The sequence below is a fragment of the Helianthus annuus genome, chromosome 12 (genome assembly GCF_002127325.2).
Source record: "Helianthus annuus cultivar XRQ/B chromosome 12, HanXRQr2.0-SUNRISE, whole genome shotgun sequence".
In the NCBI taxonomy this organism is placed as follows: Eukaryota; Viridiplantae; Streptophyta; class Magnoliopsida; order Asterales; family Asteraceae; genus Helianthus; species Helianthus annuus.
In genome coordinates, this window is record NC_035444.2 from 16524107 (window position 1) to 16596195 (window position 72089).

The following is a 72089-nucleotide window of genomic DNA, read 5'->3' on the forward strand; positions in this document are numbered from 1 at the left end:
AACCTGTGTAATAACCGGGGTTATAATCTATATCTATACTATATAATAAAAGAAACATATTTTGGGACACTTGTCATTCTCTCATTTAATTGATTAAAATTAATAATAATAATAATATTTAATCAATTAAATTATTCAAGATTTTGAATTGTAGAGATGTGAGAACAGTTTAAAATGATTATATTGATCAGATTGATCGTTTATTTCAAAGTCGATTCAATCAATTAAATTATTTTTATTAATTAGTCATAAAAAATTAGTCATGATTAAATTAATATATGATAACAGTTTAAAAATGATTATATTGAACATGAAAAATCATTTGAAAGTGGTAACATTTAGATATTGCCAGTGGTTATCTAACTTTTTTTCCTATAAACATCCCAAATTAAAACTTTACACACTCAGTGTTGAAATATATTAAATATAATTTGGTTCAGTTTTTTTTTAATATAAAGTTTAATAAAACAAATTAAAGTCTTATTAAGATGTGATTTTGTTTATTTAAATTTTAACATGTAAATAGTTGGTGGTAATCATATAGAATTTACCAATCAATGAAACGCATATTATAAATTAACCAAATAACAAATATCATACAAAATTGAATTAATCTATATCTATATCTATATCTATACTATATAATAAAAGAAACCAATGAAAAAACACATATCATTCATTGAAGCTATCTGTTTTTATGGATAATTAATATCAATTAAAAGATAATTATACAATTAAATTTAATATAAATTTAAACAATTCATATACGAGATTAATATAATATTTTAAAATATTTATCAGATTTCAAAATTATTTATCTTGAAATTAATGTAAATGATTTATTTATTTTATTAAATTAAAGTAGTTAAGGGTAGAACCTATTTTAAAAATGTTTAAAAGGGGTTTATTGGTTCTATATTTTGATTTTCGTGTTCAATTCTCAACTCAAATACGGTAATCACTATGTTTACGTGACATTTATAAGAACCATCACCGCAATCACCCCATCAATCGTATATCGAGTATGTCCGTTAGTTTTTTTAAAGATATAAATTTTTTATTAGAATCATTCAATCCGTGTAATAAATGAGATTTTTTAAAGATACATCATTTTTATTTTTTTAGAGTAAATTGTCATTTTAGTCCCTGAATTTTTGTCCAAGTAGTCATTTTAGTCCAAATAGTTTTTTTCTTATCTAGGTCTCTGACTTTTCCTTTTTCTTGCCATTTTGATCACATTGCCTAACTTAGTCTAAAAACCAGGTTATAATCAAGGGTATTTTTGGCATTAAATTATTATGAGGTTTATAAATTATGTTGTAAACTACCCCTGGTTATCACTACGCAACAGTTATGCCAAAAATGGTTATAGCCAGATTTTTTAGACTGAGTTATACAATGTGATCAAAATTGCAAGAAAATAGAAAAGTCAGGAACCTAGAGGAGAAAAAAAACTATTTGAACTAAAATGACAATTTGGACCAAACCTCAGGAACTAAAATGACAATTTACTCTATTTTTTACTATACAAAATTACATTTATGCAACTCGTGTAATACAAGGGGTTTTAAAAATATAACTTTTTTTTATTATGTAATATATAAAATTAGATTTAGTCAATCCATATAATACATAGGGTTTATAAAGATATAACTTTTTATTGTTTGTTATATAAAATTACATGTGCTCAACCTGTATAACACATAAGGTTCTTAAAAATGTAAGTTTTTTCATCATTTAATATTTAAAATTAAATTTATTCAACCCATACAATACACAGGATTCTTAAACATATAACTTTTTTTATTATTTAATATATAAATAAATTTATTCAAAAAATGTAATAAACCAGATTTTTGAATATATATTGTTTTATTATTTGATATATAAAACTGCATTTATTCAACCCGTGAAATAAAAGAGATTCTTAAAGATATATTTTTTTATTATTTGCTATATAAAATTACATTTATTCAACCCGGGTAATACACGGGTTTCTAACCTAGTCTAGTTATATAATAATAGGTTTATGAAACTCCACGTGGACATCTCGAGTCCCACTACACATATATTAATTTCTTTTCTTTAAATAAATAAACAACTAGGTTATAACCCGTGAATACTCACGGGTTGTTAATCTATCTTTCTAAACAAAAACATATATACAAATATATATATATATATATATATATACGAAAAATGGTTTGATGAATAAGGTGTATAAATAAATGACACGTGTATACTTCTGATATAACTGATTTATATTAGTTATGAAAAACGGATTGTAGGGATAAAATTATAATGGCACTCTGAATTTAAAATACTAAAAAAACAAAAGCATTGTACCACAAACGTAAATCAAGGGGGATAGAAAAGTAAATTTAAGATATATGTTTTTCTGGGTTTTAAATAAAAACTGAAAGTCTATTACTGTAGCACTCATGCTTGCTGGAGTTTCGTAACCAATAACTTGGAATTCGTTTTAGACCAGTTGAAAAAACAATCGTCTCCTAATGAAATATGTTCAGCTTCAAGTATATCATGCCATCCAACAACACCGTACCTATGGTTGATAAAATATGAAAAATTTTGTTAGCAATACATATAGAAATAGGGTAAAAGATACATAATAAATAAGATAATAAATTGATTGACAAACCTTCTTTGACCATCAATATTGTGTGTACGAAGATTCTTAACCTAAGTATTTCCTTTAATAACTTTGATATTTACTTCAGAAAACTCATTTAAACCACTTAAATCAGTAATCAATTTGGGAAGAATCAACATTTTGTAAGAACATTAAGAATATGTAAATGTTATTAAATGAAAAATAGTAACATTTAACAAAAAATAAATATAAAACAGCATAGTATAATACCAATTCATTAGTTACTATCATCGCAAAAAAAGGATAGTTAGGATCGTCACTAACTTGTCGATAACCTTCCACATTGCTAATATGTTCATATTCTTGCTCAATCAAAGGAGTGTTGTTTAACAAAATTTGACGACCGTGTTTATTGAATATGGTAATATTAAAATGTTTCACATCGTTAATTTTAAAACACAATATATCCCCAGGATTTAACCTTAGATCTTCAATAAATTTAAACCAACCATCAGCAAAACAGTAATTTCGACCAATCTTTCTGATACGGACTTCCCATTTATGATTCTCGGATACGTTAAGTATAACCTTATTATCCGGTAAAGGATAATCATAATGTTTAGAAAGAAAAGTATCTGGTAGAACCTGTAAAAAAATCAATTATTACAAATTGATGAGTATTATGTTATTAATAAATGGATATAAAAAAACAAAAATCTATAATAAAATTTTATACCATTGGACTTTGTAAAGGATTTTGAATAATTTTACAAAACGGTTTCCCCCACTCTTGATTTGGATCATGACAGAAGAGCTTGAACTTGAAAGTACGATCACCAAGATAGTTGAAAATAATAAAGAAATATCCATGTCCAAAGTAGTTTAAAACCTCAGACCATCCATCCGTAAAGCAGAAAACATCTTCTATTAATTTAATAACAAAACACCATGAATGCGTTTCATCAAATTTAAGAGTAACAGTTGAGGATTCTAACTTATTCATCCATATAAATCTACTCATACACATAGGTATTGCCTGAAAACCAAACAAAGAAACGGAAAATTTATTTCGAACAAAAGATAAAACAATACGAATGATTAGTTTAAAAAAATAATCAAAGTTATGTACCTGTTGAATGGATAGTGGATCAAGTATAGTTATGATAAAATACGGACCATGACGATACATGTTAACCCAAACAGGAAAATTCAGAAAGAAGACTAACAATCAAATAGCAATGCAGCACATAGAATGAAAGAAAAAATTATGAGTATGTATTTATAGGCGAAAATTGAAAAATTAAAATTAAAAATACAATAGAATCAAAACTGATTTTAACTATTTATTTATGTAAAATATAATATATACCAATAACAAATTGTAATAATTTCATTAAAGTACATTTTTTTTCGTTAGTTACTATAGTTGTATATTTATTGGGAAATATTACATTTAAATTAAACATCGAACAAAAAGGTTAACAAAATAACATATATCTATTTATGTAAAATATTGACATAAATCATTGAAAAATAAATAAAGATACAATTATAATAAACATTGTACCGACTTAACTTAAATATTATATTTAAATTTAATACAAAAAGGATATATCATATACAATATTATAATAATTCTAATAATTTTAATAATTATAAATTATTAAATCTAATATACAATGATAACATATCAACTCAACTTCAATCAACCCTATCAACCTCACTCACAAGGATCAAGATACCATAACCGACGGTTGAAGAAATTGGTAAAGTTACTTTACCGACTTGAATTCCGATCAGTTGAACGGCATTCTAAGGTTTGATTTACACATTTATTATCCGATCACTTGAAGCGCAATTTCTGTTTTAGTTAATATACATACTTGTATCCGGCGATGATTAACAAATTAGACGTGAAATAGGGTTTTCGAATTTCATGAAACTGAATGTTGTTTATGTTAGGTAAAAATTATAGCAATCCGGTTAATAAAGTTTCCGGCGACTTGTATGTAATAGGGATTAGATTCTATTGCATGTGTTTTAAAGTTTAAAATTCTGATTAATAAGGTGTTTTGGTTGATATATTTTGTTGATCTTCTTCTGAAAAATATAATTTCTGCTTTAAGATTGTTATTTGATTGATTGAATATCTTATAAGTATACAATAAGACTTAAGATTGACGATTGTTTTTGTTGACTGTAAGGTGTTTATTTCCGGCTATTATTGAAAATTTAGACGTCAATGCTGTGTATGTTATGTGTATCTAAGAGGGATTAGATTGTATTGCATGTGTTTCAAAGTATATAATTTTGAATAATAATGTTATTTGTTTGATATATTTTGTGGATGTTCTTGTGATCAAATAGAATTTAATTGGTTAATATTGTTATTTGGATGATTGAATAGGTTTTTAGTATGACATAAATTTTAAGATTGAGAATATTTGTAGTTGACTTATATTGAAGTAGGATTATTATTGGTATAAATAAATATTTATAAAATAATGTGTATCCAGTATACCTTAAGACGTATATGTATGCATTCAATTTGAATACTAAATGTTTATAACAGTATATGATATGTTACAGGTATATAAAAATGAGTTCGTCATGCTTAACTGTGTTAGATGAAGATTTCTCGTTCAAACTGGTATGCTACAAATTGTACCAAAAAAGTATATATTATTTGTGTTACATAATATCTAAAACATAAATTTAACAACAGGTGCTGCCAATTGACTTTGTTAAGAGTGTGTATGGTGATTATTGGCAAAGAACTAAAGTTATGATAATTCATGAAAGTCAAAGAACTTGGACAGTTTATTTGAGAAGTATAAGCGGGGAATCTGTTATGAGTGATAGATGGAGTAATGTTGTAAGGGATCTTAATTTGACAAAGCAGACGTTCTTGTGCTTAAGGATAATGGAAGATAAAAATATTGAAATGGATTGTTTCATCGAGAACATATGTGGTGAATCTTTCTTAACAGTAAACCGTTATGGCGTTTTAAAGATAATAGTAAGTATAGTAATATATATGAATGTATTTCTTTATTATAGTTGTAAAATAAATGCTTTACATATATACTTGAGAATAAAATGCTACATAATATTTCAGGTTATTCCAGAAGCTTATGTGACAAAATATTACTCTTACATGCCAGTCAACGATTATTATAACATATGTGCAGCAGGTCAGATTTGGAAAGTTGAGACGGACAAAATAAATGATAATTATGTGTTTACAAAAGGTTGTCCGAAGTTATTTCTTGATCTTGGGATAGAAGATGATGATATATTGTTGTTGATGAAGACGGACAACAAAACATTTGACTTAAAAATTTATCGTCGAGGAGTTGAGGTTGTTTTGACCAACAAAGAAGAAAGTGAAGATGAGTCTCTACTTGAAATACCTAAAGACACATACTACAAAAACGTTCAGTTTGTAAGTATTTTCAACTTAAATACAATGGTTTACTAATATATACGACTTATTTACGTATGTTATTATATAACAGACATTCTATGATGATGATGACTCGATAGATCAGTTGATTTGTGAGGTACTAACTTCACATTTATGTAGAATAAAATACATTACAATCAGATTTTGTAATACTATTAACTATCATACATAGATTCATGAAGGTACTAACAAAGAGGAGGTCAATAAAAACATTACTGAAAAAGAAAAGTCGAAAGAAGAAACAAAGATTTGGATGAGAGAAGCGAAAAAGCAAACAACAAAAGATGATGTAATTATTTGAAACATAATAATACATGTTCAGTTTTAATTAATATATGTATACATATTTAGTTAATAATCGTTATCTATTTTTATCTAAAGTTAGTGTTTCTCTTAACAACTAAAGAAGAAAGGAAAACAGGTTGAGGCATATTGTCATGCGGAGGACAGTAAGGAACTGATATGCGAAACAGAAGTTGAAATGCCAAACGTGAAAACAGTTGGAGAAAACTCGAAATCGGATGGTAAGTATATGATAAGATAACAACATTGGTTGGTCAATATTTTTTATAAATTAAGATATTAGTCTAAATATAATGTATGTCTTATAAATTAAGGTAAACGAAAAAAGAAAGAGAAATGATAATGCTTTGATGATAGTGGAAATGCGAATGAATCACAAAAAAAATTTGTGCGCCAACCTAAACCTTTATTATTGCTACACGAGCTTTTTTCTATCTTTTTGGTGTAATGAAATGATATTCATATTCCATACCATAAATCCTACAATAAGTTAATTTGATGCTTAGATTCTTTACATTTTAACCGAACCATGCAAAAGGTCATAGAAATCCAGCGTAAGAAAACAAAGAAAATGTTCTCTAATCTTGGATATGATCGGCAGGCATATGTATGTGGATGACGGACTTTATAGGAAATCGTTTGCCTACCTTTAGTTACTTATCCAAACACTTAACGTAAATCATATGATATTATTTGTTTATAAAACTATGTACAAGTGGGTTACGATTATAGGACACCACGAAGTTAAAAAGATAATTAGCAACACATGCACTTGTCGTGATCTTGTGGATATCCATGTGAAGAGGACTACTATAAATTTGATTTTTTTTTCAAGATGTTGAAAAATTGAATCAAACTGTGAAAATTTCGGCCTTCAATATAGGTAGTTGTGTTCAAGATCGGATAATCCGGTTTTCGGATAGTGAAATATTAACATCCGAACCCGAATCCGAAATTTCGGATATCCGATTTTCGGATATACGAAATTTCGGATTCGGGTTCGGATATCTAATCGGATATCCGAATATCCAATTTTATATTTAATTTTTATTTTTTATTATTTTTTAATATTTAGAACCAGATTTTTCGGATAGTTTCGAATATCCGAATATAAATTTCGGATATTTTTCAGATATTTCGGATATTTTTTTTCGGATACTTCGGATATTTTTCGGATATTTCGGATATTTTTTCGGATACTTCGGATATTTTTCGGATACTTCGGATATTCGGATATCCGAAAAAAACAAAAATTAAATTTTCAGATATTTTCGGATAATCCGATTATCCGAAAATTCTCAAAATCACTATCCGAATCCGAATCCGAATTTTCGGATTATCCGATTTTCAGATATCCGAAAATTCGGATATCCGAAAATTCGGATGTTTCGGATACGGGTTTTCGGATATTTCGGATTCGGATTTTTTTGAACACCCCTAAATATAGGACGGTTATGAGTTTAATGGAAAGGGTAGGGCCATGAAAGGATAGGAAAGTACAAGAAAGTTTTTTGGATTTTATCTTTTGTTTTACTTTTTTGTTTTTGGTGTTTTGAGTTAATAGAAATACGTAAAATAGTTATATATATTTTTTTTGTTTATAACATTCATATGTAAAATATGTAAATCTATATTTAACGTGTGCAATTATATCATTCATATCTATATCTATATATATTAATAAATGAGATGATTTGGGCTATGTGGCCTTGAATGGTGGAGCCATTTTGCTGATGTGACATCCATTGGTTTAGTGAACCTTGATTTTGGGAGGGAATTCATGTAATTCTCTATAAACAAACCAACTTTCACAAAACACAAATATAAAACCAAAGAAATACGCGGGATCCGAAAAAGTTTGGGCCGGGTTTCGGGTTTTCCAGATTACCCATTTTGAATATTTGAATATGGGTCCTTTAAATTGTTTTTACACAATTATTGTGCATACCAATTCTTAATCGGTGATCTTCATTCTCTCTGTTCTCTCTCTTCTACCTACCTTCTCCGATCACAAGCTTAAATCAAGAAATCCTTCACAATCAAAGCTAAACTACATGATCCAAGCGAAATAGTCTTTTTTTATGTTCTCCGATCACAATCTTCAACCAAGAATCCGGTTCAAATCAAAGGTAAATAGACCAAATCGAACCACGATCTGCGTTATTTATGTTATTCGACTTTATTCAAAGTTGATTTTATAAAGATTGTTTCGATTGCTAAAAAACATTTTTTTTTCTGATTTCTGTAGATCCGATCAAAAAAATTAAAGGCGTGTTGTTATTTATTTTATTCGATTGTATACAAAGTTGATTTTATAAAAATTGTTTCGATTGCTAATAACGTTTTCTTTGTTCTTATTTATGTAGATTCGATCAAAAATTAAAGTTGATTTTATAAAAATTAAAGGTATGTTGTTATTTCTGTAATTTTTTTGTTGTTGATGATGATTTTAATTCTCCGATTTTAATCTTATGAATGGATCTATTCTTGATGTCTTCAAAGAGTGATGTTGTTAGTGATTTTATTATTTTGGTTTTTTGTTTTTCTTGAGAAACCCAAAATTTTATGCAACTGCTGGACTCTAAATCTTCGTCGAACTGAAGAGGTAAGTTTAATTTTATGGTTGTTTTGGTGTTTTTTGATCCGATAATTGTTATAGGTTAAATCATTTATGTTAATCTGTATAATTTTTTTAGTTATTTTTTATTTTTGAAAATCTAACTAAGATATTTTTTAAAATTTGAATGTCTTTGTTTTCTTAGTAACAAATTTTGTATTGTATCAACTATCAATCCATTAAAGATTTCGTTATTTCCTTTTTTTAGTATGATAATTTTCTAGAATTAAGGTTTCTGTTTCTATAAATAAATGGTGATTTATTTTTAGTATGATAATTTTTAGTATGATAATTTACGGGATTGGATGATAGTTATTTAATTTTCAGAATTCAAATTTTAAATTTTAAAATTTGAGGTTTCTATTTTAAATTTTAAATTTTGAGCAATTTTAAATTTCATTAGTGATTTATTTTTAGTATGATAATTTCTGGAATAAAGGTTTCTATTTCTATAAATAAATAGTGTTACGTTTTTTGAAACTTCAAATTTAAAATTTTAAGGTTTCTATTTCTATTTCCGAAATTCAAATTTTAAATTTAAAATTTTGAGCAATTTTAAATTTCGTTAGTGATTTATTTTTAGTATGATAATTTCCGGAATTAAGGTTTCTATTTCTATTTCCGGAATTCAAATTTTTAATTTAAAATTTTGAGCAATTTTAAATTTCGTTAGTTATTTATTTTTGAAATCTCAAATTTAAATTTTAGTGATTTATTTTTAGTATGATAATTTTCCGAAATTAAGGTTTCTATTTCTATAAATAAATGGTGATTTATATTTAGTATGATAACTTTTAGTATGATAATTTACGGCATTGGATGTTAATGATTTAATTTTCAGAATTCAAATTTTAAATTTTAAATTTTGAGGTTTCTATTCTAAATTTTAAATTTAAAATTTTTAAGCAATTTTAAATTTTGTTAGTAACTTATTTTAAGTATGATAATTTTCTGTAACACCCCGAAAATATAAATTCTTATATTATAAAATTCAAAGAGTTAATAAACAAGAATTTACAAACTAGGAACTTAACCTAGTTAAATTCAAGTCTTGAAATAATTCACAATAGGATTAAAACACATAAATTTAAGAATAAAACAAAGTTGGGGGACTAAACTTGCCAAAGAATGAAAGTTAAATACTGAATTGTGACAAAACTCACCAAACACACCATTTTTGGTGTGTCTGGTCGATCAGGAACAAGAAAGGGGCGACCCCCATCCTCCAAACCCTAAAATCCACAAATCCATTAAATTGGAGGTGCAAATCCTATCCAAAACGAAATCCGAGCTTAGAATTGTGATCCTCATCGCAAGAGGATTAAGAGGTATGTAAAATTTGATGAGAATTCTCTACTTGAAATCCTCATGAATTTAAGCAATCTGAAATTTGTTGATGCATGATAGTAATTTAGTTAGATTAATGATGATATAGTGTCTAGGAGTAAAACCTAGACAACTACATGTGAATTTATGCCCAAATTCAGGAAATTCCATGAATCCATGGAAGCTAGGTTATGGGTTTTATAAGATGATGATGAACACTAGGATTTTGAATGATAATTCTAGTATAAATTTCATTATAGGAGGTAATTCCTGTGATATTGATACTAAGATGTGTGCAAGGTTTACTAATTAAAGTGAAATTTGAGGTTTAATTGCAAGTCATGAACTTGGAGATGATGGTAGGAAAATCTGACCCGTTAGGTGTTTGTTGAAATGCCTAAGTGAGGTTTTTTATGCTAAATTTGATGAAAACGCAGATTTTGACCATGTCTCATAAATGATGTGATTATGGTCATGAAAAGAATTCTAAACAAGTTAAAAACTGAATTTACTAGGCAAAGAGTCCGGATCATCAAGCGGACAAGCCGGAGGGAATTCACGGGGAAAAGGCGCGCTTTAAAGGTATGAAATTTATCGTTTCATTACATTATACTTATTGTTAAGTTTTATCTCATTATTCAAACACGATGATCGAGAGTTACCTTTATGTTATGAACTCGACTAAAGTCTTAAACAAGTAATAAACATGGAAATTGGATGTCCGTAAGGTGCCTTATTTAGTACCCAAACGGGTCAAAACAAGTTTTGTATATAACATGAAGTTAGATATCATTACATAAAGCATGGTTATAATTATTGTGTAAGTTGTAAGTTGGACGCGCTAAACTTGTTGCGAAGTTAAATTCTTCATACAGGAGTTAAGGATCCGAATTTGGTAAACATGTCTAAGTTGTATAGCTGATAAACATGAAACTTGAACTGGCAACTGATGCACGACCATGCACCCAACTGCACGACCGTGCAGTCCCTACGACGTTGGGGGCACTGGCAGTGCACAAGCCAGTGCACTGGTTTACTCGGAAACGCACGGCCGTGCGGATAGGTGCACGACCGTGCGCCACCTTGCGTCGGACAGCTTCGCGTAGACAGCAACATAAGGCGTCGGGTAAAATTGGAAAATGCATGGGGCATCGGCGACGGCCCCTAGATTTGTCATTTTGCTGCAGAATCGAATTCGTCGTCCGAAAACGCTAAAACTTGCGTAACTTTTAAACCGTTTACCCGTTTAACCTCCCGTTTCTTCCTACTTGCTTGTAAATTCAAAATCCTCGATTTCTCTAAGTGGTTTTAACGCACCTTTTTATTTATATTATTGGTCAAGGACCATAATGCTAACATTGGGTTAAAATGCTCAGTTTTTCAGGTTTTCTAGCAGAAGGGTGATGATCAAGTATATGCATCCGAACCGAACACTCTAACAAACGCTTCCGCACACGATCTTTAGTCTAAAAGACTGTGTAAACAATTGTAGTTATCGTTTTGATTATGGTTTCGTACAAACAATACATGTATGTTGTGTCTAGTTATGGTTTAAAATATTAAAAGTTTATGTAAACTCTAAATTTTTGGCATCAAATGTAAGGTTCTATGTTATTAAATCTAGTACTTTAAACTGGGTGTTACATTTTCCGGAATTAAGGTTTCTGTATCTATAAATAAATGGTGTTACGTTTTTTAAAACCTCAAATTTAAAATTTTAAGGTTTCTATTTCCATTTCCGGAATTCAAATTTTAAATTCAAAATTTCGAGAAATTTTAAATTTCGTTAGTGATTTATTTTTAGTATGATAATTTTCCGGAATTAAGGTTTCTATTTCTATTTGAGGAATTCAAATTTTAAATTTAAAATTTTGAGCAATTTTAAATTTCGTTAGTGATTTATTTTTGAAACCTCAAATTTAAATTTTTGTGATTTATTTTTAGTATGATAATTTTCCAGAATTAAGGTTTCTATTTCTACAAATAAATGGTGATTTATTTTTAGTATGATAATTTTTAGTATGATAATTTACGGGATTGAATGTTAGTGATTTAATCTTCCGAATTCAAATTTTAAATTTTAAAATTTGAGGTTTCTATTTTAATTTTAAAATTTTGAACAATTTTAAATTTCGTTAGTGATTTATTTTTAGTATGATAATTTTCCAGAATTAAAGTTCCTATTTCTATAAATAAATGGTGTTACGTTTTTTGAAACCTCAAATTTAAAAGTTTAAGGTTTCTATTTGTATTTCCAGAATTCAAATTTGAAATTTAAAATTTTGAGCAATTTTAAATTTCGTTAGTGATTTATTTTTGAAACCTCAAATTTAAATTTTAGTGACTTATTTTTAGTATGATAATTTTCCGGAATTAAGGTTTCTATTTCTATAAATAAATAATGATTTACTTTTAGTATGATAATTTACGGGATTGGATGTTAGTGATTTAATTTTCAGAATTACAATTTTAAATTTTAAATTTTGAGGTTTCTATTTTAAATTTTAAATTTAAAATTTTGAGCAATTTTAAATTTAAAATTTTGAGCAATTTTAAATTTCGTTAGTGATTTATTTTTAGTATGATAATTTTTCCGGAATTAATGTTTCTATTTCTATAAATAAATGGTGTTACGTTTTCTGAAACCTCAAATTTAAAATTTTAAGGTTTCTATTTCTATTTCCGGAATTCAAATTTTAAATTTAAAATTTTGAGCAATTTTAAATTTGGTTAGTGATTTATTTTTAGTATAATAATTTTCCGGAATTAAGGTTTCTATTTCGATTTCCGGTATTCAAATTCTAAATTTAAAATTTTGAGCAATTTTAAATTTCGTTAGTGATTTATTTTTTAAACCTCAAATGTAAATTTTAGTGATTTATTTTTAGTATGTTAATTTTTTGGGATTAAGGTTTCTATTTCTATTTCCGGAATCAAATTTTAAATTTAAAATTTTGAGCAATTTTAAATTTCGTTCGTGATTTATTTTTAGTATGATAATTTTCCGGAATTAAGGTTTCTATTTCTATAAATAAATGGTGTTACGTTTTTTGAAACCTTTTTTTGTTTGTTTCGGTTTTATATGTTTTCTCGCTATTATGAGTTTATTTCTATAAATAATTTATCGTTTTTACGTGTTTAAAACCGTTCACATTTAATTTGCAGGTATGGATTTGAGTAACAACAGTCCTTCATTCTTAAAGTTGATTGAGGACGGTGATCCTATTTTTTTGGTATGTTTATTGGTTTCATGATTACTAAACATATCGTATTTAGACTTATGTATTTAATTTTTTATTTATTTTTTTTTGTTTTCACTGATAGGAAATACCTAATGAATTTGCTTCATTAATGTGGGGAGAACAACCACCTTACAAGGAATCTAACTATGATTCATTGTTTACAAGGAATTTGCTTTATTTAATTTTTTATTTATTTTTTTTTGGTATAATTTTTCGGTATAATAAAGGTTTAGGTTGGCGCACAAATTTTTTTTTTTGTGATTCATTCGCATTTCGTCTGCGATATAAAACTGCATTTATTCAACCCGTGAAATAAAAGAGATTCTTAAGATATAATTTTTTATTATTTGCTATATAAAATTACATTTATTCAACCCGGGTAATACACGGGTTTCTAACCTATATCTTCCTATTATAATAAATCAAAGCCTAAAAATCCTATGTGTCACTCCCACAGCCATCCTCCATTACCTCTATCCTACTTGTCACTCCCTCCTTCATTTGGTCTACGTGTCTTCTTCTCCTTCTTCCGTTCATTTCTTCCTTTTATAATAAAAGATTTTTAATAAGTTGCTAAAGTTGCTAAATGTCAAAGCCCATTAATATGACAGAGAAATCGTTCTCTCTCTTCTGCAACTCAAAGCAACCCTCCAAATTCCTAATCCCTAATTCTTTCCCTTTCCTCGACGTCTTCTTCTTCTCTCCTCCTTTCCTTCTCTGCATCATACTGATGAATACCCTTTCGAGTTTGGATTCAAAACTTGACAATCGAACCTACTGTCTACCTGTTGTTCAACGAATACAGTTTTTTCAGTCCCATCTTCGCATAAAAGTCCAAGTTTATTGAAGAAACACAGATCCTACGGCTGTGTTTGAATTTGTAAGTTATTCGGACGGTGTAGATCATCATTCACACGGATTGAGGTTTGAAATTGTGTTTCTCTTCTTTGCCCTCATCCTCCGATGAAGTCTTTAAAGCCAAACCATTTCTCCTTCCCTCTCCGTTGTGCATCTGCGTTGTTCTTCCGGTATTCTTTCATCTTTTGTTAAATCTTTTCTTAAATTTTGTTTACTTTTTTTTTTTTTTTTTTGTGTGTTTTCTGAACTAAATTTTTGTACAGGGTATTAGTTATTAAAGAAACGTTTGCTGTTGTTTCAAGAGATCCGGTATGTCAAATTCCCCTTTGAAGTTAAGTTCCTTTTTATGTTAATGTTTAGTGAACCGATTTTTGCTATTCACGTTGTTACTAATTCATGTTGTTACTGCTAAAAAGTGTTTTAGGGCATGTTTTAGGCACTGTTTTAGAGAATTTTGTGATTTAGGTCATGTTTTATGATTTTGCTATTCATGTTGTTAATAATTCATGTTGTCACTGCTAAAAAGTGTTGTTACTACTATGTTAATATTTAAAGAATAAAGATGTCTAAGTTGTAATATTTAGTAAATTATATACTACTTCTTGCTGTTGTAGGGAAACATTTTATGGTGTTTTATGGACTGTTTTAGATATAAATGTGTTTTAGGGACTGGTTTAAGTTTTTGAACAGATTTTGTGTGAAGTATACAATACCTCTTAGGGTCGGTGTTATTGATTTCTGATGTTTTAGGGACAGATTTAGATATCAATTTGTTTTAGGTACTGTTTTAGTGTATGATTTAGATTTTCCAATATATACATGTTATTTTGTTACAGTTTTTCAAATTTATTATAGTTTTATAATGTTTTAGATACAGATTTTGATAGTTTCCCATTTTGTGACTGCTAAAATTGTGTTTTAGGGCCTGATTTAGATATCAATGTGTTTTAGCTACTGATATACATGTTATTTAGGGAAGGACTGTTTTACAAATTTTATAACATTTTTGTTAATTATGTTCTTAATTTGGTGTTTAAAGAGATTTATGATGTCTTATGGGACAGATTTAGATAGTTTTCCCCTTTTTGACTGCTAAAATATGTTTTAGGGCATGTTTTAAGGACTGTTTTATAATTCCTTATGATTTATTCGTGAATTATAGACGACTTATTGCTGTTTTATGGTGTTTTATGGACTGTTTTAGATATAAATGTGTTATTAGGGACTGTTTTAAGTTTTTGAATAGATTTTGTGTGAATTATACAACACCTCTTAGGGTCTGTGTTAGGGACAGATTTAGATAGTTTTCCCCTTTTTGACTGCTAAAATGTGGTTTAGGGCATGTTTTAAGGACTGTTTTATAATTCCTTATGATTTATTCGTGAATTATAGACGACTTATTGCTGTTTTATGGTGTTTTATGGACTGTTTTAGATATAAATGTGTTATTAGGGACTGTTTTAAGTTTTTGAATAGATTTTGTGTGAATTATACAACACCTCTTAGGGTCTGTGTTAGGGACAGATTTAGATAGTTTTCCCCTTTTTGACTGCTAAAATGTGGTTTAGGGCATGTTTTAAGGACTGTGTTTTATGGACAGTTTTAAGTTTACTTAATTTAAGATTTTTAATTGTAATTTGTTGTCAATTATACACTACTTTATGATTTGAAGAGGACCAAAGCTGGCATAAATTATTAAGTTCTTCTGTTTAAAGATGTTTTAAGTTTTTATTTTTTGTGAATTATGTTCTGAATCTGATGATTAAATAAATTTTATGATGTTTTTGTGACTCCTAAAATGTGTTTTAGGGACTGTTTTATGGACTGGCATAAAGATGTTTATGTTTTTGTGTGAAATTTAGCTTTTAACTTAATTTTTCTTGATATACATGTTTTTTTAACTTTATTGGACCTGATATACATGTTTTTTAATATTGTAAATTCTTATTATTTTATTATTTTTATCAGTAATAATAATCAATACCCCATTTTTGTATTTCAAAGGATGATGTCTAACTAACATGATCTATGCATCCGTAAATATTTCCCCTCACATAATTGATACAGTTTTTATAATAGAGAGATATGTCCAATATTCCAAAAACTCCTTGAATGTTTCATAACAATTGTTCATTTAAAGACCCTTAGACAATTGATATAGTCTTTTTAAAACTAAAGTTTGTTTATGAATAAGAGATTTTGTTTTCTAAAATTAATTTTTAACTATAAAGGTCAATGGAGAACCCTCCCATCACTTCTCTTAATGAATTGGATGTAACCAAGACATACGTGACTATTAAAGTTCGCATACTTAAGCTTTGGAAGCTACTATCATTTAAAGTCAAGAATGCTATTCATGCGGTCGAACTGATCCTAATGGATGAGGAGGTAGTTTATCAGTTTATAAATTTTTTTTATATCCTATGTTTCATCTTAAAAGGTTATATTTGTTTGATAGGGTACCAAAATTCAAGCAAGTGTTGGTGGTAATTATCTTGTAAAGTATGGAAGATTGCTGGTAGAAAAGAGTTGTGTCATGGTTACTAAGTTTGATGTTGGTGACAACGTATCTCCGTACCGCCCAACCAACCACAAACATAAACTGTTTTTCAATTTCTCTACCGACGTCAGAAGCATTGATGACTTTGGTGGTTCAATTGATGGATTCTCTTTTACATCATTCGATGTTCTTCGTAATCGTCGTATTCCGCAAGACTCTCCTGTTGGTAAGTCCATTGTATTTTAAAATTTGTTATTTTGATCTTTATTTACTTATATTACGCCATTGTTATTGTTCTAATTTAATCTTTTGTTTGTTTATAGATATCATTGGTTATGTTGATGGTTGGTTTCCTATGGTTGATCATACCAGCAGTAATGGGAGAGTGAACAAAAAAATGAGCTTACAACTTCGTGACTTAGAGTTAGAATTTATTTATTTCTTTGATCTCCTTTATATATTTATCAATTACTTCATGTTTTATTAAATTTTTATTCATAGGTTCCTTAATGTTTATTTGACTTTGTGGGGAGAATATGCGGTCCAAATGTCGAAGTTTTTGGAACAGAAACCGGGTGATGTGTTTGTGATATTGCAGTTTGGAAGATATAGCTTTCATGAAGGTTTTATACTTATTTAATTACTTTAATCTTTGTCATTAAAATTCTATATATTTTTTACATTCTATTGTTGTACTTATTAATGCTCAACTTTTTTTAATAGAATTTTTTGTCTAATATGTAGGTAAGGCATACGTGTCCAGTTCTTTTCAGAACAACAATTTGTATCTGAATGAAGGTATTGATGAGCTAATTGATTTCCAAAAGAGGTAAGAAGTACATATTTTTCAAATTAACTGTTTTATTATTTTATAAATGTGTTTTAGGGACTGGTTAAAGTTTTTGAACAGATTTTGTGTGAAGTATACAATACCTCTTAGGGTCGGTGTTATTGATTTCTGATGTTTTAGGGACAGATTTAGATATCAATTTGTTTTAGGGACTGTTTTAGTGTATGATTTAGATTTTTCCATGATATACATGTTATTTTGTTACAGTTTTTCAAATTTTATCATAGTTTTATGATGTTTTAGATACAGATTTTGATAGTTTTCCATTTTGTGACTGCTAAAATTGTGTTTTAGGGCCTGTTTTATGCAATGTTTTAGTGATTTATGATGTTTTAGGGACAGATTTAGATATCAATGTGTTTTATTATTTTTCAAATTAACTGTTTTATTATTTTATGTCATAATGTTCAAATGTTTTATAATTTATAGACTAATAGACTTATTATATTTATAATAATTTGAAGGTTACTTGAAAGAAGACCGGATGTTGGTTCTTTTAGCCGTCCTTTTGGTTCATCTCAAACTGGCAGAACTGTTCATGAAGATTTTTTGGTTGGAACTGCTTTCAAGACGATAGACGAGCTTAATAAAATTCAGGAGACAATGAATGTGATTGTGCTTGGTACAGTGATAAGCTTCCCTCCTGGTGTTGAGTGGTATTACAATTCTTGTAAGGATTGTATGAAGAAGGTTAGTGTGCTGTATTTTGTAAATGATGGAGAGGATGGATTAGATTTAAGTGATGAGAAGCAGACAGTTCGATGCATAAATGATGTTTGCAATGAAAAAGGTGTTTCTGTGGTTCCCCGGTAAAGTTCTAACTTTATGATAACTTGAAATTTAAAATTTTATATTTCAATAGTATACTAATATCAATTTTATTATTCTTTGACAGGTTGAAACTTCAACTTAAGTTACAAGATTCTACTGGTATTGCATCTTTAACTTGCTTAGATCATGTTGCTCGAAAATTACTTGGAAAGACTGCTCAAGAGTTGGTTGATAAGTTTCTTGATGTATCTCTTTTGCCTTTATTATTTTCCCAGTTTATATAATTTATACATTCTCATATTGTACCACTGTTTTAACATCATAAATTATTATGTAGGGTGAAACGGATAAATTGCTACCGGATGAAATTAGTAATTTGGTTGGAAAAAAGATGGCGTTTAAGGTTGAGATTTCTCACTTTAATGTGAACAATCACTACAAGTCATTCACTGTCAAAAGATTTTCTGGTGATCCTGAAATCATTTCTCAGCTTGAATCAAAGATAGGGATTGACCATGTAAGTATCTTATTATATTCATCTTAATTTATTTCAGTTATAATATATTTTACGTACATTCTTTATTCAAGAATTTAACATAGCCTTCTTTGTTTTTTATGTAGGTTGCTCTTTCAAACTCTATGAATCTCTCATCTGGTGATTTTGCAAGTGTTGATACTGTTGATTTGAAGGTATTTTATTTAAACCAAGTATATGACAAAATCTGTCCATTCATTTATTCTTATTCATCACTATTATTGTTTATAATAATATATTATTTTCATTTCAATTCATTTCCATATTAAGGATGATTCTCCGATGTCAATGATTGGTTCAAGTGCTGGATCAATATCTTTGGTTACCAAAAATGCTGAGAAGATAAGTGAACATTCCGAGTTGAAGCGTAATCTTGGGGAGTCTTATGATCATGAGGAGTCAGCAACCAAAGTGGCTTTAGGTTGCAATGAAGGTCCCCATTTTATTTCTATTTGTTTTTTCAATCTTTTGGATTTTGTAATTCTATATTTCTAATCCATAATTTTTATTTAAATTAGAATTGAACACTTATAGCAAAGACAAGCGCAAGACCAGAAAATATAGTGCTAACCAGAAGGTACTATCTATTTTTTTTTTAAAACACATTCCTATTTCTAAATACAAACCTTTTTGTATTTTAACAAATCTATTTACTTGAATTTGAAGGATTCTATACCATTCAACAATGCTTTTGAGACTCCGGTTTCGTTGATTGATTCAAGTGCTGGTGGTATGGCTTTACGTAACAAGAGGCCAGGAAAGATGAAGGCACAATTTGAGCTGAAGCGTGTTCTTGCTGAAGATTTTGATCGTGACGAATCTGGAAGTAAAGATCCTTTATCTTTGAATGAAGGCTCTAAGTCACTTTTGATTCCCAAGAAGGAAAAATGATCACATCTATTCATTGTTAAGACAATTATTATTCCATGTTTAGGATATCTATTATTTGTTTTTGAAAACTTATGTTGATTAAGTAACTTGATGTAGGTATGATGGTTGTGCCTTTTGGATTTGGTTATTTAAATTTATCCTTGGTTTTAAATTTCTAAATTTGAGTTTTAGCAGTGTTATTTTTACTTTTATTAAATCTGTTTTAAAATTAGTTTTATTATTAACATGTAATTATTATTTTCAATTTCAATTGTGTTTTAAATTAACATTTTGTATTTATTTTTCTGTTACCTTTTTGACGTTTTAAAACCAAATGAATTGAAACAAGTTTGTAATATTAAAAAGATTATGATTTAACTTTAATTATTAGTATAATTTCTTTTCCTCCAAGGTAGGATATAATTTTTGACTTTATTTTTATTATTATCTAAGAAATTATGTCAACATAATTAAAACACCATTGTCGAATGTTTCACGAATATTTTTTATATATTATTTATTATCTGAGAATTTTTTTTTGTTTAATTATTTAATAATTTTTTTTCAAAGAATTTCCTACATCTTAATTTTTTTTACAGTTTCAAACACAAACTCTACCGATATTGAGAGTCATCAGAGGAGAAAGTTACGAAAGCTGTATTTGGATACAAGAAAGCTTAACAACCGTGTTAAAGAGAATGTTTTTAATAACGAAGAGAATGTCATCAAAGACAATCTTCTATGTAATTCAATATCTTTTACTAATTCTCCCAATAGAAGTATTAGAAGCCCTTTGTCTGACATTACAACAGGTACTGTATTAAAAATCTTTTATTATAAAAAATCTACAATTATACCGCTTACGATTTTCATTTTCATTATCATATATACTTTTTGTTAATATATTTATTTATTTTTTTAATCATGATTTGTTTCTATATAATTTTATTACAGGTATAAATAATTGCACAAATACAACACCAGTTTCAAATTTTACACCAATATCTATTAACCCTCCCAGTAAGTATTTTGTTTAATGTTTTATTTATTTTTTCTAATAAATTTCCGTATCTTAAATATTATATTTTTGTACAGTTTTAAACACAAACTCTACCAATATTGAGAGTCATCATAGGAGAAAGTTACGAAAATTATATTTGGATACAAGAAAGGCTAAGAAGAAAGATAATGTCATCAAAGAGAATCGTTTATGTAATTCACTATCTTTTACCAATTGTACCAATGGAAATACTAGAAGTCCTGTCTCTGTCTCTGACATCACAGCAGAATACTTAAATGGTAACACCATAATATTTTTTATTTTTTTATATTTTATTTTGCATCATTAATTTTTAAAATTTTTTTTGTTACAGGTTTAAATAATTCCATGGACAATTTTAACAGTCAACAAAGGCGAAATTTAAGAAAGACTATTTTGGATAAAAGACGATTGAATGAAAGTGATACTAAAAAAGACGAATTTGTGGGCATCTCAAAAGGTACATTTTACATAAATATACAATATACAAAAAATTTATTTTAATTGAAATTCCTTCCAATTTTAGAATTGCTTATTACAATATTACAAATTTACAAATATTATTTAAATATTTTTCAACAGATTACGTTGATCACTTAGATCAAAATGTCACTTGCCAAATATGTCAAGCAAAATTATGGGATGTTGAAGCTCGTAGAGGGAGTACAAAAATTCAATTTACTTCAAGTTATTCAATTTGTTGTGCATATGGTAAAGTTCAACTTCCTAATATGAAGGAAGCACCACCAAGTTATCAGTCTCTTTTTAATGGATTGGACTCAAAAAGCAAGTCATTCATCAAGAACATCCGTCGATACAATTCCATGTTCTCATTTACTTCCATTGGTGGAAAAGTTGATAAATCCATTAACAAAGGCAATGCTCCTTATATATTCCGATTGGGTGGTCAGAATTACCATAGAATGGGAAGTCTTCTTCCAGAGGACGGATCTAAACCGAAATTCTCCCAGCTTTATATATATGATACTGACAATGAACTTTCAAATAGACAATCTGCTTTTGGGTACGTATTCATTGTAACTATTTTATTTTTAAGAATATTTTTTAATTTAAGAATATTTTTTAATTTTAAATTAATATTATATGTTTTGATTTTCTTTAGTGAATCTAATAGAGCTTCTTCAACAAAGTCTTTGGATCTTGATCTTCAAGTTATACAACATATACAGAATATGTTAGACTCTGAGAATGTTTTGGTTAAAACATATCGCATGGTAAGAGATTTTTTTAAAGATAACTGTAATGCTGAGCTAAAGTTGCGGCTAATTGGAAGAAGGCAACAAGATGGAAGAACATACAACTTACCAACTGCTTCTGAAGTGGCAGCTTTAATTGTTGGTGACATTGGCGATTCCTTAGAAAACAGAGATATTATTGTAGAAACGAAATCTGGTGGTCTACAACGTATTAGTGAGTTACATCCATCTTATCTTGCTCTCCAGTATCCACTTTTGTTTCCTTATGGTGATGATTGCTACAGAATTGATATTCCTCATAGAGGTGTTACTCCTTCTACATCAACCAAACGAACATATGTCACTATGAGAGAATTCTTTGCATACAGGATACAAGATAGGCATGGTGTTTTTTCATTAATTCTAAATTCACGTCGCCTATTTCAACAATTCTTAGTTGATGCGTATACCATGATTGAGACTGAGCGACTAAATTACATACGTTTTCAACAGAAGGTTCTAAGATGTGATACTTTTGAGAACCTCTCGAATTTACGTAACCATGGTAATATAAATGTATCCAACACTGGAAAGCGTGTCATATTGCCTTCGTCATTCACTGGAGGTGCTCGCTATATGATGCAGAACTATTTGGATGCAATGTCTCTGTGTAAGTGGTATGGATATCCAGATGTTTTTATTACCGTGACATGCAATCCTAAATGGCCGGAAATTAAAAGATTCCTTAATAACACCAATTTAAGTCCTGAAGACAGGCCTGATATCCTCTCTAGATTGTTTAAAATCAAGCTCAATGCTTTGATTAAAGACTTGAAGGATAACTCAATATTTGGCAAAGTTTCAGCAGGTATTTTTTACAAATTTACTATTAAGCTTCATTTGTTCTTAATATTTAAAAATTGAATACAAACATTTAATATTTTATTTTCTTTACTTTTTGTAGTTGTTTATACGGTGGAGTTTCAGAAGCGTGGGTTGCCGCATGCGCATATATGTTTATTTATGCATCCCGATCACAAGTTTCCAACTGTTGAACACATTGATCCCCTCATTTCTGCTGAAATTCCTGACCGAAACGATGATCCAGAGTTGTATACTCTTGTCAGTGATTTCATGATTCATGGTCCTTGTGGTCCTCACAACGTCAACTGCCCATGCATGGTAGATAATAAGTGTTCTAAGGGCTTTCCAAAGAGATTCCGTGATCATACGTCTGTCGACATTGATGGTTTTCCTCTCTATAGAAGAAGAGATTCAGGAATGTTTGTTGAAAAATCTGGAGTTATGCTAGATAACAGATTTGTTGTTCCCTACAACAAAACACTGTTGAAGAGATATCAGTCCCACATCAATGTTGAATGGTGCAATCAAGCTGGATCTATAAAGTATTTGTTTAAGTATATCAACAAAGGGCCTGATCGTGTTACTGTTTCTATTGTTGAAAGTAACACATCAAACGAACCTGACCCGCCGGTTGATGAGATTAAAAAATACTATGATTGTCGTTATTTGTCTGCATGTGAGGCATCATGGCGTATATTCGCATTTGATGTTCACTATAGGCACCCAGCTGTTATTCGTCTCCCGTTTCATCTTCCGAACCAACAAAATGTTGTATACGGTGAAGACGATGATATTGACTTAGTCCTCAATCGGCCGTCAATGAATTGTTCAATGTTTTCAGCTTGGATGGATTGTAACCAAAGAGATGAAGTTGCCCGAGAGCTTACTTATGTTGAATTCCCTACTAAGTTTGTGTTTAAAAAGGATGAACGTTGTTGGAAACGTCAGAAACCGGGTGGTTTTACAATTGGAAGAATTCATGTTGTTTCTCCTACTCTTGGTGAGGCATATTTTTTGAGGATTCTTTTAAACAAACTTAAAGGTCCTCGATCCTTTGATGATATCCTCACTGTAAATGGTCGTAAATTTAATACCTTTAGAGAAGCATGTTATGCTCACGGTCTACTAGATGATGACATGGAATATATAGAAGCTATCCAAGAAGCAAGTCATTCAGGATCCGGTTATTATCTTCGCACACTCTTTGCTACGATGTTGACGTGCCAGACTCTGTCTTTGCCGGAACGTGTATGGCAAAAAACATGGGAATTATTATCAGATGGCATCCTCTATAAACAACGACAAATTTTAAAGTCTCCAGGTAGAACTACTTTATGACAATTACTCATTTTTATGTAATTCACATTCACATATATTTTATATATATAATCATGGTAAAATGTTTTATTCGTGAACAATTATTCCTTTTAGATTTTAACAAATATTTGGTTCTTATAGATTGGATTATATTAATCTAATAAATATATCTTTAATGTGTTTTTTTTCAGATTTATGCCTCACTGATGATGAAGTTAAAAATCTCACTTTGTACGAGATTGAGAAGATTTTAATTCGTAATAATTCCAGCTTACGAAATTTTAATACAATGCCTTATCCTGATCATGAGTTGATTTCTACTTCAAATAATCGTTTGATTACTGAAGAGTTGGATTATGATAGAATTGATCTTCAAGAGCAGTTTGAGAACCTTTTAGTTTCATTAACCGATGAACAAAGATTTATTTATGATGATATCATGAAAGCGGTTGAAGACAATAAAGGTGGTGTTTTTTTTGTTTATGGTTATGGAGGTACCGGTAAAACATTTCTTTGGAAAACGTTATCTGCATCTCTAAGATCAAAAGGGGAAATTGTTTTAAATGTTGCCTCAAGTGGGATTGCATCTTTGCTTCTTACAGGAGGTAGGACAGCTCACTCTCGATTTCTCATTCCGATTAATCTGAACGAAGACTCAATGTGTACTATAATCCCTAATAGTGATGTTGCAAATCTATTAAAGAAAACATCATTGATTATATGGGACGAAGCGCCCATGGTACACCGACATGGTTTTGAAGCTTTGGATAGAACTCTAAAAGACATATTGAAATGTGATGGTTCTCATAATTCCCAAAGTCCATTTGGAGGTAAAACAATCGTATTTGGTGGAGATTTCCGACAAACTCTTCCTGTCATTCAAGGTGGTACTAGACAAGACATTGTTAATGCTTCGTTGACTTCTTCGTACATATGGGACCACTGCAAAGTACTCACTTTAACTAAGAACATGAGGTTGACTGCAGGAAGTGGAATGCATGATGTTGAGCAAATACGAATGTTTGGTCAGTGGTTGTTGGATTTGGGTGAAGGAAACTAGGCGGATCTAATGATGGTGATGCGATTATAGATATACCCGATGATCTTTTAATCATGGATTCTGTTGATCCTATTTCAAGTCTTATAGAGTTTGTTTATCCTTCTCTTATTGAAAATTACCAAAGTTCTGGCTTTTATCAAGAAAGAGCGATTCTTGCACCGACGAATGAAGTTGTTGATGAAATTAATTCTCAGTTGTTGATGATGTTCCCAGGCGATTCCAAGGAATACCTAAGTTCCGATAGTATTTGTGAGACAGAAAATCTACATGATGGTTTTGATCAAAGTTTATATTCTCCCGACGTACTAAATGGTCTTAAAATCTCCGGTGTTCCAAATCACAAATTAGTACTAAAGGTTGGTGTTCCCATCATGCTCCTCAGAAATATTGATCAAAAAAATGGTCTGTGCAACGGAACTCGCTTAAAGGTAATATCACTTGGAAGTCACGTTATTGAAGCAGAAGTGATATCTGGAAGCAACATTGGTGCTCGAATTTTTCTTCCTAGAATTGGTATAATACCGTCGGATAAGAAGGTTCCTTTTAGATTTCAAAGAAGACAGTTTCCTGTTGCTTTATGTTTCGCTATGACAATTAATAAAAGTCAAGGCCAGTCATTATCCAGAGTTGGTTTGTATTTGAAAAATCCAGTATTTTCTCATGGTCAACTTTATGTTGCTTTGTCTAGAGTCAAGAGCAGAGATGGACTCAAATTATCAATTCTTGATAATGATGGTAACCTTACTAATAGGACATCTAATGTTGTATACAAAGAAGTTTTTAGTTACTTGTAATTTGTATTTTGTATATGTAATTTGTTTTGTAATCAAACATTTAGTTTTTATATATTATTGTTTCATAGCATAACACATGTTACTATAGTTGATTAGTGTTTCATAGTATAACACATAAATGTTTACAAACATATCTATAATAATTATCAATCGTCTATTACCATTAAGCATAACACATAATATCCAAATTAGTCAAGCTATTATACCGAAAAAGAACAACCAACCATGCAATTACCTGTTAACGTTGATTTACATAAAGCCCAACCCAAAATAATCAAAACGTTTCTAATTTAGGCACAATTTTTTCTACACCAACTAGGACTCTAAAGCCCAACAAAAGAAACTACCATATACTGTTTATAAAAACTACCACAACCACAAGCACACTTCCCAGTCATGCACGCAATTTCTTCTTTTTAACACAATGCTTCTCCACAACCTTTGTCAATCTCAATAGCTTACTTGAGTTGTTGAACTTAAAAAACAGTTCCGCTCCAATTTTGATCTTCCAAGTTTTCAAGCAAGTCGACCATCCAACAAATCCATACCGGAACCCTTTGCCATGTTTTTCTGATCTGGTCATGATGTTCTTGACTTCACGTTTCAGGTTTTGAACTCTGACTTCTTTGAGATGATCAGGAGATAGGTCCAACATAGATGACATTTTTGCTGGTATTCGCTGAAAAGCACAACATATTCCAGTCATTAGTAAATATAGGCTTTGGATAAAAAGTTGAACAAGGAAACAATAAAAAATCTATAAAGTCTTACAATTCTGGTTTCCGCAAATCTTGTGAAGTTCAAAACCGGTGATTGTGGGTTAACTTTTTGAACTGTCTTCCTGCGCTTCGTCTGAACATAATTGAATTAATTAGAACATATTATCACAAAAGGAACATGAGACTATATTATCACTAAAAACAATATTATCACAAAAGGAACATGAGACTATATTATCATGCAAAACAATATTATCACCTATATTATTACGAAACAAATAACTCCTAAGTTATCATCAAACCCAATGAGCAAATGACTATTTTATCATGAAGCGAATAACACCTATATTATCATGAAACCAAATGAATAAATGTTAAAAAAAACTTACAATTTGGTTTTGTACCAGATCTGTGGATTTCAAGACCGGAGAACCAGTGATTGGCGCTGCATCAACCAATTTAAACCTGCTTCGAAGATTTCGTTGCGACTGTACCAAAATTAACAGAAATAATTAATAAGTTTTATAAAATCTGTTTCTATGAAATATAAACTGTAAATGTCCAAAAAATTTACAATTTGGTTTTCTACCAGATCTGTGGATTTCAAGACCGGAGAACCAGTGATTGGCGCTGCATCAACCATTTTAAACCTGCTTCGAAGATTTCGTTGCGACTGTACCAAAATTAACACAAATAATTAATAAGTTTTATAAAATCTGTTTCTATGAAATATAAACTGTAAATGTCCAAAAAATTTACAATTTGGTTTTCTACCAGATCTGTGGTTTTCAAGACCGGAGAACCAGTGCTTGCCGCTGCATCAACCCTTTTAACTCTCCTTCGAAGATTTCGTTGTGTCTGTACCAAATGTAACACAAATAAGTAATAACTTTTAAATAAAACTTTTACTCTAAATATAAAACGGTAAATGACTTGAGCGATATTCATTTTTTGTTTTAAATACCTGAGCTTCATATACCTTGGACTTGCCTTTAACCTTCACAAAAAAAAAAAAAAAACAATAAGTATGAATATGTAAAAGTTCATTAATAATTATAATAAATAAATGATCTACCGGATTTGTAGTAGTTTATTACCAAAACATGAATACGTAAAAGTTAAATAATAATTCAAATTAAAAAATTCATAAATGTTAAACATATAAAACACTTTTGGAGGTATCTTCGTCTAATAAAGCATGAATACGTAAACGTTAAATAATAATTCAAATTAATAAATTCATAAATGTTAAACATATAAAACACTTTCAGAATGAACAATTTCAATACTTACATCTTTTTTATTTCCTTCTCGATCATCTTGACACACCTCATCCGGCAAGTTTGATTCAACTATCATATCATCATCCGTAGTAGACTAGAAATTTTAAAGAGAAAAAATTAGTATAATTATAAACAGTTTTAATTACTGTGTTTCGATATATACTTTTAAAAGAACCCCTCAACCTTTATTATAAAAACTTCTGTTCCGGTGTCAGGATCGAATACCGAAACATCAAAGGTCATTGAATCCAGTCTGGTAAAAACTAAGAAATACTCAGTGTCTAGAGGGACCTCTTCCACCACCTTACTCCATCCAGCCTTGAAATAACCACCCTCCGAGCTTCTTTCAAGTCTTACATTCCAAAATCTTTGTCCAAAATATACCTTGGTCATTCCACCTTTGAAATTTTGGCCGTAAAACTCATTAAAAAATTTATCTGCCATTAACTATAAAAGAAATTCAACAAATTATTACTATAGAATTTCAATCAATTAAAGATTTGTTTAAAATTAGTACTGAACTAATATAAATTCACTTACACACATTCCAAGTTCTGATTCAAAAGCCGCTGTAATATACGAGTTCTGACATACCAAATCTTTAAAACACAATACTTCAAATTTCAACTGCCCAACTGCCTTGATCAATATCCCATCTTTGTATTTCAATTGATTATGTCTAACTAACATTATCCATCCATCTGTAAATACTGGCCGATCATTTTTTTTTCGTAATACGCACCTTTCTCAAATTTTCACCGTCCCGTATGTCAACTGTTTTATAATATGGGATGTTATCGCCCCACAGATTATAAGCAAAATCATTTGGTATCTCCTAATAAAGCAATATCAAACATGTCAAATGATAACCTCAAATATTCATATAACAGTCCAACGAAATAAAAAAAATTACCATTAAAAAAGGCTCTTCTTTACCAAGAAACGCTATGAATGAAAGAGCGTTTTTTCTTGAATCCATATCTGGACAGAATGAAATAGATACTTACAATTAGGAAGGTAAATACACTAGCATATGCATAACTTGAATATAAGGATTTTTTACAAGGATTTTCATAGTATTCATATAAAAACCATATGAAATCCTGTGGGTATCTAATGAATGCAATAACAGTTAAAGTAAATGAGTACCTTGAACTATGAACATCAAAACAACATGAAAACAACTTTAAGAATAGCCTCTTACATTAGCAAACTTTCACCAGCACCATTTTAATCCAAAAAAGTCCATCATTTTAACTCAAATACATCATCTATGCAATGTGTTTAAGTACAAACAGTGTAGATTTTTTACCGAAAACAGTGTAAAAACAATCATATACAGTTTGTGCAATCTAATTCACAATGATCACTCGTAAGAATTTCCAATTACCACACTAAAACAGTACTTAAAGAGTTGAAAGAACGTATATCAAAATTTCCGTTTTAGGGTTTGAAGTAAAGAAAATCAACAACCACCAACAAGATATTTACTATTATATTATGTAATCTGAAGATAAGTGTTTGATCATTATCACGGATTTAGGGTTTCATGAAAAAATGAAACATACAGTAAACATTATTCAGATCGGCAAACAAGTCAAGAAATCAAACTAAAACACAAACGATTGAAGTTCCGTTCATCATGATTTTGTTTTCAGAAACTTAGATTCTGATTATTTAACTTATAAACTAGAAAATTTTAAAAAAATCAAGAAATGAGATCAAAAAACATATACCGGATGTTGAACTTGATGTTGAACTTGGATGTAGAACGCCGGAGTGATCGGATCGTCAGGCGAAACCACCGCGTTTTTTGGAAGAAGTCTGCTTTAGGGTTTGTTAGGTAGAGAGCGAATGTGTAAAGAAGATAATGAAAGATTTGGTGTGTTGTCTAATTTTTAATCTTTTTGCCCAAAAATTAATCCTTTATATTGTTTTTCTAAAAAATCTTCTATTGTTAATTTTTAATTTAAGATAAATGAATTAGATTTTCTTTTTTCTTTTTTCGCAAAGTTTTTTTTTTGCAAATATAAAAAAATTATATTTTTTTTACTTTTACTTTTCAAATCATATGGCTAGAGTTTCACTCAACCCTACATTGGAAACTTGCAATCTCATTTCCCAAGATAGGGTTGAGTGAAGCTCTAGCCATATGATTTGAAAAGTAAAGGTAAAAAATTTTATGTGTCATGAGTCTGTGCGATTAAAGAGAGGAAAAATACAATAAACATATTCGAATCCTAGCTATGAACCGTCTTTTATAAATATTGATTTTTTTAACACAACCCATAACCTGTTAAAGTCACGGGTATAAAACATTAAGTGTGGGAGGGTATAAATAGAAGACATTAAGAGTGACGTAGCAGTCACGTTAGCAAGACGGCATGTTAAGAAAAACTCATGTTAGAAAGGACGTTAAAGTGGTGTTAGTATGAATAAGTTATCCAATTATAAGAAATCAAATATATAAAATTATTATGTAAATATAAATTTTTATAAAACAACCCATAACCCGTGAAATAACAGGTATATAACCTAGTAGTTATATAATAATAGGTTTATGAAACTCCACGTGGACATCTCGAGTCCCACTACACATATATTAATTTCTTTTCTTTAAATAAATAAATAATATTCATGAAACCTGAAGAGGCGACATGGCGCTCATTCCCGTTGTTGCTGCTACCACCGCACGTCTTACGGTGTTGCCACCGATAGTACCGTTTAGATGCACCAGTCGCCGTCGATCTTCGGTTCTGGCCAGTCTATCTTCTCCGCCAGAAGTGGTGGATTGGGTGGAGGCGACATCAAGCTTCTTCGAACAGGATACAAGGCCTATCATGCTATTTGACGGTAAAATTATACTGAAACCCTATTTCGATACTGTATCGATGCTTTGATTGCGATTTATGTGTATCTTTTCCATCGATTTATAGGTTTATTTTCACTCATCAGTATTCGATATAGAGAACTAGTTTTTTTTTTTTTTTTTTTTTGTATGCCAAGACCTAGATAATAGGGTTGAGCAACATAACGGCCATAACCGATAACTGACATAACCCAACCGCTATTAAATGATAACCGACATACCCAATGGTTATGAAACTTCATATAACCGACTGACCGGCTATGGTTATGGTTATGTAACTTTGGTTAACCGAAACCAAACTGAACATGTAATTATAATTCTATACAATGGATTTATGTTTTACGTTAACCATTAGTAACAAAGTGATCTTGATGTAGATGCCATTTGTTTTAATGAAGAACCGAGGTGTTATAATCGTAATTATTCCGAATCCCACATCCGTAGTTTAACCAAAAAGTGGAGTCTTGATTATTTTATAAAAATGATCCAAGATAAGTCTAAACCGTGCACGCCTCTAATAACACACAACACCCCTGTTTATTTCAAACTTTTCTTGGTTAATTAACCGAAAATAACTGAAACCGAATCATAACCAACTTCATAATTGATTAACCGTAACCGATGATTGGTTATGGTTATGGTTAATGATAAAAACCGAACCAAACTGACCCATACACACCCCTGCTAGATAATTAATCATAGAGAAAGTGAAAATTTTCCGAACGGACCCTTGTTCATGTTTGTTTGTTTAGCATTGAATTGTGCACGGGCACATATCTAACGAAAGTTCTTGTTCGTGTTCGTTCATTGGAATTGAACTTGTTCACGAACGCAGAACACGTATCGACCGGAAGTTCTTGTTTGTGTTCGTTCATTAAGGAATTGTACTTGTTCACGAACATAAATGAAAATATACCATATAAAAATTAATAAACAACATTCTTAATCCTGAACATCAGACATAATCACCTTGTTAAGCACTTGATATAATAATCATAAACATTATTATCACAAAAAAGGCACAAGTTACATGATAAGAATAAACATAATTATCCCATAATAATGTTTCAAAGATATGCGTTTCTGATGACTAGAACATGTCCTAAACAAAACAAACGGCCATGAATGAATGTAAACGAATATATTAACAAACATTCACGAATGCAATTGAAGGAACGCGACCTTTGTTCGTGCTCGTTCATTTAATTAATTAAATGAAATTCCTTGTTCATGTTCATTCATGTAGTAAACGAACTTCCTGCCGAAACGGTTCACCGAACGTTCGGTTCGGTTATAGACGAATTGTATATGTGAATGACTAACAGCAGTGGCGGAGCCTGAACTTTTTAGCAAGGGGGCTGAAAGTTTTAAAGAAAAAAGGGGGGGGGGCTCAATACATATAAAATTTTCAGGAATTTTCAGTAAATATTACAATTCGAACCGAATTCTGTTAGTTGAAACTTATGACTATTTTTACAAGATTGGTCCCCTGTACTAATGAACAATGACAATTAGAGCTATTCTTTATGTAATTCTAACATTCAGCTTTTCAGGAGATGAATGTGATTTGAGTATCATATTATCTTTTGAGTCTGGAATGTTCAGAAAGCATAGGGCTGCCTCTTTATATACCAACTGTAATATGGAAGGCTGGAAGCTAAAACCTAGGTTTATGGTAGTATATTATATAGCCGTAATGACAGTGGCGATTGCTCATAAGCAAGATTCCATGGACAATGATATCAATTATCATGCTGTGTTTTTTGCTCGATATAAAAGATGCAATCACCTATAAGCATGGTTGCAAAAGTCGCTAGGCTTTCCCTAGTTGGTCGACCGGGGAGTTGAGAGTACTCGGCCTAGGCAGAGAGTACTCGGGGAGTACTCGGACATGTTAAATTATAAAGAAATTAGTTTTTGGAAATTAAACATATGTCAAATAACATAAATTTACTATCTATAACAAAATACGTGAAAATGATATTCATTCTTTAATATAATAGGCATGAAAATTATGTTTTATTATTTTTTAAGTCAAACTCGGCCCAAGTTGACCTACTAGATACGATTTTGGCCGAGGTTAACCGCGTTTGACCGATTCCGAGTAATTAGGTTGAGTCAAAGAAAGTCGCCTCGGCAGCCTACCTTATAGCGACTACTCGGGGAGTACTCGGCCTTGGAAACCTTGTTTTACAACCATGCCTATAAGTAGTGTGTGTGAAGGGTTATAAGGATATGACTAAGCAAAACAAATTGTTCTATTTTGATAGGTGTGTGCAACTTATGTAATGGAGGTGTGAAGTTTGTACGCGATAATGATCGGCAAAGGTTTCTCTTTACTTTCATTTGATTTCACTGCTTTGTGCTACATTGGATGGTCTCTTTATACTTTTTTTTTAATCTATTTTATTTAATATTTATGTCTGAGTTGGAATGACTGGACACTGGTAATCCTTTATGATGAGATGGTCATGGGTACCAATAATGGAAGCATTTAGTAACTTATAAAAAAGATCAACACGAGTTTTGAGACTGGTTCTAGTGGTCCAAAATGAGCATTTCTAAGTTTTAAGATAGATTTTTTATTGTGTCTGAAGATGTTCATGGAAACTATCAGTGCAATGCTGGATAATTTAAGGTTTCATGCATGTTAATGTACAAGATATGTTATCGAGTCAAAACATATTTTGCAACATAGATGTAAGTATTGGAAGTAGGGCTGCAAACGAACCAAACGTTCGGCGAACAGTTCATGCACCGTTCGGCGGGAAGTTCGTTTGTGTTCGTTCGTTTAATAAACAAACGAACAAGAACAAGAAATTTCGTTTGTTTAGTTAAATGAACAAACATGAACAAAGGTCGTGTTCGTTCGTTTATGTTCGTGAACGTTCGGTAACGTCTCTGTTTGTGTTTGATAGTTCATTAGTGTTTTCAATTTTTATATCTATTTAAATACTTCAAAATTCTGACAAATTAAATATCTAATAAGTGTCAGTGTATTATATATTTTGTTCATGAAACGAATGTTTGTGTTCGTTTGTTTCCATTTGTGTTCATGAACATTAGTTTGTGCTCATTTGTGTTCGTCAACGTTCATTTTTGTTCGTTGCCTAAACTGAACAAACAAATACAAACGAACACGAACAAGTTCATTTCCTTAACAAACGAACACGAACATAAATTCTCGTTCGATAAGTGTTCGTGAACGATTCACGAACATGAATATTTCTTAACAAACCAACACGAACAAGGTCGTTCGGTTCGTTTGCAGCCCTAATTGGAAGCATACATACATGCATACTTCACTCTGATCTTGCAGATAAACTTCTGTTTCGCAGAAAGAGTGGTAGCATCATAAATTATTGTGTGAATATTTGAGTGAAGATCCTGAAATAGATTAGTGTGCTTTATGACTGGATTCATAAATATCTGGTCATCTGATATTTGGTAATTTTAGTTATGGGGTCAACAGTTAAGCCTCGTTTAGTAGAAAGAACTTGAATTGTTTTTTTACCATGTTTCGCAAACTATAATTAATAAAGCAATTCCGATGCAATGGTGTGCTTTCAATTTCAGGAGAATAAGGTTTGAAGCCCTACAAAGCGAAGCTGGCAAGAATCTATTAAGAAGGTCTGGAAGAGCTCCTGATGATATTTCAAGTGTCGTGCTCGTAGAGCAGAATAGGTAAAGTTAAACATCAATGGAAAGATGGGCGGGCCGTTCAGGTTAAGTAACATGTCGAAATGGATCAGTTTTCTGTACGGGTCAAAAGGGCAGGCGGGGTTGGGTTGACGTGTAAACAACTTTTGTCCATTTTCACTATTATGTATATATATATTTAATGCGTTAATCGTGATACAATATCAATCCGTACAATAATAAACTAACTAGACTTTAGGCAACTTTCAGCCTGTTTGACCTGTTTTCCTTTTAGCTATGTTTGTTATTTGACCCATTTGAGATGATACACAAATCCAGTCAACCCATTAAAAAAACCGGTTCATTTCAGATCATATATTAAGTCAGAAGCTGTGTTGAAGATCATGGAGTACATAGACTTGCCTTTTCCCCAACTAGCCTTCTTTCTTCATTTTGTACCTTTGTGAGGCCTTATCCTTACTAATATCCTATGGCTTCCTTCTACTATGAAAACAATTAACGAACCATTTACCTTTTTCTTTCTGCAGATTCATAAGGGATTTTGTGTACGAAAACGTTGCGGACAACCGTTATGCTGTGTTTGGACGTTCAGAGTCGTGTGAAATTTAGGGTACCGATTATAAGGTAACCTAATATTTTATGTTTATGCCCCCAATACCATAGTTTTCTCTCATACATCCCCTACTATAATCTTGTATAAAGTTGATGTCTAGAGTTGTATATTTAGGAAGTTCATAGAAAAGAAATCGAATAAAATATCGATGAATGGAACTATGGAAGTTCATATCTTATACGGTTTAAAGTTTTATAGTTTTATTTTATTTGAAATTGTCGTTCAACCACTCACTGGCTGGCTCTGTAGGGAGTAATGAAAATACGACTATAGTAAGAGTCGGTTTGATGATCTGAAACGAGTATTATAAGCTCAACCTCTTTATGTGTGAGGAAGTTTTTAAGGATTTCGAGTAACATAATTGATTGTGGTGCAAGAGAAGTATCGTTTTTGTGTGGGAGTAATGGGTCTTTTGTGACTGAGAATAGCTGAATCATTGTACATATATGTCATTTGGTGACTATTCAAATACTTGCAACACTCGAATGGTCATTGTTCTTGTCACCGACCGGTTTGGATGGCCACTATAGTTTCACCGCTAATACTTGTCGCTAAAGGCAATTGCTTGACCAATCATGATGGTTATTGATGAAATATTTAGTCACTGTCACCTATAACCCTCTACTAATTGTGACAACTGGGTCATGCCACAATCATCATAACTACCAAACAAACAAACAAACAAACGTATCAAGTAAAGTTCCACTCATATGATAGGGTCCTTGAGTTCCTCTATCTTAGAGGGTAGAGAGACTAACTTCCTATGACGCTTCCCTACCCACTGATTTTGGCTTTCACTTACCAAAATAATCTTAATTTTCGTATGATGCTTGCTAAATGATTTTAGAACTATAGCTTGAAAGTTTCCCCAACATTTTCATAACAGACTTGATTATAATAGACACAATTGGACCTAACTGATAAATGAAGGTCCGGAATATTTCACCTTCCAGTTAAGGTAGAATTGGTTGAACCAAAGCGTTTAAATCATCTTTCTTTACATGTTAAGACAGAAATGCCTCACCCATATTGTTGTAAGCATTCATTTAGTCACCTTCCATAGTTTTATGTCTTGGTTTTGAGCCAGACTTTTAGCTCATGGGATGCCATATTTGGGTAGTAGATGCTTTTGAGATTGTTTTTGAAACTAAAACACTTGAACACAATATGTGTATGAATACCATTAATATATTTGAATTCAACTTCCTTTAACAATACAAGGTTTATGGTAAACATGTAATAGTTGTGATGTAAACGTTGTAAAACTCTAGTCACGTTATGACCACATATTTTACTTGTTATTGGGACTTGGTGAAGTAAGAACCATCAAGGAAAATATACACCACACATTAGCAAAACCAAATGAATATACAGAGGATTTAAACAGGAATACCAACCTGGAAGATTTAGAAGTTGTATTAAAATCATGCAAGAAATTTGAGTCATAAGCACCATAAGCTTATAGTGGTGTACCGTATAGCTACAATACCCTGGTAACGTTTTCACTGGTTGGACGTGGAAGAATCTGCCCTTGCATAGACTACGATGCTTGTAGCCATGTAATGTACGAGTAAAGGTCTAAAGGATGCATGTAAATCAAGCGTTTTTCCTAATCATGTTTTGCGGCATTTGCCTCAAGCTACAATACCCTGGTAACGTTTTCACTGGTTGGACGTGGAAGAATCTGCCCTTGCATAGACTAGGATGCTTGTAGTCATGCAATGTACGAGTAAAGGTCTAAAGGATGCATGTAAATCAAGTGTTTTTCCTAATCATGTTTTGCGGCATTTGCCTCAAATTTTTAATCATGTAAAATCTAATTCTTGTTTTGTCTCAAATTTAAAAGTTCCCTCAAGTATTCATAATGATTAAACTATTCTACACAAATCTAATGCACGTGTAATACAAACTCACAAAACAACCAATCTTAAAGTAGGAAGATGCAACTTGTTACTTGCACATACATATTAAATGATGTTCTACCGACTACTAGCACAATCAAGTTAAAATCCATACCAAAATGGTAAATTTTCCTAACCATGTTCTTAATACATTATCAAACAACTTTAATCTTAATTCTATGAACAAGTCAAGTCCTCGAATCAACGAGTATTAAATTTTCCTGATTTTTGCTATATCCAAACATTATAAACATATTTAGATTTGACCAGAGAACTTTTCATTTATATTTTATTATACTATGCTATCAACATCTTAAATCTCATAATTTACCAGATATGGGTGTTAAACAAGTTGCGTTTATAGTTCGACAGATTGAACACGTATAAAAACGCAACTTGTCATGTTCGTGTTCAATCCCAAAACTTATACTTATTTTATTTAAGTTAAAAATTAATATATGATAATAAACCGTGGGAATGAACAGTAATTACCTACTGATTCATCACTTCAACTCTTTTAATGTTGCCACGTTATTCACTAATATGTCATAAAAACCTTAGTTAACCATTAATTCCTCCCTCCTCTTTTCCCCAACTTTGAAGCTGGATACCTTTCCATTCACCACCTCCACCTAACAGTGTTTAAAATCTGGCTAGCTCTGAGCTCTGATTGATGTGTTTGGGCGGTCATCCTACCCTTTTGACGGGTGTATTGTCTGGTCCTTACCCCTTTATAACCATTTCAAGAGAGAAAACATGGGAAAAAAGGGTGTGGCGGTGACCAGAGGGTCACCACCGTTTCTCCACCGCCATGATGACACCGTGTCTCAACAACCGTGATCACCACCGCAGTCACTTTGCCCAACAAGAGAGAGAGAGAGAGAGAGAGAGAGAGAGAGAGAGCGCTTGAAGAGAGAGAAAGGGAAATTGGCAGAGAGAAGAGAGACGGGCGGTGGTCGGAAGGTCACCTGTCACCACCGTTAAACCACCACCACGGTAATGACATCGCTGTGGTGTCTCTTTTTTTGGGGTTTTTACCTCAGGAGAGAGAGAAAGGAAAAAAGGGAGAGATGAGGGTGAGGGGCGGTAACCGGATGGTCACCATCGTCTCGCCACCACCTCGATAACCATCATGTTTTCTGTTTTGTTGGGGGTTCTTAACCTCCATACGACCATCGCTCTTTCTCTCTCTATAAATCTCTGTTATATCTTCCGACGATTGGGACATGAACAATGTTTTTGTTCTTGGTGACTGATGTACTGAAAAGTACATATGTTTTTAGTGTATATTTTGGTCAGTTTTCAGTCGTTTTGAGTCTGTTTTAGGTTAGAACTATGATACTGCTGACGTTAAGCTTTGATTTCAGGTCCCGTAGCTTAAAGTGTTGAAAAACGAGTAAAAACGAGCAGTTCGGAAGAAAAACGGGATTCGTACGCGCGTCGGAAAAGCTGGAATTCGGAAAAGAATTAAAAAAATCAAGAAATTGAGTTTAGAGGCGCCGCGTGACGCCTAGCCACCCTCGCGCCACGCGAGGGTCCCTGTTTGACCGATTTTGACTTCTGGTTTAGGGTTTGACTTTAATTACCAAGAAACTTAACTAAAAACCATTTTTTTGCGAATCAAGAAACCCTAGGACGAATTTCAGAGGAGATTTTTAGCTTTTCGGAGTATTTTGGCTAACGGGAATCATCCGATTGAAGCTTGGACCGTGAGAGTGAAGATCTTTCGGGTTTTATCTCCCGGTGTTCCTTATTTTCGCGTTTTCAATACTTTATGATGAATTCTTGTTTTGAACTTGTTTTGTTTGATTTGAACAACATGTTTCTTGGCTAAACTTAGATACTACCTAGATTTGATGAAGGTTTAATTTATGTTTGGATCTTTTAGCGGTTTTTATTGTTTGATTATGAATTGACTTTGAAAGTAAAGTGTTCTAGATTTCCTGATTTGGTGCGTGTGCGTATTTACTCCTGATTGTGGATTGTTTGCTGTTTCACATAGATTTTAGTGACGGTCTTTATCACATAATAGATCTGTGTTGATTATTTGCATCCTTGCGGGTTCGGGTGATCTTTGGGTAAATCGGCCGATAGCCTTAGAAACGGTAATTAAAATACAATCAGAAGTAAATATTCTGCTTAACTTGTCGCTGAGAGGCTCGGGTTAGTTATTAGGTCGCGGTGCAGTATATAGCTAATTTAGATTTTGAGAGAAGTCGAAGTTAGTTCCCTAATTGCAGTTGTGTCTAGTAAACCAAGTCAGAACCTAGAATTGCCTTAGATTATCGCGCTGAGAGGTAGATAGTCATATTAGGGCACTTTTAGAGTCGTTAGAGGACTGAGAGGAAATCTAACAGTCGGTAATCATAACAGCCTTGTAGGGTTTCCTAGGTTTCTTCCTGAGAAGGGTCGGGAAGTCTTAGCATTGAAATACCTTAAGGTTTAGTATTTAACGATCCTGGCTCCATACAGCAATAAAACCGTTAGAAGTCCATTCGTAGTTAAACTGGATTCAAGTCTAGGTAGCCCTTAATCTCATCTGAAACAAAACCTTAGTTTTCGTTCGTGTTTTAGTTAATTTCAATTTAATCATAATTTTAGGATTTTAGTAAAACCCCCCCAAACACAATATTTGTTTAGTCGTGTCAGTGTCTAGTCTAAATTGAGTCGTTAACGTAATTCATAGAGTCCTTGTGGGTTCGACATCCGGACTTACTTTTCTGTGCTAGAGTCGACCGGTACACTTGCCGGTGAGTAGTTTAGTCAGGTTATAGAGTCTAGATTTTTATTACTTGAGTCTTAATTTAGGGTAATTTTAGTTTAATTAGTTGAACTACTTTTTCCACATAAGTGACCTATTTGGGTGATCATTGCTTCTTGAGACCTCTTTAGTTGTGATGATTTCAAACCCAACAATGATGTTGGCTTGCCATAGCGGCACTAAGCGGGTTCAACGACGATGATGGTCTTCTCAGATCTGAGTCGATTTATATAGTTCGATGCGTTTTTTAAATCAGTTTGTTTTTAGTTTTTGCTTTTACAATTTTGAATGATACGGTTGTTAGTTGTTGCACTTGAAGCGGATATTTGGTCAATCCGTGGTTAGCTTCTTTACTGGCTTTTGCTTCTTTGAAGTTCCAATGGTGTATTGGCTTTTGTGAAGGTTTGATGAAAAGGCAGTTTTTTATCTTAGTGATTGTGGTATTGACAGTAGTTATGAAATGTCATGTTTTTTTATGTTGGTGCTGAAAAGCATAGACTGTGTATGTTGATTTATTGTGGATTTGAAGTGTTTTCCGGCGATGATGTTAGCTTGCTACTTGGCGTGGTAACTCCGGTTGCAGCCGTCGCGGCACTGAGCCGTATTTTGTTTCACTCTAAGCTTATTTCACTTTGTGACAACAATGATAATAACTTTTAATATGAGCCGAATGGGTTTGTAGTTTTCCTTTTTTTTTCGCTTAATGTACATCTTTTTGGATTGAGTTTGACGCTTCAAAGCATTATTTCTGGCATTGTCATTGTTAGATGACGTTCGTGGTGGTTGTTGCCATTGTATTAAAGGCCGATTAAACCCGTTGTGGAGCACGGTTGGAAAAAATCCAAGAAAGGGATATTTGATGAAAAAGTAGCTTTTTATCTTCGTGATTGTGGTATTGACAATAGTTATGACATGCCATGCTTTTTTTATGTTGGTGGTGAAAAGCATAGACTGTGTATGTCGATTTATTGTGGATTTGAAGTGTTTTTCGGCGATGATGTTAGCTTGCTACTTGGCATGGTAACTCCGGTTGCAGCCGTAGCGGCACTGAGCCGTATTTTGTTGTTACCGGCGATAATGATGTACCGTTATTATATAACACAATTTAGCGCGCCGCAACGCGCGCGGGTTGTACAACCTAGTTATCAATAATTTTGAAAAACAGCTTGGTGGTTACTGGTTAGTGTAGTGTCCATCATATTACATTTTATTTTTTATTTGAGTTAAATGCCATTTTAGTCCCTGTGGTTTGCGCTATTTTGCCAGTTTACTCCAAAGGTTTAAAACGTTGTCATTTTAGTCAACTGGGTTAACTTCGTCTATTTTTTCTGTTAGCTAGAAGGGTAATCTAATCATTTTATATGGTCGAATTGCCTTTCTGTTTAATAGAATTACATATAAAATAACTGAAATGCCCTTCTAGTTAACAGAATAAAGGGATGAAGTTAACCCAGTGGACTAAAATGACAACGTTTGAAACTATTTGTACTAAAATGACAATGTTTCAAACCTTTGGACTAAACTGGCAAAATGACCCAAACCACAGAGACTAAAATGACATTTAACTCTTTTTATTTTAACCCTTTTAATTTCTGTATTACATTTACTCTTCTTAACTTTCCAAAAACTTTATGAAATATGTTTTTGACCTTCTCAAGTTTTAAGTGCTTCTTTTTGTATATATACGTGTCAGTATAAACTCAAGTTGGCTATGCTTCGACATAAATTATGCCGGGTCAACTATAATACATTTTTGTGCTTATTTTTCTGTGCGTTTTCAGTTGGTGTCCGTTTGACACAAGTTTTGTTCAAAAACGACTGGAAGGTATGGGGGCCGGCTGATGCCCGGCTAGGCCCGGCGCCGGACCCCCACACCGCCCCCCTGGGGCTCGGCTCAGCACAAGCGGCGACCCACAGCCGGGTCCGCCGAGCCTCCCTTTTCCTTTTCCTCTCACATATACCTATACATACATACATATATATACATAAAGGGGTTCATCCCCCACCCCCCTAGGTCCATCCCCTCCAAGCCACTCCTACGTGACGCCTATGTGGCGGCTCATCCCCTCCAAGCCCATCCAAACCATACCTTCTAGTCTAATCTACCACACTTTATTCGATCTGAATTTTCTGAAAAGAGGGTTTGGTTACAAAGCTTTTTATATACATCGTACACCAATGCATTCATCTTCCTATTGATTCTGCAACACAGAAGGATTCAATTTCAAGTGGTCCCGTCCAACATCTGCATCTGCCTCTGTTTCTTCAAAAGCAGCAGGTGTACTTGATTCACCCCTAACCATGACCCCCACATGTGCCTTTCTTCTTTTTCTCAATTTTCCGTTTTCATGTACTTGTTTTTTACGTAATTCGTGACGTTTTCTAATACGTATCTGTGTGTCTTCTTTATATGCACGTTTGCGCATGGAAGAAGACGTGTGTGTATGTTGCAACAGAGACCCCACTGTCGTATTCTAAAGTAGCGATTAGTTTTTTTTTTTTTTTTTTTTCTGAAGAACACTGCATAAAGTAATGTGGGATACTGGCATTGCCTATTTTCTGTTGAAATTGGATGAGTGGTGATGGATTTTTGTTTTGATCAGGTGCAGAATGGGACAAATCGTTGATTTTGTTTTGGGTTTCGTGTACAGAATCAATGGTTGTGATCAGGGGTTAATTGTGCACACCAAGTGTTTGATGAAATGACTAGACAAGGTTGCGAACGTCAAGTGTTTGATGAAATGCGGATCTTTCTAGGTAGATGTTAAAGAAACATCACTTAACATAAATCCACCCGCTGACGTATCATACGCAGCATAGATACCATAATGTTTCGTAGGGGCCGTGTGATGTGTCAGATTGGAATATAAGTGACTTATGTGACAGCGCATGCCCTTTAGAGAGTCATACATACTACCCGTATGAATCATGATGACGTGTACCTATAGTAGCACCCTTTTTATGTTATGATCCTAGTGACCAGACTAACCATTTCATCAAGTGTTTGATGAAATGCGGATCTTTCTAGGTAGATGTTAAAGAAACATCACTTAACATAAATCCACCCGCTGACGTATCATACGCAGCATAGATACCATAATGTTTCGTAGGGGCCGTGTGATGTGTCAGATTGGAATATAAGTGACTTATGTGACAGCGCATGCCCTTTAGAGAGTCATACATACTACCCGTATGAATCATGATGACGTGTACCTATAGTAGCACCCTTTTTATGTTATGATCCTAGTGACCAGACTAACAAACTTAATTTAAGTTATCAGTGTATAGTTACAAGCTTCTATCCATTATGAAACCTAGTACATGTTTGGTACCAATAGATAGAAGTTAATATATTGATTGGAAGCAAGGCCGGCCCTGGGGTGGGCGGGGAGGACCACCGGCCAGGGCCCGATATTTCGAGGGACACATTTTTTTATGAAAAACACCTGATATGTATATGTAAAATATTTTTTAATAGGGTACACCCATACAAACACCAACATAGACCCACTTACAAAACTATTCTTATGGTTTAGATTAGTTATTAACCCCTTTGGCATTAGATTTAGACCTTTAGTGAGCCCAATACCCAATTTCGTTAAGGCCTAAGGGCACATTTTTTCGAGCTCGAACAGGGCACATATTAAGCGCAGCGTCTTAACACTAGCTTGACCATGTCCCAAAAACTAACTAGAATTTAAATCAACTCTTTAATGAATAGTGCATTTCCCATATCACAAGGATGAACTTTAAAGGATCATGTTGGTAATTCAAAAAAGAAACTTTAGTAAGTGCAACATTTTCCCAAAAGTAGGAAGAAACAACAGTGGATTAGAATTCAAGTTTAGACTTTTTAGTTAACTAAATTCTATTGGCATCACATCAGCAAACCTGTCCCTTATTTTCTAAACACATTTTGTCTAATATGCATGTTCTTTTTCTTCTCTTCTTCACCTTCCACATATAATAAATACTCCACTCCCCTTGGAACCCTCTTAGTTTCTGGTTTCATGTAGTGTCAAAGAGAACAATCATCAATTGCTGACAAGTCTCCATCATCATTTCAAACTCATGGCACCTGCAAGAACCTGTTCATCTTGCCTCATGATGTTTATCGCAATCATCTTTCTCGTTTCTCTCACACTCTCACCTTCCATTTCAGGTAACACAGGCAAACCAGCTTCAAAATTCTTAAACTAGTCCTCTATATATAAAGGAAAACTTAGGTCTTTACAATCCACATAGATTAAAAACATTGTCTTAACATCATAAAGATAAAACCAGATGCCAGCCTCTTTCTGCCGATTAACCTAATGTGCATACTAAAAGTCAGCTATGCCCAAATGGGTTCTAATTTATTTCTAACATCTCTTGTTATGATGATACTGACCATGCATTTGTCATCATTATGATAGTTGATTTTCTTGACTACTATTCAAGTTTTTTTTTTTTTTTTTTTTTTTTTTTTTTATCTAATATGGTCATGCATCAGTCATCTTTTACTCATGTTGTTTCTGACAATGCATCATGGTAGTGATTAGTTGTATAAGTTTGCTAATTGACATTTCAATGTTTTTCTTGTTATGTTGACTCTTAACAAAAAATTGTGTAGGTATGTTTATATAGCACCGCTTTCGGTATGCTCATATAATGTATATATGTGTGGGCGCTTGGGGGGCAAAAGTGAAAGTGCGCTAATTTTAACGTTATTTTACTAATTTCGTGAAAATAACGTTAAAAGAGGGGGATGATTAATCATGCATCATGTGGTGGCATTGATAGCTGAAAGACAAGGGGGTACATGCACTAATTGGCGTTTGTCTCAATTGCTGAGTGTTATGTGCCTTATGTCCAAGGCTTGATGCAAAACTACTATCGAGCCAGGGGTCTCATTGGAAGCAGTCTCTCTATTCCTACGGGTAGAGGTAAGGCTGTCTACATCTCACCCTCCTCAGACCCTACCTTAGCTTTGCTATTGGTGGGATATACTGAGTATGATGATGATGATGTTTGTATAGCACCGGGCCAACAATAAGTTGTAAACCCACAAAAAGCAATTACAACACTACATAACGCACATTAAAATCCCACTATCTCTCCCAGTGAAAGCTAATATACTTTGATTTGCCTTTTTACCATAAAAACAAATACATTTTGATATCATCCACCGTTCTGCTTGTTGGAACGAACCTCTTGTTGAACACCTTGTCATTTTTAGCCTTCCACATGTGCCAAAATGTAGCTAAGAAAATTGCGAAAATTACTTTCGTCCACATCTTCGACATGGGCAACATATCTGTCCACATTGGACAAAATTACAATATGTTTGTCTGATACACAATTTATATCGGTTTGCAGTTAACGAAGGGGTATCTCTTGTGCAACGAAAGAATAAACCACTAGGATCAAGACCACCAGGGTGTTTGAACAAGTGCATGAAGTGTTCACCATGTGAAGCCACACTGGTTATTCCTCCACACCATAAGATGGTCGATTACATAGATCAATCTTCTCACGATGAAGACGATTGTTATTATCTTCTTTCTTGGAAATGCAAATGTGGTGATAAACTCTTTCAACCTTGATCATAATTAGCGACCGGTTTGCGTAGTTAATCATATATAACTTTCTATATGAAAAATAAGTGTATAAAGTATTCAATAATACTTCAAGTGCAGGCTGACCTGCGTATTGTTTCCTCTATTTTTTTCTCTATATTATATAGAATGTGTGAATAAAGAGGCTCCAATGTGAATGCTCTTATTAAATGTATGTTATGAAGTACCACTGTTGACTTATGGGTCAAACCGTGTTGAGGTCAAAACCGCTAATTTAACTTTTTTTGTATACAAAGATTAAGGAGATGATCGTGTGCATTAGAATGCGCTTTTGCCTACATTTAACCCGTTTCCTTTTTAGCTGATATTTTTTAATTTTACTTGCTTCACCCGCTAGTAATAAATACACCCCAAACTGACCCGTTGACCCATTGGTTGATATCGTCACACCTTAAGACTATGGGGTGTGATGGGGCTTGAGTTGGGGGCATTGCTCGACACGTGGCAGGTGTCGGCTCCACCAGTCCACACCCAAAACAGTGGGGTGTGGAAGGGGCCATGCCACGTCACCCCACTCACAAACGGTCCACACCCAAACGGTCATCAACACCCAGCCAACCATTGCCAGACACGTCACCCGAGGCCAGTGCCCACCAAAACGCCAACCCGGGGTGGTGTACCCGGCGTTAAAGGGCCAACAACGCCCCTTGGCCACGCCCACACCCACCAGTCTACTAGTGCTTTTTGTTGCAAATATTGAACTACACATAAATAGGAAGATGATTATTGTATTCAAAATAGTCTGCTATTCTGTATGTGAATATTTCTCAGTCTCAAAGAATAAGTTCCTGAATCAAGTACAGATATACAAATACAACTCTAGAGGCGTGTGCGTACACGCACGCACACTACAAACTTAACACGGTGATGATGTTTGTTCCATTGATCGAAACACTGTCATTAGGTTATAATCAGGACCAAAGCTGCAGCACCTACTGCATACATCATCCCATAGCGCTAGAAAGAAAATTCGACGAAACGGTTAAGTAATAAAATCAAAAGAACATAAACACATTCAACAGAAATGTTAAAAGAGTTTATAGCATACCTTGAAAGAGAATAGAGACGTTGCTGAAGAGGGTACAAGCCCAGTGAACCCAATATCATACGCGATACTACCATCCGCTTTAAAAAGCCCGAAGTTTCTCTCGGAAGTCGGGCCGGGCTTTAGGTTCTCGTTAAACATGGCGAACACGTACGCCTTAACTATCTTCTTAGGCCTGTAAGGCGTACCCTTCTTTTTAAGTAGTCGTTTACGTAAGTTGAGGTTGTAAGTTCTCGCGTTCTCAACCGTGGCCCCGACTTCGTTTGGGTCGCCTTTTGAAGCCCACCCCGTTTCCGACACTATAACTTCCATTTTACCGAATCCTGCTTTTTCTAAAGCGGCATAGGTCGCGTCGAGTTGTGCCTCGAACATGTTATAATAGTGAAGTTTAGTTTTCTCATCGTATATCCCGGGATTCTTTTTAAAGAGAGCGTAATTGATATCGATGTGTTCGGGGTCACTAATGTATGCGAGAAATGGGTAAGTGTTTATATAAAACGGCGACTTTGTTCGTGAGAAAAACTCGAGAAGCGGTTTCATATAGGGCATGAGGCTTTCCTTAAACGCCCCGGCCGATGGAGGGAACGAACTACCAAACACACCAGCCGAATGTGGGCTCGAAACCTCAACATCGTCGGCTAGGTGAAGCAAGTCAAGGGCATGATAGATGTTTTTCACCGCGGGTAGTAAAACCTCCCAGAGTCCTTGATCAGCACCACCTAACACCTCGTTTCCAACCGCGACCCCACTAATACGGGTCGCGGGTACAAAGGGTTCCACATTTTGTTTCACCCAGTCCATGGCTCGATCTTGGCTTGCACCTATTTCTTTCAAGAGCTCGTTCGGGAGGCCGATAATGATCTCTATTCCCGACCCTTTAAACGCCTTGAGAACTTCATGGTCAGCGTTATATATTCGCGTGTTTTTGATCTTTGCGGCTTTCATAAGTGTCACAACACTTTCGGGGGCGGGTATGTTATCGGCTATTCTTCCATAGTTGACTCCATACGTACCCGTGAATGCACTAGCAATCCAAACTGCAAAAGAAAGAAAAATGGTTAGAAAAACATAACATAGAACATAAGGTACTTAAAAAGCGAGTGACTCGAGTATACCATTGGCGAATGTAACGAAGAGAAGAACGATGAATCGATTATCCGATACTAAGACACCCATATTTGTAAAGGTAGATTACAATGTTGAAAATGAAGGGTATGTGGATATGTTAATATGTACAACAGCATGGCTTGTGATTTTGGATGCTTGCTCTTTAGGAATGCCATTAGAGCTGCCAATCAAAGATTCTTGAGATCAATCAAGGGGATATTAATGCTTTCAAGATACATAACCTTGAGTAATCGGTAGCGGATTCACTGACAAACCCGAGATTTTTTTTATTACACGTTAAAAATGTATATCGAATACTAGATAACACCGAAAAGATCTTCTAGATCACTTGACCCTGGTATCTAACACTTGGTTCCGCCGAAAAAACGAGTCTTGTCAAGGCAAAAATACTTCTTAAATTTGTTATTTTTTTTTAAATAATAATTTAAAGAGTTTTAATATAAATTATAATCAATTCTTAAACAGCAGGGGTGAAGCATTGAAGGGGTCAGAGAGGGCGCCCGACCCCCCGAACTTTTCGCTCAGTAGTGTTATGTATGTACGTTTCGTATAGAATTTTTTAGGTATATACGTTTTCGACCCCTCGGTTTTATAAAAAATAAAACTTTTAGGTATATACTTTTAGATCTGGTGACTTCCGACCCTCCGGTGGAAATTTTCAAGCTTCGCCACTGTTAAACAGTATCATTTAGCTGCATTGATACTAATTATAGATTATATTATTATTAAGAATATTTAACAATTAATTTAATTTGTAATGAAAAGAAAGATTCCAACTTTTTGAATGCTTTTCCGATCTCTAAAGTTAACTACTTTTCTTGTATGATTTTATACCTTTCCTAGATATTTATATTCAAGTTAGGGATATAATAAGAACCCAAAACCAGCGTACCTTGAAGAAAAAGATTTCAATTTATAATAAACTAGGATTGTGACCCGCCGCAATACGGCGGGGGATTCATTAGTTATAACTAAGTCGATCTAGGACCCGCACGTTATGTTAAACCTGTCAAACGGGGAAAAATAGACGATGTAAAAACGTTCACCCACACACGCACGTTGCATTGTGTTAACTCGCAAAAATTAGAACGAAACGTTAAAACGTTAAGCCAAAGACGCACGTTGCGATGTGTTAACTCACAAAATTTAAAACCAAGCATAAAGCGAAAAATTTGCGGAAAATGAAAACTATAAAGGACCAAAGTTGAAAATAAAAAAAGTTATGAGGATAGATTGCAAAAGATAAAAAGTTTTGGGTTAAAAGTACAAAAAAACAAATAGTTTTGGTTAAAAGTAAGTTATAAAATACTTTTGGGTGAAAAGTAAAAAAAAAAACATTTTTTTTGGAAAACCCCCAAAACCAACGTTACGACAATCATATGCATAATCATTTTTTCTTTGAAAACCCCCTCAAAGCACACCTCACGTTGCGGCGGGGCGTAAAACGGTGTCAAATAGTACTAATGTCACACAACCGTCATCGACCACCAACACTGACTCGACCTAGGATATGCGTGTTGCGACGAACCTGTCAAACATGGAAAAATAGAGGTAAAAACGTTGAACTACACATGCACGTTGCGTCATATTAACTCGAAAGTATAAGTGATAAAAGTTGTGAAGTTAAATTGCAAATAATAAAAAGTTTTGGATTAAAGTTAAAAAAACAAATTATGTAGGGTTAAAATTGCAAAAGGTAAACCTTCGGGTTAAAATAAAAAATCAAGTTTTTTTTTGAAAAAATGTGCAAAACACAATGTACAACTTGTTATGCACAAAAACTTGCTAATTTATAATATATAATAATAATAATAGGATAATAATATTCTCTGATGATATCATTACAAGATACTATATAATGTTTTCTGTTAAAAAGTGAGACAATGAACAACTCAGTACTCACATTCATTCGAAATTTAACGAGTGAGCTTGGCTTGAAAGTTGAATGGAAAATTATTTAAGCCGATTTTAAGCGAATTTTAGTCAGTGAGCTTGGCTTGACTCAAAAATTATTTGAGCCGATTTTAAGCGAACTTTAAGACGACTAGATATTAAGATATACTTTCTTTTTATTTAATTAACCACAGAAAATGTATATAAGAATGACAAATAAACAGGTAACAAGTTACGTCGCAAATTACAATTCTTGCAGCAATCTTCAAGCTAAAAACAAACAGACCAAATGATTCAAATCTCAGAAGGAGATGTAGAAATTTCTTCTTTACAATCAATATCTAATAAATTACAAGTTTTTTCCTTTATCTATATATCACTTTTGAGACGGTGTCCTTTTTAACGAATTTTGACAGATTTTGCCCTTCATAGGGAACTTTGTTGCAAGTTACGTCCTTTGAGCCTAACCCAGTTAAATTTTTCTGTTAAATCTTATTACACATGGATAATTTTGTCTTTTTACTTATTTAAAGGACAAAATTCATAATTTATTCTTTAAAAAGTATTTCAAAGAAATATACATATGTATAACAATTAACAAACAAGATATTCATCTTTGGGGGTGTTTGGCCTAGCTTTTATTTTTTTGGCTTATGCTTATATTTTAAACTAGCTTACGCTTATTTTCTTTATTTGATAAGCTATTTTTAAGTGTTTGGATTAGCTTATATTTTACAAGTTGATAATTAATAATTAATCTTTAGTTGTTTGTTAAGTTATTTTGTATTATGGGAAGGGGTATAATATCATTGTGTGTAATGAGTAAAAAACCATCTTCTTCAAATAAGCTTATTTAAATAAGCTAAAAAACCATGTTCCTATAAGCTTCTTGGAATTAGCTTATATAAGCTAGAGTAAATTACAAGTTTTGTCCTTTATGTTTGTCCCAAGTTTCAGGCGCCGTCCTTTACCTTTAAAATTGATGAGTTTTGTCCTTAATGTTTCAAAATCATGCACGTTATGTCCTTTAGGGCAAAACCAAGTTTATTTTCAATGTTAAATCTGGTCACATAGACCCAACATGAGGACAAATTTGTCTTTTTACCTTTCAATAAAAATATTAAATGTATATATATTTATAAAGCTTTATTCTCAGTCACCCTCCCTCCCTCACCTCTCTCTCTCTCTCTCTCTATATATATATATATATATATATATATATATATATATATATATATATATATATATATCATTCTCTCTAAAAACACCACCTGCCACCATCATCTACCACCCACAAGACACCGCCACATCCAGCAACCACCGCCACATCCAGACACCACCGGCACATCCAGACACCGCTGCCACATCCAGCAACCACCGCCACATCCAGACACCGCCGGCACATCCAGACACCGTCACCACATCCAGCAACCACCGCCACATCTAGACACCACCGACACATCCAGACACCGCCGCCACATGACTTTCCGGCGATTTAACTCGACTTCAACAACAACCAGCAGATCTGACCCATTTTTCTATGGTTAGAACTTAGAATCCAAATCCAAATATGGATGAAAGAGGTAGGGCTTTGAAGGAGGGATCAATAGAGTATTTACCAAGCCACATCGATGAAGATGAACTTTTGGGTGGTAAGCACACCTGTTACTTTTGTTATTTAACTCCTAACATCAGTGCATCACAGCCGACGCAAGCAATGTGAGAAAACCTAGGGCTTGTATTTCTCTCTCTCTCTCTCTCTGCACTTAGCCGTAAGCCACCTCTCTCTGCCTGTATTTCTTCTTGATACAAGGATTGCATAACATAAAACGATGTTGAGAAATTTGGGGATTTTTGTTTGTTCAGATGATTTCGTAGGGGTGGATGTTCAGATTTGGGGATTTTTTGTTTGTTTTGATGATTTCGGTTGAGAGAACGTGAGGGGGGTAATTGATGAATGTTTTTGTTTTTTGGTGATGGTGGATCGAAGGGGTGGATGTTAATAGTGATGTTGGAGATGGTGGAGTGTGATGGTGGGTCAGGCGATGGTGGAGACAGTGGGTGGTCGGCGGCAGGTGAGGGTGGGAGGTGGTGGCGGCAGGTGATGGCAAGTGGTGGGTCTGCAACTTTTGAAGATGGTGAGGTATTTATTTTAAGTTAATTACATAAATTTCCTTAAAAACGAAATTACAAAAATGCCCTCATGTGCCTTGCACATGATCAGATTTAACCAAAAAAATTAACTGGGTTTGCCCTAAAGGACATAACGTGCAGGATTTTGAAACGTTAAGGACAAAACTCATCAATTTTAAAGGTAAAGAACAGCGCCTGAAATTTGGGACAAACATAAAGGACAAAACTTGTAATTTACTCTATAAGCTAATAAGCATAAGCTTAAAAAGCTAAACCAAACACCCATTAGTGCTTATTTTGTAAAAAGAAGCTAAAAAAGCTATAAGCTTAGATAAAAAAGCTAGGCCAAACTGTAACAACTGCCACTAAAATCAATAATTAGGATGATAATTAGTCAATAAGAAAACCCTAATTGAGACACCCAAATAATTCTGCACTAGCCCTAAAATTTTCAGAACAATCGGAATCAAGATCAGGGCCCCTAAAACTCGAGGGGGGCAAACCCTAGTTGAATAGTTATCTAAATAAAACGATGTTTAGCTCTGATTGGCCAATTTTGTTGATTCATGCAAGCTACTCCCGTGCATGGCAAGTCTAGGACAAATAGGTATCCCTTACGGACCGTAAGGGATCAGGCTTACGGTCCGTAAGCAAGGCCAAATTTTGGCTATAAATAGCCGACCTTGGGACTTGCACAGGGGAGTTAAAACGATGTAAGTAGCTTCTGTGTACGTCGAGTTCAGGCTATTATATCACAATAAACACACACACGATCACGAGGTGCTGCCGCAATCAGGGTAATAACTCGATCGCTATTACGATTCAACGTCCGATCGATTATAACTATCCAACAATTGTCCGAGTGCTGCTCAAATTGAGCTTGTACTTTGTTATTCATTGTGATTTCGACTTGAATGTTTGAGTGCTGTTCGAATTCGGACTATGCTCTGTCATTCGTTGTGAATCCATTGAATTGTTAAGTATCGCACTTGATAATAGTTGTGAGGGTTTAATCTCGTGAATTGACGTAACTGCTGAATTAGTTACTAATCCCGTTTGTGTGTGCATTGTTATTTAAATTAGGTAAGAAGGCTAATCAGTAAAGCTTATACTCTGCTCGTAAATCTGCAATGTGAGTCATTCCACTTTTATAAACTCTTTTCTCACAGTTTGTGAGTCATTCTCTTTTTATCAACTGTTTTACAAAACTCCAAGTTATTTTCAAAGTTATAATTACAGGGATTAAGTCTTTGTAATCACCAAATTACAGCCGGTATGTGGGGTTTTGTATACATTACTTATTTCCCGTCACACTTGGACAAACGGGTGGCCAAGGGGTGATCTGACCACAGTCACAGACACCATTGGACAAATGGGCTAGCCAATGGACGGTCGAGTGACAAATACTGTGGGTAGTTGGTTTGATATCAGAAACATTGTAATTCCCCTTAATACTGTAGATTATAACAAATGTGTCGTTTTCAGTAAACTGAATGATTCACTCAGTATTTCCCTGCTGACAAAACCTTTTTCAAACATGTTTCAGGTGATATGGTATGAGCAAAGAAAAGTGCCGTGGAGCACTCCCAGCTTAGAAAAGTGGCTCAATGTAAATAAATAAATGAACATGTTTTGAAAATAAAGATTTCCCTTTATTCTTCAATTACAATAATTGACTTTTTCATTTATTCTCCATCTTTCAATCTCCAATCGAGCCGCACCTTTTCGAAGCTTAATTTCCACACTTTTAAGCTTCAAATGTACATGAAACACAAGCAAACGTAGTCATCTAATTCTAGACAATTACTTGATTAAATGCATGATTAAAATACCATTTATAGCACTTAAGGGTCATTCTACGGACTACCATTAAAATACCGTTTATACCCTTTGTTGTGCTGCCATTTTGGTATAAGCATAGTCTAGGATCAGAAATGCCATTTTGGTGCTTGCCACATTGATGTTCACACTTTTGATGTTCTTGGGATTTATCACCGTGTCACTCGGTAGTTGACCTCTATTCTTCTTCAAAAGCCCCGCCTTACTTGCAAGCTGAACCACTTGAGTGGTCAAAGATTGAATTGCCTTGTCACATCTTTTTGAAGATGAGCATCATCCATTTGATTTCTTTGTTGCATCTCTAGTTGCATCGCCTTGAGCAAATGCATGACTTCATTCGCACTCGAAACAACTTGACCCGAAGATCCACCTTGCATATTACCCGATTGAAATTGCCCTTGAAATCCTTGGTTATTGAGTTGTTGGCGAGGAACATAATTTCCTTTATTTCCTTGAAAATTCGGGTTTGCTTGATTCAATGGATTTTCGTATCTAAAATTCGGATGCTTTCATAATCCGGGGTGGTATGTGTTCGAGTTCATGTTGTAGTTTCTACCACCGCCACCTTGACCTTGAATTGCGTTCACTTCTTCATATTGCCCTCCATCTCCTTGGCAATTTTCAGCCGCATGCCCCAATTCATTACAAATTGCACAAACATCATAAACTTGGTTTGTAGCTTGCACATTAACATCCTCCGCTGCATGCACTGTTCTAGTAATGGCTGGTCTCACTCTCCTCGATGATTGAGCCTTTATCTTTGATGTGACCGCCATTTGTTCCAAAAATGCCCAAGCATCTTACTCATAATTGGTACCGAATGTACCATTCGTGATAGACATTAAGTCACGGGCATCTTCGGTATTCAAACCCTCATGAAACCCGCGTTCAACAATTCCCACAATTCGATACCATGATGAGGGCAAATTTTTTAGCATTAAATTGAACCATTCAAAAGCTTCATGAAACATCTCACGTTGATGTTGTTGAAAGCTTCTCAAACTTCTTCTTGCATCGTTGGTCTTTTGAGCCGTGAAAAATTCTTCTAGAAATATTTGTTGCATCTCCGCCCATGTATAAATCGAAGCCGATGGTAAGGTATAAAACCATCTCTTTGCTCTATCCTCCAACGAAAATTGAAATAGCACCAATTTGACCTCATCCGAAGAAAACCCTTGCCCACCGATAGTATTACATATGGAATCATATGCCTCCAAATGAAAATAAGGTTGCTCCGTTGCTAAACCCTTATACTTTGGTAAACTCTGGAGGGAATTTGTTCTTACTCCAAACGTCCTCCCTTGATTGTTTTGAGGAATGACTATCAGTGACGGATTGTAGGTAATCACCGGCCTAAAATGTGCTTCAATACCCCTCACAGCATCCCGGTTATGTCTTCTTGGCACACCCAACCGAACTCTTGGATGTGGTGGACCCATTGGTCTTTGAACTTGTTGTCTTTGAGGCACAAATTGTTGAGGCGGTGGTTGAAACATTTGCCCCACTTGTTGTTGTTGAGGAATTTGTCTTTGAATTGGTGGCCCTTGTGTTGGCAATTGTTGTGGAACAATTTGTTGTATAACTTGTTGTTGTTGAGGTCTACCAAAACCATGCATCCCTTGGCCTTAACCTTACACGTATGTATATTCTCCTTGATCTCCATCACCCCCATGAATATACCCTTCATCTTCATAACCCCCAAACTCTTTATCATTCCTGTCATCATACCCATCTCTTCTCGCTCCTGAAGTTTGTAGAAATTGTGATGGTTGATATTGTACCCCCGGTTGTAACGGTTGTTGGAATGAAGGGGTAACGTGGACTATGGATGAGGTTAGATGAAATGAATGTGGTGGTGGTATTTGTTGTGATGAAGATGATTGTCCGGATGATGGGAAGAAAGAAGAAAATGGTGGAATGGTTGATGAATGGTTATAGCTAAAGGAGTGGTCAGTTTCGGTACTTGTGGGTAAAGTGGTGTTGGTTGGTTTAAGCTCATGAATTGGTGTAGGAATGGTAGTGTTTGGTGGAGGTGTGGATGGTGTTTTTGACCCATAGTGGGTGGTGGTGGTGGATCCATTGTATTGATTGGTGTAACTGGTGTTGTAGGTGTAGTAGGTGAACCACTGATTTTGTTTTCCCGCAATAAGGCTCTGTTTCATCGTAAAGTTCGCTCAATTTCGGGATCAAATGCTAATGGTGATAGCTTGTGAGAGCCTCTAGTATGCATGCACCTATAAATACATGCACACTAAACACAACCAGCGTAAACCCGAAAAATAACAAACTAAAACTATAAAGATAACACACGTTGCACACTACTCCCCGAAAACGGCACCAAAATTTGACATGAGGTCGAAGTCTCACTCAAATTTAATCCAATTACTACTAAATAGCTAGCGGTAAGTGGGTATCGAACACAGGGAGTTTGTGGAATATGCGTTATCTAAATAGCTTTTGTAAAAGACTAAACTAAACTAAAATGTAGAAAAGTAATTTCAATGATTTGGTTCTTTGGTTTGATTAACTAAAATTAATTAAAAAACACTTATCAAAGTTTTGGTTCAGGAATGAGAAGAGATGTTCTCCCCTGGTTTCAGGTTTCTACGAATGTTAAAATGAGAGTTTAATCTGAGATGAACTACATAGACATAGTTCGTGAATTTGCGTTTGATTGTGATAAAAGTGGACTGAGTACTTGGATTAAAATAACATAAGGTAGTCACCTGATGACCAGTTCAATATAGCCAACCCCGAATTCCTCCCAATAAATCTCGATTGCCAACGGCACCAAGAACTGATGGTTCAGAACGCGAAGATCAACAATATCAACAATTACAAATCAAACTCATAAACACCATAGCAATATAATCAAAAAGATTAAACACTATCTCAGAAATAACATAAACAATCATAAAACATTCAATTTGAAACCTTACTATCCGGAGGAAAACATACGAAACTTAGCCATACATAACTCGGTTCGTCATCACTTCAATTCTAATGTTCATATGAATCGAATAATGAAAGGCAATGATTAACAACCCCAAAATAGTGTTCTTGTCACCCAAAATTCGCCCCAAACTCCTCTAGACCGAAAACAATGATTGGATCATTCAAAAGTCACACCCACCAACCATAGAAGAGGAGTTACACTTTTCCTGTCAGGCTCCACCGTAAGCTATGTTGGCCACAGTAGCTTACGGTGGCTTTAAAGTGGCCCACGGTAGTTGAAAACTGTCTTACGACACATTTTTGGTCAGGGTCTACACCGTAAGCTACGGTGGCTGCAGCTAGGTGATTTTGTTTTCTTCATAACTTTCTAGTTTCAACTCCGTTTTCTTCGTTGTTTTCTCCCACGTTCTTGTAATTTCATCATCTATCATGTTATCTTCTTAATTCTTCAATTCCAATAATTGATATTTTCATTTATTCTCCATTTTTCAATCTCCAATCTAGCCACACCTCTTCGAAGCTTCATTTCCTCACTTTTAAGCTCCGAATGTACCTGAAACACAAGCAAACGTAGTCATCTAATTCTAGACAATTACTCAATTGAATGTAGGATTAAAATACCATTTATAGAACTTAAGGGTCGTCCTACGGACTACCCATCAATAATCACTGAAATTAAGCATCTTAAAAAAAATTAATGTTAAAATGCTTGGATTTACACGATGCCTTGTAAGAAAGGATATGCCTGCATAATCACCTAAATTAAGCATCTCCATTCGCAGCCACAAGCTACATGACTGGCAAGAACGTGAATCATCTTGAATCGCGTAACCCAGAAAATAGGGTATTTCGCCATGAGGGAGGTGGGCGTAGGTTAATCAAGTATCCATTGGCGATTTTGGTGGTGGTGGTGGTGGTGATAGGGGTGGCGGTTGGTTAGAGAGAGAGATGTGGTGGTTGGAGAAAGAGAGAGAGATGGGTGGTGGTGGCTATGGTGGTGAAGAAGAAAGGGAAAGAATGAAAAATGTAAGAGATGAAGTGGGTTTTTAAACTAGGTTTTATTTTTTTCTTTAATTAAGTTGTAGAAAGACTAAATTGCCCTTGACTGATCAGACCTAACTGAAATTTTTAACAGGATAGAGCTAAAGGATGTAAGGTGTAGTGAGTTTTTCAAACAAAGGATTATGACTGTAATTATTGAAGTTAAAAGTTATCCACTGCAATTCAATACAAACTTAAAGGACGAAATGTAAGACCCTTACTTGATTTAACGATATTCCATATAAGTTTCACGTATAAATGTATTTATACAAATACATCTACATTTGAAAATACGGGTTTCTTAAAACATTTTAAGATTTAAAACGTTTCAGCATAGTATATATATATATATATATATATATATATCGTCATTTAAAACGTGACGACCAACATAATGCAGAAGCTTGAATCTTTGATGGTGTTCGATTCTTCGTTGAGCTTGATCGTCCTCTGGTACCTTATATTATACCTACATTTCATAAAACATGAAATGAGTTAGTCATAAGAAGTTTATAACCTGTCTATTCAAGTCCGTAGGCCAAAACAAACAAGAAAAACAACATTTTTCCCGTCTTTTTACCCGTCGCGGGCCGCGACAGGTTCTCCAAAATCTGTCGCATGGCGCGAGGACACCTGGCGGGCCGCGACCGACAAGGCTATTCTCCGTCGTGGGGCGCGACGACATGATTTCGGCAGAAAGTTTGAAGCCAGTTGCTGCATATTCCCAACAACCCACTTTTTCACTTAAACGGTCATAACTCGTTAAATATTTATCAGTTTTACGAACGGTTTCTTCCTACGTGATCTTAATTTGTTCCTCCATCATATGGAGTTAAAATCCAACATTTGACTAAACAATTTTTCTAAGTTTTTAAGCCCTCGACTTATTATCTATTTACAAAACTTTTGACCCGTTCATGATTTTATCAAACAAACTTGTTTATCGCATATAAATTCTCATGAACATCATCTTAAAAATGTTTCCTATTATACAAGGTTCAAATCACGGGTTTTTATGCATCCATAACCCGTTTATGCGTGAATAATTATTTTGACCCGTTAAGGGATTTACGCATTTTTAACTTACATCTCGCTCATTCTTTGCTTGCATCATATTTCCACATTTAGATATCAACTTGTCTTCCACCACAAATATATTTGTGGTGGATTTAATGTGGTAAACTATTTATTCCGAGTTCTACCCCTTGGTTTGTGATTTTTACGGAAAAGACTCTTTTCAAGGCGTTTGACGCAAAAAGGTTCATACCTTTCACTTTTATACTTATCCTAAGGATTTACTTGATCGATAAACTTATCACCAAACTACCTTTAGGTGTCATTTACCCAGTTTATCATACAAGGGCATTTTGGTCAACTTTTGCTCTTCCTTAACGACGAATGACTTTCAATAACATGTTTGACCACAATTGTACATAATAGCTATAATATTATTTGCACATACCTGGCTCGGGTCAAAGCATAGACCCGTTTTAATACCTTGCGTTAATAACCGCTAATTAATATCAACACAAATATATCCATTCGCTATTCACTCCTGTGAGCATATGACTTGACAAATAATCATTAGTCGATATTGTCAAATGGTGATATCTTCACATTTTGACCCGTTTGGTCTAATGACCATTTATCCTTGCGAGATGATATTTATTTACCATATCATCCAATATAAACTCATTCCGGTTTAAACCGTACGATCATATTACTTAAAAATTTTCTCTTAATTCTTGCTACTCATTATGGATTACACCATAAGGTAATTTAAATCAAACTCACTATTTATTCGTCATTGTATGACCGAATTACCAATTTACTCCTTTTTAACCATCAACATGGTTTCTTATCATTTTCCCTTATTTCGTTCCGTACAACTACACGTCGGAACATCACATTTCAAATACTTATTTATCTTAATCATAATCAATACGATAAGGGAATATTCTACAAATTAAAAAGAGTGTAAGCTTTACTTACTTTGCATCCAAATTATGCTTTCCCTTCATACTTGATTCGTTTGACCCGCTTTCTTCCCAAGCTTCCACCTAGCTTGTCAAGCGTCAAACTAATTTTTTATCATTCGTATGATGGTTAGATTAGTCACCATTATTAAGAATTATCTCATCTTATGGACTTTATATCAAAATCACCATTTGATCTCATTTTGGTCAGTTTGACTTTTTAAAAATCAAGCTGCCTATTAGCGTAAGAAATTACACTATGTAACTAAGAAACTCATTTGAGCACTTTGTCAAATATCCGGTTATTCAATCAAGTTCATGTAACCGTAAATCATTGAGTTAACACAACATAAATCATTATATGCTAAACTATTAATATCATACAAGGATTTGGGATTGTTTTATCTCTATTAAACAATCCATTGCATTATATTTGTGGAATTTATCCGATCATCAAACTTAGCCTAATACTTTAAACACTCATAAACATATGATGATTTCAAACATCATTAATCATGAATATATCATCATTTTCATCATATCACATAAAAACCCAGTTCATGGCAAGTATGATCATGTACTCAAACACATAAATTGTTCAAGTATCTTCTTATTACTATCATGTATGATGATTCTAACACATGTATATCATCAACTTCATCATATTATTAAAACCCACTTATCCTTGTGTGGTAATTCATCTAAATATTCAAATCATGGCAATATATGTATAATTTTCACTTAGGGTTTTGTTTCTAAGCAAGTATACATTACTAATTGATGCGTGTGAAGTGTTATATATTTTAGGTATATATTTTAAGCTCATTTTACACTTTTTAGCCAAGTTTTAAATTTATAAAACACGATATTTACTAACACTAAACACACATATGGGCAAGTGCACCCATCGTGCACGTAGTATAGTGTTGGTAAGATACCGATGTCGTCCAAGGATACAAGAGCTTTTAGTACCGGTTTATCCTCAACGTCTAATCAAATCAAAATGTTAGAAAAAAAGGTTTTTAAACTAGAAAAATAAAACTAACTAAAATGCTGAAAATAAAATAAAAATAAAAACAGATAGACAAGATGAATCACTTGGATCCGACTCGTGTATAGTGTAACCTTTGATTATTTTCGCACTTTTGCACTTGTTTAAGAGATTATCTTAGTTATTGTAGTAGGCCCCTCTTTTGAAGGCGACGTTACCCTCAACCCAGTAGTTTGAGTCAGCAAGGATATAATCCTAAAGGGTCGGATTATTGAAAGATAATTAATTAAGTTATTAATGCATAATGTGGTAGGCCCCTCCTTTGAAGGCGACGTTACCCTCAGCTAAGTAGTCTGAGTCAGCAGGGATACAGTCCTATTTAGCTGGGTTAAAGTTTTAATAGTAGTTTAACTTATGAGGGGATCAAAGAGTTTGGACCCCCGCCATCCAATACCTTTAGGTACTGAAGGAGGTCCTACTAAATTTGACCCAGGTCCTTTGCAGGATCTATACACTGAACAATGGCAAGACTCTTACCAAACCGTTCCCTTAACCCCCGACCAGGTAGCCAACATACCTCCATATAGACCGTGGAGATATGAATGGTGAAAATCTTTTATTTTATATAGATAGTAAAATAATGCCAAGACACCACGGACAAACGATAAGAAAGAATCACCTTCAACATAAGAAACTAGTAATTAAAGTCATTAATACAAAACCAATTAAAAAGTGCAGAAGATTAAAAATAAAAAGTATTACACTAGACACTTGTCTTCACCAAGTGATGTAAGAGACTTAGGCAAACATGGCCTTTGATTGTCAAGAACTCTTACGATCAATCTTAAATCCCGAGACGACTCACACACTCTATGATGGACAATGGATGATGGTGGTGGATGATGGTGTTGTGATGGTGGTGGGTGGTGGGTGAAGTGTGAGAGAGGTGGTGTGCCAAGGGATGAGTTGCAAGAGCTCCAAGCACTCCTATTTATAGGCTGAACAGCAGCTCGAGCACAGCCCCGTGTCCATTGGGCACGGCCCCGTGTCCAACTTTGTCTCTCTCTTCATTAATTGTAATTCGCAATTACAATAAATGCGCCTGCAGGAGGTTTGACCATGCCCCCGTGTCCGCCAGGCACAGCCCCGTGGTGAGCAGTAGAAGCTTCTATGAGTTTGTCTTTTCTGCTGATACTTGGGCACGGCCCCGTGCTCACCGAGCACGGGGCGTGTTCAGCTTGCTGCCTTCTTGTTTTTGCTTGGGAAGATGCTGTCGGGGGATCGGGCATGCCACGTTTGTTCCTTTTCTTGTATTTATGTTAGATTTAGCTGCCTTTTTGCTTCTTTTGTTCATTTGAGCTCATTTAATCCTGAAGATACAAAAGGAAGAGAAAAGCTATACTTTTTCCAACATTAGCACTAAAAAATGGTTAGTTTTATGCCACATTTGATGTAATTGATATGTTGCATTTTGTGCACATCACTAATTCAGCCATAACTTCTATAATTCATACATAATTCACAAGTTATGATGTTCATCAAATTTCACAACTTCAAAAATCATCAAAATTCTACATACCTTATGATCCCCTAGCTTGGGTGATCGTTAATTCACGTTCAATCATGAATTTGAGCTTCAATTAGCCCTTCAATTTGATGATTTGGTTTAACTAGAGTTTTGGCTCTCTTGAGCCTTCTCCTGGTCGATCCAGATGGCACACCGTGTGTGTGATTTGTTTTGTTTTCTTTTATTGTTTCAACTTTCAAGTTATCCCACTATGGTCCCTCGTGTTTGGTTAGTTATTAAGTAGGCCACAACCTACTTATTTCCATCAATACTTCCTCTTATTAACTAGGTTAAGCATTCCTAGTTAACGTAGCGGGTTCGGGGAGGTTATAACCCGTTTTATTTTTAAGTCCCGTTAACTCGGGCCTTTTTTAAACTTTATTTTCTCAAAAGCATTCGTTCACCTTTTATTTAATATTAGGTTTATTTATTTAAATCCTAATATTCACCGGGTTAATTTTACCACTAACGGTACTTTACCCGTCTTTTTAGTATCAACGAGATTTGATTACCAAACCCGTTTTCAAGATGTTACATGAAAATTGCAATTTACCCAAAAATTAATCATAAAGAAGAAAAGAAAAAACACTTGTCAACTGATGATAATGAAAAATAACATTTGAAAAAGTACATTGTTTAAATGATTGGTTTTGTTAAAGTGAAGGGGTACATTTTGTAATTTTTAGGGTAAATATATAATTTTGAAAACCTTGAATTATGTGCTCTTAACTTATGCATAATCATCTATAAAAACACAAATAGTTTTTTTTTCTCTCACAACAAAATATTTGCAAAATAAGGTTAGATATCATTTTGATTTTAACTTTATGATTTAAAAATAAAATAAAATCTTTATTTTTTCTTTGTGTAATATATTTAAATATAATTTATTATATTGACTTGTTATAATCCTTGTCATTAAACTAAATGGAAATTTAATAAATAATTTTTATTTAGTTATAAAATATGTTTAATTTAAAATTTTAAAAATTATTATACTTCCTCATGTATCACGCTTAATTATGTTATTTTAGTTATCATATTGATTAAATTTCAATTATGTAATATGTGGAATATGATAATACATCAAATTATGTAATATATTTAAATATAAATGGACTAATGGAGAACCCATGCGTTGCGGCGTAGTCGATAACTAACAACGTTGTACTCGTTTTCCATTTATTTATCAAATGTTCCGGTTTTAGTTGGGTTCTAAATTAATTAAAAGAATTAGATAACAACATTATAATGTATTTATTAAATAATAAAATTATGTCATAAATATCAAAATTGCATTAAATAACAAATTATGTCATAAATACCAAAATTATTAAATACAAGAATAATTATCCCAAGTGGGATTTTTAAAATTAATTGAAATACCAATCTTACCCTAAAGAGTTCTATGATAATGTAAAATAGATAGATAATTCACTATAATGCCAATGATCCGCAGATCAATTGGTTTGCGGGAGGTGGGAAGGTTTACCTATTTATGTGGGGTTTCTGTCTAGTAGTTCTCAAGGTCGAATCTGGTGGGGTGCGAACTGGCAATAATATGTCAACCTGTAACACCCCAAATTTCGTATGTCATATTATAATGTTATAATCGCAATATTTTGACGAAAAGAAATGGTAAATATAGATTTTTACCACTATTAAAGTTTTATAAATTGTAGTAAATCTAAAATCTTATGTATGCATGAAGGTTAACTAGGTTAGTATGTAGAAATAGGGAAAGTGGCATCTTATAAAGGAATGAGGGGGTGAAACTGAAAAATGTGTAACTTAACAAAAAAATGTTCAGTGTTTTAAAAAGTATGGGTGTGCGATCGAGAAGAGAGACCAGGGGAAACCTTCCACTCAAAACCCTAACAACAATCCATCAAATTAAGAGGGGAATTGAAGGTTAATCGAATTTATGAAATAGGAATGTTGATCATCTAAGTATCTCCAACATCAATTAAGTCGAAATTTGTGATTTCGTGATGTTTGATTTAATGGGTCTTTTAATAATTCGTGAATGTATGTAAGAATATTTGTAGGATCGTTTTCGGACCCGAACGAGTCGATCAGAAGAGTTTTTCACTAAAACAAGAGGCGGAAACAAATGTTTCAGTGCTATTTCAGCCGTATTCACTTTAATTTGTCGTTTTTATTGATCAGAAAGCCTTTTACAACATTTCGACACTTCAGCAGCACTTCGTGGCAAACCGGAAGACAACAATACCACTACTACCTGATTTCGCTCCAAGCATCCTATATATAGGCCATGCTATTCCGCTTGAACATCACTTGTTCAATTCAAGCGGAATCACTCAGAAACAACTCAAGCGAAATCAAGGCATTCATGTTCAAGCGGAATCAGACTTAATGAGGGGTTTCGCATGAAATGACATCTTGTCATTTCAAGCGGAATCACCTTCAAATACAATATTCTTGGGTTCCGTGCCCTATTCTTACTAACTCTAATCAAGACTCGATACAAGATGTAGGCGACAGACGGATGCACCAACAAACTCCCTCTCGGATGTTGGCGGAGTCTTCAGTGTCGAGTCTTCGGTTGTCAAACCTTCAGTCTTTATCAGTCTTCGTGCTTTTCTCGAAATATTCTCCATTGTAAGCATCCTTACTCTATCTTTATCTTTTCTATTCCAGAATCTCAACTTGGCTATCTGCATCTTCAAAATTCTTTCTTGATGCCTTCAGACTCCCCCTCTCAATGTGCAAGGATCGTAGTCTGGAAATCACCATTTGCTCAGATATCGGAATCTGGCTTTGGTCTATTCTTCATACCTACAAATTCTCTACCACACACATAAGTTTCCCAAAGTTTAAATCTTCTTAAAATTTAGAAACCAATTGTGGTAAACATTCAAAATGATTTATTCTTTGAAAATCACTTGTAAAATACAATCATTTTCACATACTCTTTATCCAAACCTGTTCATCAAGTTTAGCACTTGGAATTTTGAACTTCAACTTTCCAACATCAGTTGTCGAAAATCTTTTTGGGTTTTTCAAAATTTATGCTAAAACACACTAAAATCTTTTTGGATTTTTGAATGTAACAGAAATGCAATAAAGAAATATTTACAGGCAATATTTTTTGTGAGTTTGTGCAAGAGGATCATATCAGTTTTTAAGATAAATCACGAACACCATTAAGCTTTAAACATTTTAAGTTCTAAACAATTCACCTAGATTGTCAGTATACTGATCCACTTAAATTTTCACACAAAATTCAACTGTTCCGAGATACACGATTAGTGTCTTAGATACTTAAACTTGTTCGTGTGTTCCACTACTTGAATATACTCCTGTATCCAGATCCCAATATTCAGTCTTACAGGTGAGTATACCTAGATGATATCTGTAAAGGGGTTAAATTGTGAGGGCCATGAGAGCTCAGGTCGATACTTCTGTATACGCAGAGAGATGACGGCTTCGACTTTTGGTGTGTCCCCTTTAGAGGATCTTTTCTTCAACAGCAATGATTATCAATTTTATTGTTTAACCATTTTTGCTGAGGGCTTTTGCTATTTTTCAAGCATTTTGTAGAAAGTATTATACGGGAACTAGGTCAGAATTTCCATTCAGCAGAAGTCCCGGTATAATACCCCAGATATCACTAAGTATAAAGACCTAGTATCTCAGAAAGAAGGACCTTTCAAACAAGATTTCGGGGGTTACCCATATATCCAAGAAATGTTCCCCACGAGATAAGCAAGTTTGAATTTAGGTTTATATCTCGTCACAATCTACTAAATGTGTAAAAACCTACTGACACATCCACAACAAGATTGTTTATCACATTTAAACATTCCATATCTTTAGCGTGTTGTGATAGTCTACTGATGTACTATCATTTCCTCTTTTATGCAACAAAACTCATTTTTAACTTTTCTAATGTTTTTGGCTTTTCAAATTTTCTAATGTTTTTAGATTTTCTGAAAATTTCTTACCCCCCCCCAAATTCAAAAACATTTAATGAACATGAAAACAAACTATACAGAAATGTGACAACTGATGAATCAAGCTTCAATTCTCCATCCACTTGGCATAAACAATCAGAACTCCCCCTCACAACAAACTATTTTCCCATTATGATTTCAAAACACTTAAGTTTGTTTTAATCAAAATGGTTTTTCCGGAAAATAAGTTTGTTTATCAACCACTTGTAGGTTTGGGGTCACTTCATCACTTTGTTTACCAAAACTTTTGAATGATAGTTAAATCAAGTTCAACTTAATAACCTTGATTAACCACTTGTAAAATCAATTATCAAACATTTTCAACCAATTACCATCTGTCGGTTGAATTCTCAGGGTGCTGATTCCTACTCCACACTTACCAACCTGGGAGTTCCGGCAATTCACACTTTTCAATTTTAAATTTTCAAAAATATTTTCAAGAAAGATGCCGATTCATGCTACACGGTTACCAACTTGGGAGCTCCGACAATTCACACTTTTCAATTTTAAATTTTCAAAAATATTTTCAAGAAAGATGCCGATTCATGCTCCACGATTACCAACTTGAGAGCTCCGGCAAGTCAGGTTTTTACTCTTTGAAGAATATATCCACCCAAGCCTGACCAGCCTTGGGTGTAACCTTCTCAGTCTCATTTGGAGTTGTATCTTTCCTTTTCAATTGATAAAATTCCTTAACCCCTTTAGCCTTCCCTTCAATCATTTTTCCAAAAATATTTTTCACAACAGGGTTAAAGGCTTTTTCAATATCCAATTCTTTCTTTTTAGGAAAGAATTGGTTTGAAATTTCAACTTTTCCAATCTTAGATTTCAAATTTTTAGCATTCAGTGGTAGAAAATTCACATCATCCACTGTCAGAACTGATTTCTCAACCTTTTCTTCAACACATGGCTCCTCTGATTTTGTGGAATCAGATTCATCACCAGAACTGTTTCCTGAACCCTTAACAACCCATTTTTGATTTTTCAAATTTTCTTTTCTTTTTAAAACATTCTTTGAACATTCTCCCACCTCAAAGGTTGAATTTTCAAAGCCTGTAAAGTTTTTGGTTTTAAGTTCAGTTTTCTCAACAGCTTTCTCTTTCAGTTTACCAGAGACTCCCTGTTTTGTCTGTATTGCCTTTGGACAATTCCTGGCAATATGACCAACTGTTTTACACTGAAAACAGGTTCTTGTCTCTGTAGTCTTCTGAGCACCATTTTTCTTCATGTCCTCTTGCTTCTTGGCAAGGAATTCTTGATTTGTATGCTTTCTGAATGCTTGCTCTTTCTCAGCCTCTGTCGTTTTTCCTGAAACAAACACAGTTTTTGGTTTATAAACTTTTTCATTTTTATAATTTTTCGGTTGATGAAATCCAAGACCTTTCTTTTTGAAATTACCATTACGGTTTGGTTTCTTTTGGAAACTATAACCACAATTGTAACCCATTTTCTTGTTAATTCTTTGTTGATCTCTTGAAGTGTATTGTTTAGGTTTTCTAGTAAGATTTAAATCTTTTATTTCAGAAATATTAATTTCTGTGATTTTGAAAACCTTTTTAATCATTTCGATTTTAACACTTCTTATTGGAAAAGTTTCATCAGAATATAATTTGTCAGAATCTTTCAAAGTATACGCTACTTTGACTGGTTTGTCATTCAAATTAGATTTCGATAGCAAAAACTCCTTATCATAAACCCGTTTGTCCTTTTTGATTGTTGGCTTTGACGTATCGGACTCAGACTTTGACTCGAGTTTGGACTCCATTTTTGACTCCTCACTGTCATCTTTATCCAACACCTGATCGACCACACTTTTTATCAACTTTGACTCATGATTAGTGTCAGATGATGTGTACGTGACACCAATATTTTCTGGCAAGTTATTTGACGGCCCAGACTCCCATTGTAAGTTAATTGCCTTTTTTGACTCTTTCGGAATTTGGATTTCGAGGCGAATATCCATTTTCGACCGGGGTAGACATCTATTGTAAACAGCACTTGGTTTCTTACCAGAAATTTTCACTTCATTCTCTTCTTCTGTCTCGGACTTCTTTTCTTCCGAAGTCTTTTCTTCATCGAACGTCTTCAATTTTTCCACAATCGGATAAATCCTGTCAACAACAAAAGTAGAACATGAGTAACTTTTTAATAAATTGTTAACTCTCTCAGTTTCTGTTCTTTGTGTTGCCAACTTCAATTCCAGCTCAGCACACTTCTCTGTGTAGTAGTTGACATTATCAAGATGTCTCATGTAAGCTCCTTTGAGAGTATTCAATGCTACAGCTTGTTCACAATTCGACTACAGCTTGTTCACAATTCGACTCGGTGTACTTGTTAATATCTCTGTTCAAAGTATCATAAGATTCTTTTAATCTCTTTATGTTGTGTAGCAGCTCATTGTTTTGCTTGATCAAAGAATCACAGTTCATACACTTCTTTGGAACTTTGATTTCTTCAGCATCAGCTTTGATCTCAAATTCTGGAACTTCTTTGACTGTTCTTCTCACTTGAACTACCTCAGCTCTTTTCTTTTTCTCGGCTTCAGCTTTTCTCCTTTCTTCTTCTTCTTCTTCTTCTTCTTCTTCTTCTTCCTCTTCTTCAATTTTTCTCCATTTCTCCTCTTCAGCTTCTCTGATCTTTCTGTATTTTTCAGCTCAATATTCATCTCTGACATTAGCAACAAAAGCTTTAGCATTTAACATTTCTTTCTCTATAAATTCTTTATCTGGGCGAAAATTGTCCCAACTGAAACCTTCAGGCAGTCTTTCATCATCTTGATCTACCAAACACACTTCACTGTCCGTTGGAATGTATTTATCCCAACTGAAACCACAATCCTTGCCCTGATTAACTAGACACGCTCTCTTTGAATCTTCAATTTCTTTTCTACCATGTGCAGTTTGTGCTTGATGCAGTGCCTGTTGTTGTTGATATGGCTGTTGTGAGACTTGATGATAAATCGCCTTCTTGTAGTAATCGTTGTTTCCGAAAGGGTTTTGAGCTCCACTAGCTTCACGATTTGTGCACTCCCTCTTGAAATGCCCCTTTTCCCTGCAACGAAAACAAGTAACTTTAGACTTATCAAAACCTAAAGTTGGAACACGTGCCTCGCGAAAATCATCTCTGCCTGTAATTTGTTTGAATTTTTCAGCCCGTCTCAACACACTAGCCATGCACCATTTTATATCCATCAATTCCATTTCTTCTGCATCAATTTGACCGTAATCCTCTTTCGTGAGCATTGGATTCCCGATCCTCCCTGCAACTAAGCCTCCATAAGATTCAAGCACTGTCACCAACAAAGACATGTGACTTTTAGCAACTTCTTCAGTATAATTCTGATCATTTTCAAGCTTTAAGGCAATGTTGCATTGAAGAGCTTTGCCACTCTTTGTTGTAGAAAACTGTGGATCAAATGTCGGAAATGAAGAAAATCCTGTTGTGCTGCTTGATCCCTGAGATGGACTTTCAGAAGAAACTTTTGCATTAAACGCAGTTTCAACCTTTGGAGAAAAATTTGTCTTTTCACTAACACCACTCTTGAAATACAATCCGATGTCTTGTTCTCCATCATAGTTCTTCATCTTAGCAATCTTTCTCTGCTCCATCTCTTGAGCTTCCAGATGTTTGATGAACTCACCCAGTGTTAGTTTTTTATATTCTTTTCTGTTGTTTCTCAACATCATCAAATACGTTCCCCAAATATCGTGTGGTAACGCATCAGCAAGTTTCTCAATCATCTCATCAGTATCCTTTTTGATCCCTAATTTCGTCATATTTCTTACCAAGTTACAATATCTTTCAATAATTTGCTTGGTATTTTCTGATTTCAAGCCACGAAATAGATCAAATTCTTTCTTCATCAGTGACATCTTGTTTTTTAGCATATCATCACTTCCCAGAAATTTTGCTTCCAATTCAGTCCAGATAGAATATGCACTCCCATCATGTTGAAGCAAAATCAATATGTCCTCTTTAATTGCTTGCTGTAACAGACTCACCATTAATTTCTCATCTCTATTCTTGTTTTCTCCTCATCACTCATTTCTCTGATTGTCATTATCTGATTACCATTCTTTGTGGGCCTTTCATATGGAACTTCATTGTGTTCCCAAGCATCCAAATGATAAGCTTCAACCCAATTGCCAAAACGTTCGGACCAACCATTATAATAATCAATATCCAAAAGCTTAGGCGATTTTTGTGAAGTCCATGTTTCATTTTCAAGCAATGTTGTCTGAGTAATGTTCATTGGTCCAGCAAAAGCATTGTAGAACTCGTTGTCCATGTTTCAATTTTCAAAATTTCACAAACTACCAAGTTCAAGCGAAATAGCAAGTGTATTCTTTCAAGCGAAATCAAACAACCATATATTTTCAAGTGAAATATCAATGGCAGTTCAAGCGAAATACTGATTAACTATTCAAGCGGAATCTCCTTTGAAGTTTTGAAGCGGAATAACCAGACTGAAGCGGAATCACAAAGCTTTTCCAAGCGGAATCAGATTTCGAGCAGAATCAGACGAAACAACTCCAAGCGGAATGATCAACTAAAGCGAAATCAGCACAATTCAAGCGAAAACAGGTTGAATTCAAGCGGAATCAACCAATTTTTCAAGCAGAATCAAGATCAAACCAAGCGAAATCACTATGACGTCACTATTTCGAACAACATTTCAAGCGGAATCTCAAAAAAATTAAGTTTTAGCTTGATTTTAATTGTGAAACTTTCAAGGTTTTATCAAAACATGATTGCGCGTGAAATGTGAAAAATTGAGCCTGTTTTACCATAAAAAATTTTCGATTTTGAAGAAGAAGGTGTAGAAAATCAGAAAACACAGTTGAAATGGCAAGAACTCTTCCTCCTGAGCTCTGATACCACTTGTAGGATCGTTTTCGGACCCAACGAGTCGATCAGAAGAGTTTTTCACTAAAACAAGAGGCGGAAACAAATGTTTCAGTGCTATTTCAGCCGTATTCACTATAATTTGTCGTTTTTATTGATCAGAAAGCCTTTTACAGCAATTCGACACTTCGGCAGCACTTCGTGGCAAACCGGAAGACAACAATACCACTACTACCTGATTTCGCTCCAAGCATCCTATATATAGGCCATGCTATTCCGCTTGAACATCACTTGTTCAATTCAAGTGGAATCACTCAGAAACAACTCAAGCAAAATCAAGGCATTCATGTTCAAGCGGAATCAGACTTAATGAGGGGTTTCGCTTGAAATGACATCTTGTCATTTCAAGCGGAATCACCTTCAAATACAACATCACTTGTTCAATTCAAGCGGAATCACTCAGAAACAACTCTAATCAAGACTCGATACAAGACGTAGGCGACAGACGGATGCACCAGCAATATTGATGGTAGAAAGTTACAATTAGTCCATAAGACTTGAATGAAGTATGAAATTTGGATTATATTGATGGTTTTCATGTAAACCCATTTATGTATGAAACCCACATGAAATTTATGATGGTTTTGAAGTAATGATAGATGTAGTATGATATATGAACTTGAATTATGCTTATTGATGGTAAAGAAATCTGAATATTCGAAGAATTTAGGTGATTACGATGTATTGCCATGATTTTAGAAAGACTTGGTAGGAATGTGCTTAATATGCTTATACATTGTGCTAGTTAAGTAGTACGCACATAAGGTGTTCGATGAAATGCTTGAGTTGAAATGGCTATGTATGAACATGAGAAATTGAAATATTGATGATCTAATGATGGTATGAAAAATAAATGTGAGTAATGAACGTTATGGTAAATGATGTAAATGTGCGTAAGTGATGAATAACACGAAAGCTAAACGCGTATGTGATGCACCTTATAGGGTCGAAGAAAGGAGAGGAATCAAACCAAGTAAAGGCAATAGGAGTGCACGA

The 72089-nt window shown here is 33.6% G+C and overlaps 6 protein-coding genes and 1 long non-coding RNA gene across 7 annotated transcripts; 5 read left to right on the forward strand and 2 right to left on the reverse strand.

The window, feature by feature from the left end:
• Positions 1 to 14182: 14182 nt before the first annotated feature.
• Positions 14183 to 20108, forward strand: LOC110892527 (replication protein A 70 kDa DNA-binding subunit E-like). Its single transcript, XM_022139684.2, has 14 exons — positions 14183 to 14593; positions 14687 to 14732; positions 16655 to 16811; positions 16882 to 17149; positions 17247 to 17346; positions 17425 to 17546; positions 17668 to 17752; positions 18238 to 18582; positions 18669 to 18789; positions 18882 to 19061; positions 19166 to 19234; positions 19350 to 19512; positions 19598 to 19656; positions 19746 to 20108. The coding sequence occupies exons 3-14, from the start codon at positions 16659 to 16661 to the stop codon at positions 19968 to 19970; spliced, it is 1890 nt and encodes a 629-aa protein (XP_021995376.2). The 5' UTR covers positions 14183 to 14593; positions 14687 to 14732; positions 16655 to 16658; the 3' UTR covers positions 19971 to 20108.
• A 1611-nt stretch (positions 20109 to 21719) lies between these two features.
• Positions 21720 to 25425, forward strand: LOC110892525. Its single transcript, XM_022139683.2, has 4 exons — positions 21720 to 22012; positions 22112 to 23052; positions 23149 to 24369; positions 24557 to 25425. The coding sequence occupies exons 1-4, from the start codon at positions 21720 to 21722 to the stop codon at positions 25423 to 25425; spliced, it is 3324 nt and encodes a 1107-aa protein (XP_021995375.2).
• A 53-nt stretch (positions 25426 to 25478) lies between these two features.
• LOC110892524 (ATP-dependent DNA helicase pif1-like) lies at positions 25479 to 26219 on the forward strand. Its single transcript, XM_022139682.1, has one exon. The coding sequence runs from the start codon at positions 25479 to 25481 to the stop codon at positions 26217 to 26219; it is 741 nt and encodes a 246-aa protein (XP_021995374.1).
• A 4622-nt stretch (positions 26220 to 30841) lies between these two features.
• On the forward strand, positions 30842 to 35578 carry LOC110894277 (DCC family protein At1g52590, chloroplastic). Its single transcript, XM_022141480.2, has 5 exons — positions 30842 to 31074; positions 33361 to 33418; positions 34667 to 34774; positions 35100 to 35192; positions 35278 to 35578. The coding sequence occupies exons 1-5, from the start codon at positions 30879 to 30881 to the stop codon at positions 35357 to 35359; spliced, it is 537 nt and encodes a 178-aa protein (XP_021997172.1). The 5' UTR covers positions 30842 to 30878; the 3' UTR covers positions 35360 to 35578.
• An 8351-nt stretch (positions 35579 to 43929) lies between these two features.
• Positions 43930 to 45726, forward strand: LOC110894276. Its single transcript, XR_002566236.2, has 2 exons — positions 43930 to 44187; positions 45384 to 45726. It is a non-coding gene; the product is annotated as an uncharacterized LOC110894276 (long non-coding RNA).
• Positions 45727 to 46396: 670 nt separating this feature from the next.
• On the reverse strand, positions 46397 to 47902 carry LOC110894275 (glucan endo-1,3-beta-glucosidase 11). Its single transcript, XM_022141479.2, has 3 exons — positions 47804 to 47902; positions 46692 to 47725; positions 46397 to 46600 (listed from the first exon to the last, which is right to left on the reverse strand). Exons 1-3 carry the CDS (start codon positions 47862 to 47864, stop codon positions 46544 to 46546), a joined length of 1152 nt encoding a protein of 383 aa, XP_021997171.1. The 5' UTR covers positions 47865 to 47902; the 3' UTR covers positions 46397 to 46543.
• A 6579-nt stretch (positions 47903 to 54481) lies between these two features.
• LOC110892521 lies at positions 54482 to 55297 on the reverse strand. Its single transcript, XM_022139680.1, has one exon. The coding sequence runs from the start codon at positions 55295 to 55297 to the stop codon at positions 54482 to 54484; it is 816 nt and encodes a 271-aa protein (XP_021995372.1).
• Between the last annotated feature and the right edge of the window lie 16792 nt (positions 55298 to 72089).

Excerpts from the sequence above, each read along its gene's own strand:
- LOC110892527 (XM_022139684.2), top strand. The coding sequence starts at position 16,659 with ATGGAGAACCCTCCCATCACTTCTCTTAATGAATTGGATGTAACCAAG. Across the intron at positions 18,583-18,668 it reads GGTGTTTCTGTGGTTCCCCG|GTTGAAACTTCAACTTAAGT; the intron begins GTAAAGTTCTAA and ends ATTCTTTGACAG. Across the intron at positions 19,235-19,349 it reads TTGATACTGTTGATTTGAAG|GATGATTCTCCGATGTCAAT; the intron begins GTATTTTATTTA and ends TTCCATATTAAG.
- LOC110892525 (XM_022139683.2), top strand. The coding sequence starts at position 21,720 with ATGAAGGAAGCACCACCAAGTTATCAGTCTCTTTTTAATGGATTGGAC. Across the intron at positions 22,013-22,111 it reads AATAGACAATCTGCTTTTGG|TGAATCTAATAGAGCTTCTT; the intron begins GTACGTATTCAT and ends GATTTTCTTTAG. Across the intron at positions 23,053-23,148 it reads ATTTGGCAAAGTTTCAGCAG|TTGTTTATACGGTGGAGTTT; the intron begins GTATTTTTTACA and ends TACTTTTTGTAG.
- LOC110892524 (XM_022139682.1), top strand. The coding sequence starts at position 25,479 with ATGGATTCTGTTGATCCTATTTCAAGTCTTATAGAGTTTGTTTATCCT.
- LOC110894277 (XM_022141480.2), top strand. The coding sequence starts at position 30,879 with ATGGCGCTCATTCCCGTTGTTGCTGCTACCACCGCACGTCTTACGGTG. Across the intron at positions 31,075-33,360 it reads GCCTATCATGCTATTTGACG|GTGTGTGCAACTTATGTAAT; the intron begins GTAAAATTATAC and ends CTATTTTGATAG. Across the intron at positions 35,193-35,277 it reads TTTCTTCATTTTGTACCTTT|ATTCATAAGGGATTTTGTGT; the intron begins GTGAGGCCTTAT and ends TTCTTTCTGCAG.
- LOC110894275 (XM_022141479.2), bottom strand. The coding sequence starts at position 47,864 with ATGGGTGTCTTAGTATCGGATAATCGATTCATCGTTCTTCTCTTCGTT. Across the intron at positions 47,726-47,803 it reads CTTCGTTACATTCGCCAATG|TTTGGATTGCTAGTGCATTC; the intron begins GTATACTCGAGT and ends TTTCTTTTGCAG. Across the intron at positions 46,601-46,691 it reads CGTCTCTATTCTCTTTCAAG|CGCTATGGGATGATGTATGC; the intron begins GTATGCTATAAA and ends TTTTCTTTCTAG.
- LOC110892521 (XM_022139680.1), bottom strand. The coding sequence starts at position 55,297 with ATGCATGGTTTTGGTAGACCTCAACAACAACAAGTTATACAACAAATT.